This window comes from Pinus tabuliformis, chromosome 6, assembly GCF_031772625.1.
Source record: "Pinus tabuliformis cultivar Carrire ecotype Pingquan chromosome 6, CPIR1, whole genome shotgun sequence".
NCBI classification, from domain to species: domain Eukaryota; kingdom Viridiplantae; phylum Streptophyta; class Pinopsida; order Pinales; family Pinaceae; genus Pinus; species Pinus tabuliformis.
Window position 1 is genome coordinate 868,876,027 of NC_142292.1, and position 72,089 is coordinate 868,948,115.

General features: G+C 37.3%; 1 pseudogene; it reads left to right on the forward strand.

The window, feature by feature from the left end:
* Positions 1-51,170: 51,170 nt before the first annotated feature.
* On the forward strand, positions 51,171-52,779 carry LOC149261647 (calcium-transporting ATPase, endoplasmic reticulum-type pseudogene; annotated as a pseudogene).
* Positions 52,780-72,089: the final 19,310 nt, after the last annotated feature.

Here is a 72,089-nt window from a genome sequence, read left to right on the forward strand (position 1 = left end):
CTTGGTTGTATAAGGTATTTTCCCATTCCAACTCTAGTATATGGAGTTGGTGATCTTGAATTACCTTCATTCGATAGATGGGGGAGGCAAGGGATAAAGTGAAAGCATAAAAGAAGAAAAATCAACTTAGATTCCAAAGTTATATTCACCATCGAAACTGTGGTGATGGATACAAGAAAGATAAATGCAGCTTCCTTTACTTCTATTGGATTAGTAATTGATCAAGCCAATGTACATAGAGCCATGGATGTGGGAAAAGAAGATAAAGGAATATGAAATAAAATCACTTTTCTAGAAAATTGAATTATTTATCACAAATTTAATGATTAATAGACATCATATTTTATTAATTACGTTTTAGAAGAATTGAATATTGTTAAAAGATAGTTATATGAAAGTCCCAACATGTTATATCTCATGGCCCAAATATTGTTGATGTCATGACACATATTCAAGCATGGGATTTCGTTTATCAACAAGAGCAATTACAATTTTAAAAAATAAGGGATTGGTAGTCCTCCTTAGAAGAAATTTATGTTTTCACAACTAAGGAATTTGAAGAGATGGAGTTTGGATTGAGACACTAAAAAAAATAGCTTACAATGCTCTCAAATGAGTCACACGTGAGGTAATAAATGATTCTCTATTGTGCCAAGTTATAGAAAATGTGGCAAATAATTGTCAATTGCCATATTTTGGTCCCAAATACAATTTCCATCCATAGTGTAAATTATCTAATGACTTGGAACATTAAATCAAGTAAAACAATAAATATATCACCTCTTTCTATAGAATTAATATATTTATTGTCTTACTTGATTTAAAGTATATTGAATCTTCTACCAAAGATTGTGACTCAAAGCTCTATTGCCTAATATGGGGAAATATGAAAAAAATAATGAGGTTGAGTATTACACCTTATAAGGCCTCTTTCATGAAGCTTTCTCAAACCATGTAAGGAAAATTGGAAGAATGATATTTATATAGACAAGAAGGGTCAAATTCTCGATTAGGGGAAAATGGAAATTATACTTATGAACCCAATAGGAAAGAAGGGGAAATCAATAGTGAGCCAAATGTATCAAGATTATGGATTCCCCTACCCACCCTCATCCACTTCTTTTTTTATATGGATAAGATGAGTTTGATTATACTATGTCTTTTTTCTTGCACATCTTTGTAGAATTTTCTATGAAATGTTAATGAATGAGAAACCGCTACTAACAAAGTTGTTTACAGACAAGCTTCAATTCCAAAATGTGTGAATTGTAGAATTATTTCTACTAATTTATCATAGTTTTGGAATGGCATAAGAATTTTCTTTTACATTGTATAATCTTCTCATGCATGAGCAATTTGTTTACTTTTTTTTTCTCACAAATTGTTTATTTATAGCCTTCCACATGGTACTCTATTCAGTTGTTTATTTTCAAACTTTTTTGTAATACAATTGGTTATTTAAGTTTATGTTTTTATTTCTTAGTAAATTTTTACTAAAGGTATAAAGCAATAATATTTTTGATGTTATGTTTACCTTCTCAGTTTTTTTAGTTTAGCTTGGGCAACATACTACACTTTGCATATTATATTATCTGAATCTCATTTATTACATTAAAAATACCTAAACAATGGATCAATCCATAGTCAATGAGACATTTAAAAGTTGGTGGACTATAAACAAAATGGATTCCTTATTCAAAATAGTGTAAATTTTGATTGGGACTCATACAGAGAAAGTGTGTGTGTGTGTGTGTGTGTGTGTGTGTGTGCGCGCGCGCGCGCATGTGTGCGTGTATGTGTGCATGTGTGTGTGTGTGTGTGTGTGTGTGTGTGTGTGTGTGTGTGTGTGTGTGTGTGTGTGTGTGTGTGTGTGTGTGTGTGTGTGTGTGTATTGAACAACATATAAGATGATGATTATTACAATGAGGGCCCCCATTGTAAATAGGTTAGACGAGGAGCATTTTTGTTAATGGATGTGTCTTTTTTATAAGACTCATATATTCATTAACTCATTAACTAACATTTATTATTTTAAAACATTACCTTCTCCTCAAAAGAAATTATTTTTCCTCAAGGCATTGATAATGAAGAGTGTTGTTGATTAAAATATTGTCTCCCAAGAGGCTTCTTCTTTGGGAAAGTTTTTCTAGTCAATAAGATATCATTTGATTATTTGTAATCATAATTTATTTTATTTGGTGGTAATGATGCCTTTTGGTTCTAAAATTATATTCCCTTCACAATATAATATGGGAAGTTTTGTATGTGTCATTTGCTACTTAACCAATACTCTCTTAAGGAAATATACATGGAAAATAATGTGAATGTGGCTTTTCTCAAGGACTCTCAAGTTGTATGATACTTGCATGATGTTTTTATTAATTTGATATGGTGCATAGAACTTTGATGTTAGAGTGTTGTTTGTAATGTTGAAGCTTCACAAATACCCAATCTCCGACCTTAAATTCTCTTTTTGTTCTATGTTGTTTAGGTTTTTGTTTCATATGATTTCTTGCAATATTTAGATTTTCCTCGAGTATCTATAGGGCATTTTGGTTTTCCTATAACTAATATTTTACTGTTGGAATTTTTGGTTTCTTTATATCAAATCTATTCCATTTATGGGGATTATAATCGTAAAGAGCTTGAAATGGAGTCATATTTGGTTGAACTCTAATAAGTAGAGTTGTACCATCATTCAATAAGGTGTAACCATTGAAATTGCTTATTCCATTTATCTATTATGTAACAATGAAAGTAAGCTTCCAAACATTTATTGGAAATTTCTGATTAACGGTCTATTTGGGGATGATAAGTCGAAATCATGTTGAGGTATTTTCTAATTTGAATGAAAAAATCCCCCCAAAATTTCCCTTTAAATTTTGAATCTCTATCACTAAAAAAGATTCTGGAAATCCATGCAATATGTAGAATTTTTTGCAGAATACCTCAATGATTTGTTTCACAAAGTCTAATTTATTTATGCCCCTAAAGTGTGTGTACTTTTTGAATTTATTGATTACTATGAGGATTTTTTCTTTTCCATTTGACATGAGAAGTCCTTCAATAAATCTCATTGATATTTCTTCTCACTTTTGATTTAGAATATGTAGGGGGTGGATCAATCTAGGAGTCATTTTTATTTCTTTAAAATTTATCACACTCTGCTACACAATTTTGAATACTTATCACTTTCGAAAAAATGACTGGCATGTGTTATAGTAAGTTTTAAATAAACCCATCTGTCCTTTTGCTCGAGTGTCATGGGATTCCTTAAGAACCTTAGACTTAAATATGGAAGTTGGGGTTAGAATAATTATTCCTTTATATCAAATGATGTCATTTTTCCATTCGAATTTGGAATTATGAATAAGATTATTGATTATGGTACATAGTTATGGATTCTTTGCATATTTGCTTCGAATTTCATTGAACCATTCTAGAATTACAATTGAAACTGCAAGTGGTGGCGACTCTTCATCTTTAAATGAGAGAGCGTATGTTGCTATGTTGTCCTTTCCTTTTTTGTATAGTATCAACATTTCAAAATTGGCAATTTTTTGACCCGTTATTTTTTGTTTTCTAGCAAGTATTTTTGTTGAAGGTGTTGAAGACTATTATAATCAATTGTATCAAGAACTTGCTTCCCAAAAGATATTGTCTCCATTTGGCTAGAGTGTGCATAAGGGAGAACATTTCTTTGTTGTATGTATATTTTAGACATTCTTTTCTATTGATCTCCCTTCTTTCAAATGTTATAAGGTGCCCATACTGCATCAATACTACCCATATTTTGAAACCTGAAGCATCACACTCACTTACAAAAGGTTTTGAAAAAACTGGAGTTGCTAATACAGGGGTGGTGGACATAATCTCCTTTAATATTTCAAAACATTGTGCTACTTTATCATCCCATTGGAATGAGTTTATTTTTAAAATGTTTTCTAGGGAGGTATTTACGTGGGTGTAATTTCAAATAAACCTTCGATAGTATATTGTTAAACCCAAAAATCATCTTAACTTTAAAATGTTAATTGGTTAGGCTACTGTGTGATTGCATTAATTTTGTTGGGATCTACCTTCACACCTTCCTTTGATATCATATGTCCCAAATAATTTATTTCTTATTTTATGAAAGTGCATTTTCACATCTTTGCATAAATTTGGTTCTTTTCTAAAAGAGAGAGAACTTCCTCCAAGTGCTTCATATTTTCATCCCATTCTTTACTATATAAGAATGTCATAGAAAAACTAACACGAATTTCCTTATCTAGGGTATAAAAATTTCATTCATGGTTTCCTAGAATGTTGCTAAAGCGTTAGTTAATCCAAAGGGCATGAGTTTGAATTCATAGTGCCCTTCATGAGTTCAGAAAGAAATTTTGACCACATCTTATAATCTTACTATGATTTGGTAATATCCTGATCTCAAATCCAAGCTAGAAAAATACTTAGCTCCATGAAGCTCATCAAACATTTCATCTATGAAGGGAATAGGAAATTTATTTTATTGTTATATTATATATTCCTCTGTAATATTTGCATAGCCTAAACAACTTGTCCTTCTTTCAAAAAAGGACTACATGAGCTACATAAGGGCTTCTACCTTTTTTGATGATATCGCATCTCAGTAGAACTTTGATTATTCTCTCAATTTATATTTTTTTATGATGTGAATATTGATATGGTTCAGTTTATAGGATTTAATCATGTGTTAACTTTGATGATGCGCTCAATATCTCTTGTAGGAGGAATTTCCAAGGGCAAATATTGGAAAAAAGAAAATAGAATTAATTCTTGAATGTCTAAAGGTTTGACGTTAACTACTTCCAAGACCAATATTTCCACTTTATGGCACTGTATTATATCTGTTGATGCCCCTTTTCATATTAACTTCACCATTAAATGGGAAGATACCATTTGATTTTGAGACGATTGAAACCCACGTACCTTATACTTTTATCCTTGCCATCGAAACTTTATAAAAATTTTTTGATGACTAGAAGAGTAAGTGCCCAATGTTTGTATGCACTGAACAACTAGGATTACATCCACTCCTCTAAGAAGTATAGTGTAAAATTGGGATTTTAAATTGTAGTCTTGAATTTGTAATATAACCTTATGACAATTTCCTATGCCTTCAATTTGTTTCCCATTTGTTACCATAACTTTCATACTGGGCATTGGGTATACGAAAAGATTCAACATTTTTGTGAGATATGTGTCAAAAAAATTATGTGTGCTTCTCGTATCTATTAATATCATTATATTTCTCTTCTTGATGTGCCCTTTTAATTTTAAGGTTTAGGGTTGACCTATTCCTCTCATGGCTAATAATGATATTTGTGGTACGTTCCCAATATCTAAATCTGGGGAGAAATGTTGAGGATCTTCAACTTCTAGTTATACTAAGTCCACGTTATCTTAATCCTAATTTGCTTCACATTTATGTAAATTCTTGGCATTACTTCCTCTAAGGCATTTATGTCTAAGGTCCCATTTTTCGCCACAATGTTTGTAGTTTCCTTCTTTTATATATTGGGCTTCCAAATTAGGTTTTCTTGTTTTTCTTAACTACGGTGGAAGATATTTTGGATTTTGTGTTTTTTTAGTTTGGGAAATATTTCATCTTCAATAGACCTTTATGAATCTAGGTAGTGATGTTCTTTCAAAATAAATCTCTACAGCTTTTGCATTTCGTATTGCATCTTCCATAGTTGTAATATCATATAGCTTTAACTCATTTTAGTTGTCTGGTTTCAGTCGAGTGATGTAAGATCGCATTAAATGACCTATCAATAATTTAGGTACTCTTGCAACATGTGCTTCCCATTCATGTGTAAAAGCATCCATAACTCCTTTTGGTTACAGCCTAGTAAGTTCCATGAAACAAATCCTCTTCCTTGATACCTTGGAACCATTTAAAGAATTTGTCTTTAAATTTATTCCAATTTATTGAGTATCATGATTTTTTCTACCACATATATAAGTTATACATGTCACTTCCAGTTGCATTGATGCATATCAAAACTTTTCATTGCCATTATAAATATTGTACATCTCATAATATTATTTCGTTGTATTGAACCAAGCCATGCTTTATCTTTTGTTTTCATTAAATTTTGACAATTCCATTTTTGTTCAAAGTGGATATGCAAATATTGGTTGGCTATATGGTGGGTATTGGTTCTCAATCATCATGCCATGAATAAATATATTTAACTATGGATTTGGAATATTATATGGGCTATGAGGTATATTTATTTGGTGGTTTAGTCTGTTAGGCGAGTTCTGTGAATTTGAAATATCTGAAGCATTTTGTTCTAGGCTATTTGTGTTTTTCCATGGGACAAGGTTGATTAAGAGATTTCCAATCAATGAAATTTTCCATGTAATTCAATGTGATTTTTTCAACCAATTTCTTCAGCTCTGCTTGTTCATGTTGTATGACATTGTGATTTTCATTGATATTTGCTTCTCACTATGAATGCTTCTCAATTAATTCATTTTGGATTGCATCATGTCGCTCTTCCATCTTCATCAATTTCATGTTAGGATATTACGATACATAGGAAATAGTTAAGTATAACTTGGTCTAGTGTAGAGTTAGGTAAAGTGTGTTTCTTTATTATGTACTTTTGTAACTTACAATCCGACGGTCATGATATGTTCTAGCATGAAGTGATCTGACGATTCATTCTCTCCTCGGTATTACCACACTTGATTCGTGGCCTAACACCCGATTGGTCCATGATCTCTATTTAAAGAGCATGGAGGGTCATTTGTAATGTGACCATTCATGAGAGAAGCTTATGTAAATTTTCTTTCTTTTATTAATAAATTGTCTGAAGTGACTGTGTTGGCTCAGGTTGTGGATGGTTTCCCTCTTTGAGGGTTTTAACCAAGTCATGAATGCTGGTGTATTGATCTGTGATATATTTGTGAGCGGTGTCCTTTGGTGTTCTATCTAAGGAACTTACCCTGTAAATTCCTACATGGTATCAGAGCTATTTGAGGGCCGCATCCATTGGTGATTCAAATCTGAAGCTGGTACAACTGCATCTAACTGTCATTTCCTAGGTCTACTGTTTTTTACTTATTTCGGGTGAGAGGACTACTCTGTTGTGTTACGAGCATATGTTCTAGTGAGGAAGCCCTTTCGTTTCATGTGAAAAGATTTCTGGTTGCCCTAGTTACGTCATTTTTAAGATCTGGAGGTATACAATCTTTATTTGTAGTTTTAGTTATTCATCTCTCTGTCTATTTCAGTTTATTTATCTCTCTGTTTTTCTTACCGGATCTATATGTTTCATTTCTGTGTATGTTCTTTGCCCCGCAACTCTATGTGATCTAGGAAAATCAGAAACAGAAAGGAAGGATTTTTCTCATGTGTATGCTCTTTTCCGTTGTGCCTTAGTGTGATCTTGGAAAATCAGAAACATTGAGTAAAATATTTAGTTTTTTTTACATGTACATGTTGGGTTGTGTGGTTTTTTGCTTTTTAGTCAACATGGGGATTTATCAAGTAAGCACGCACTCCAAAGCTTTAGTGATTAAAAAAAACAAAAAAACAAAAAACCCCTTCCTCTTTCCAAGAATTACTAACCTTTTAAACTAGCTCACTTGGTCCAAAGTTACTTTATGAGAATAGAGGTCTTGGGTTCAAGTCTTTCTTTTTGTTGAGTTACTTTTTCAAAAATCACATGTAACTTATGTTTTAAAGCTACTTTATGTAAAAGTGTTCTCACCCATTATAAAAAGTGAGTCACTTATAATTTTAAAGTCTCTTTATCTTTTGTTTAAGTTACAATTTAGTGGATAACTCATAAAGTACCATTGTAAAAGTAACTTTCACTTATTTATAAAAGTGGGTCACATAAATATTTTTTAAAGTGAGTTAATTAGATTAAGTTTGAAAAGAGAGGGGGGTTTAAAATATAACATTATCATTCACTTCCGCACATTCACGTACTTCGTCAGCGTCTTCAACAAATTTTCTTCAAAAATCCTTAACTTCTTCATCCAGAATCCGTTTCAGAGCCGTTCTTTTTCAATCAGCCTAATTTTTCGAGATCTTTCCCTTGGAACGCTTAGTTTCAACATCTACAGCTTCAGTTTCTGTTAAAATGAAAATTTCATGCCAAGTTATTATTGACAGCACCAACTACTTCCAATGGTTATCTTACGTTATGGATTTACTTAGAAGTAAAGGTCTTTATAGAATAGCCTCAGGCCAAGAATCTAAACCTCAAGATGAAGATAAGGTAGCCAAATGGGAAAATAGGCAAGATCAATAACTTGGGTTGATAGGGATGTCTATTTCTCCAGACCTTAGATTCCATATCGCAGAACTTGATACCCCTGATGAAGCAATGAAATAGCTCAATAAAGATTTTGTAATTAAAAATGAAATTAGAGCCCATCAACTAGAAAATGAGTTACTTATGTTGGACCCCAATAATTTTTCTTTCGTTGAAGATTTTTTGTCCAAGTTCAAGACGCTTAGACTTCGCTTGGAAGGTGTTAAGGTTAAGAAATAAGATGGTAGCCTTATCTATTCCATTCTTACAAAGGTAGGACCAACCTACTCTATGTTTGTTTCCACCTTCCATTCTACTAGAGAAGCCTTTATTTTCAAGGACAAGCCTACAAGTCCCCCTCTTTTGATGCCTTTTGTGATTCTTTAATAAGAGAACAAGAAAAACTCTTACATCTTGGTCTTCTTAATCTTGGAAACCCTTCTCAGAAATCCTTAGCCGCCCAACAGCAACCAAGTTCAAAGAATCCTAAGAAGCGGCGTCCTAAAAAGAATGGCCCTAAACCAACCAATGGTCCTAAGCATTTTCAGTCTCAAAATAAAAAATCAATTCAACAAAATTATAAGGTAAATAAAAACAAAGGGAATAAGACTAATAGACATTGCAAATTTTGCAATCGAGATGGCCACTTAGAATCCAAATGCTTTAAGAAGATGGAAGCCTTGGAAGCAGCAATGAAGAAGCATAACATCCATTTGGAGCACTCTTCAACTTCAACTTCATCTTCAGGAATAGCACTTTCTGCATGTGGTTGTCAAGCATCTCAGTTTGGTTATGCACTAAATTTATCTTCTTCTTCTCAATCTCATGAGTGGCTCATTGATTCTGGAGCTTCTTATCACATGACCAAAAACAAAACCATGTTTTCTTCTTTAAATGATTGTAACACCAAAAATATATATGTTGGTGATGATAGATCTCTTAGTGTTGTAGGGACTGGAACTATTCATCTAGACAATGGTCAATTTAATTATGTATTATGTGTTCCAACCTTATCATGTAACCGTATATCTTTATATCAGATAACTTATTCAGGTGAAGGTAAAATCATTGAATTTTCACCTCATGATGTTGTAATTAAGGACCTAAGAGATCCTAGACAGATTTTACCTACTGGCATTGTTAATGATTCTACAAGGTTGTATAATTTTAACAGCTTTGGGTCATCAACTCTTCCCTCAGTATTTGTTGCTCATAATGGTGAAGTGAGCAAACTTTGCATGAGCGATTTGGTCACTTAAACTATCGCTCCCTTCAAAATATATGTAAAGAAAATGTGGTGACAGGTCTTCCTATGGTATCTTACAGAGATGGTGTTTGTTCTAGATGTGTACTCGGAAAACATCATCGGGATAGTTTTAAAAAATGTGCCTCTTGGCACGCCTCAGCCCCTTTACAGCTTGTGCATAGTGATTTATGTGGTCCACTTCCAGTTGTTTCATTCTCTGGCTACAAGTATTTCTTAACTTTCATTGATTATTTCTCCTAACGCACTTGGGTATACTTCTTAAAACTCAAGAGTAAAGTATTTAACAGGTTCTTGGCCTTTAAGGCCTTTGTTGAGAAATAATCTGGACATCAAATTCTTAAGCTAAGATCTGATAATGGCAGAGAATATGTTAACAACAAATTCATCAACTTTTGCACTGAGCATGGAATTCAAATGCAACATATTGTTCCATATACTACACAACAAAATGGTGTAGCTGAAAGGAAGAATCGCACCTTAAAGGAAATGCTTAATTATATGCTTCAATCTAAAGGACTTAGTCTTAATTTTTGGAAATAAGCAATTAACTGTGAAAATTACATGGTAAATTGCACTCCTACTATGGTTTTAAATAATATCACTCCAGAAGAAGCATGGATCTCAACTCAACCAAATGTAAGTCACTTTCGTGTTTTTGGAAGTGAAGCATGGGCCCATATTCCAGATGAGAAACATAAATCCTTAGAACCTAAGAGTGAAAAATGTATTTTTGTTGGATATTCTGATGATGTCAAAATATATATACTTCTTTCACCTAAATCAAAAAATGTTATCATTAGAAGTGATGTAAAGTTTGTTGAAAATATATCAGCCTACGAGCCTAGTTCGATGGATGTGCCACCTCTCTTTATGCCTTCTAGTTCTAAAAATATTTCTTCTTCAAATGATGGTAGCGAGGATGATGATCCTCCCCCACCTTCTCAGGATCCTCCTTCAGCTCCTTAGCTTTCAAAATGGGTAAATGCTACTTGGGATGCAGCAGGTTCTCATGCAGGTGATCCTACAGATCAGTGATGTACACGTTCTCAGTTCGATAGAGCCTCTTCTTTACTGCCTCAAGCTTCAGCGAATTATTATCTTGACACTTTTGCAGAAGCTTTAGACCATATAGATTGGGATGCAGCTATGAATGAAGAATATCATTCATTATTGGCAAATGATACATGGGATCTTGTTCATCTTCCAAAGGGAAGAAAACTTGTTAGATGTAAAGGGGTTTACAGAACCAAATTAGGACCAAATGGAAAAGTTGATAAACATAAAGCTCGTCTTGTTACTAAGGGATTTTCACAAGTTGAAGGCATTGACTATACTGAAACCTTCTCCCCTATTACCAAAATGAACCTTATCCACCTTGTTCTTTCCCTTGCTGCCTCTTTCAAATGGGAAGTCCATCAGATGAATGTTAAATCTGCCTTCTTGCACGGAGACTTGCATGAAGAAGTCTATGTGGAACAACCTCCTACCTTTATACAAATAGACTCCAGCCTTGTATGTCGGCTTAAGAAATCCCTTTATGGTCTCAAGCAAGCCCCTCGGGCTTGGTATGCCAAAATGGATAGCTTTCTTTTAGATACTGGATTTTCTAGGTGTCATTCTAACAATATTGTCTACACGAAGAAAGTGGGTAAGTCTCTTATCATTCTTGTTCTTTATGTTGATGATCTTATCCTTACTGGTAGTGATCCCTACCTTATAAACCATGTGAAGTCCAGCCTTAAAAAGTAGTTTGAAATGACAGACTTAGGACACTCGCATTATTTTCTTGGTCTTCAAGTCTTGCAATCCAAGGAAGGTATTTCCCTTTCCCAGTCCAAGTATGCCTGTGATCTTCTACGCCACTTTCACATGGAAGACTGTAAGCCAACCCCTTCTCCATTTTAGTTTGGAGCCAAACTTTCAGTCACTTGTACTTCCCCTGAATTTGATGCTACCTTATACAGTCAACTTGTAGGAAAACTTTTTTATCTAAGCCATACCCATCCTGACCTTTCCTTTGTTGTTGGCCTTATTGCTCGGTTTATGAAAAACTCACATGATACTCATTGGAAAGCAGCGAAAAGAATACTTCGTTATGTTCAAGGTACAGTTCAGTTTGGGATTCATTACAATGCAAAAGAATCTCCTCTATTGGTTGGTTTCACTAATTCCGATTGGGCTGCTGACCCTGATGATTGGAAGTCTACTGCAAGTTATGTCTTCACTCTTGGTTCTATACCTATTACATGGGCTTGCAAGAAACAAAGTGCCATTTCTCTTTCTTCAGCAGAAGCAAACTATCGTGGCACCGTAGAAGCTAGTAAGGAATCCCTGTGGCTTCGTCATATCTTGTAAGATTTTGTCTTTCAATAGCAGCATCCGACTACACTTCGATGTGATAATCAAAGTGCCATTCAACTATGAAAAGATCCAGTCCAACATCAACGCAGAAAACACATTGAACTACACATGCACTTCATCAGAAAGCTCATTCATGACCATGTTCTTGAAGTGAAATATTGTTTAATAGATGATTAAGTTGTAGACATATTTACAAAGGCTCTCACAGAGGTGAAGTTTAATAAACTTCAATTTATGGTTGGAGTTCAAGAAGTTGTCACTAAGGGGGGATATGCTCTAATTCCTCCTTCCTTCTCCTACTGTGTCATATTTGTACATCCTTCAATCCTATCCCAAGTTGTTCTTATGGGGGGATGTTAGGATATTCCGACACATAGGAAATAGTTAAGTATAACTTGGTCTAGTGTAGAGTTAGGTAAAGTGTGTTTCTTTATTATGTACTTTTGTAACTTACAATCTGATGGTCACAATATGTTTTAGACATGGATTGATTTGACGGTTCATTCTCTCCTCGGTATTATCGACACTTGATTTGTGGCTTAACACCCGATTGGTCCATGATCTCTATTTAAAGATCATGGAGTGTCATTTGTAAGGTGACCATTCATGAGAGGAGCTTATGTAAATTTTCTTTCTTTTATTAATAAATTGTCTGAAGTGGCCACGTTGGCTCAAGCCATGGACTTTTCCCTCTTTGAGGTTTTTAACTACGTCAAGAATACTGGTGTATTGAAACTATTGATTTGTGGTCTATTTGTGAGCAGTGTCCTTTGGCGTTCTATCTAAGGAAGTTACCCTATAAATTTCTACATTTCATACTAAATTCGCTCATAGCCATTGTCATTGTAACTGGTAGGATTTTAGGATCAATTTTGATCAATTTTCTTTGAAACTAATAATTTTTTTCTTTTAATTATAAATTTATCTATTTTATTTTTGTTGCATTATATGTGTTTGTGTGTGTGTGCATGCGTTTTTATTTATTATTATTAACTATATGTTATGCATAGTGGGGGGGTCCTAAGCGAGGCAGTGCCCCCCCCCCCCCCGTTCGAGGAGTTTGCAGGGGGCTTCTACCCCCTGCATGGTGTTCGGGAGCAGTACCCCCAGAAGAGAAAATTAGTGTGGTTTTTTTCATCCACTTCTAGTGATTTTTAGCACACGGTTTTTACTAAAAATAATTTTGTGGCGCATGGTGGTTTTTCCCATGGTGTTATAGTTTCAATTAAGAAAATATGGTTCTATTATAATCTAAGGTATATGTATTGGCAGTCCATGGATGCCGTGGGATATATATTGCATTGTAATATTGCACAAAAGGTTATAAATTGAAAAAAAAAGATGATAATAATAATAATAATGTTGGTTTTCTCAGGTTTTGGGTTTCTAGGATAAAAAAAATGTGTGTTAAAGTGTATGTTTTCCATTGCATATTTTCTTTTTTAATTAAGAATCTATTTCCAGTAATTAATTATACATAGTTAAAACCTACATTTGGTATTAGATTAGTTTTGGCTTCAAGGAGGTTCCTTTTTGGCTAAGGGGTTTGGCATGAGCCTGTGGTACACCCTGTTACAATGGGACATCTATGGAAGCCATTCTTATGGTGAAAGGAAATGGAAAGAAGTTAAAAGATAATGATAAAGGAATTCAATGGGAAAAAATTTTAGTTTTGGAATCTCAAAATGGAAGATTTGTTGGTGAACAGATATTAGGGGATCGTTGTGGATCCACATATTACACCAATAGGGATGTTAATAGAAGAATAGACCAAGTTGGATGGAAAGGAAAAGAACACAACATGATTGTGTCTCTCAGATTCAATATTATTGAATGTTTTAAAAGAAGCTATAACAAATTTTTTATGGGACAAGTTAGGGTATTTGTGTCAATCTAAGTCCCTAATGAATAAATTTTTCCTGCAAAAAAAGTTGTATAACCTGAGGGTGAAGGATAGAGACTTAGTGATAGAGCATATGAACGCCTTCATTATTGTGTTGAGTCAACTATTATATTTTGATCTTAATATTTTAGATAAGATAAGTGCATATGTTTGTTATGTTATCTACTAGACTCATGGGGTAGTTCAGTTGTCGCCATAATTGAGTAATGTGACTACTTTAAAGTTCGATGAAATAGACTCATCCTTGTTACTAAAGCTGATGAGATGAAAAACATGGAAAATCATAAAAAAATTATTCCTTGTATATAATAGGATGCTCCCATAATAGAAATATATACAAGTCCTCGAGTGGGAAACCTAAATATAGAGGAAGATCTAAATCTCCAGGAAAGTTTGTAAAAATATGTTGGAGATGTGAAAAAGAAGGGAATTATAAGAAAGATTACAAATCCAATATTGTTGAGAAATGGGAGGGATCTAAAGATGATCCTTTTGCAAAATCAAAAACATCCTTAGATGGAGGGTTGTGTTCTTGGCTTCTTCAAGTACACATGTAGTCATGAGGCATGGTTGGTTGACTCAGATGCACCATTTCATATGACTCCTCACAGAGAGTGGTTTTTTGAGTATGAGATATTCAATGGTGGTGATGTTTTTTTAGGAGATGACTCAAAAATAAAAATCATAAGATGAGAAAAAATCAAGTTGAGCTTCACAGGTGGAATAATGAGAACACTCCCTCACATTCTACACATCTCATGGTTAGCCAAAATTTTGATTTCCATATAAAATATAGGTGATGCAAGTGTAAATATAATGTTTGAAAAGGATACTTGGAGGATGTTTTGAGGATAAATGGTACTACTGAGGGGAGCTCAAATTGGAACTCTGTATAATATATTGGGAAACATTGTCAGTGATGGGTGCAACGGTTTTGTTATTCTTGAGAGTGAAGTTGAAGAAGGAAACTCCTAAAACTTCTGGAGAAAATACTATGTTGTGGCATCAAAGATTGGGACATACTGGAGAGAAGGGCCTTCCCGTACTACACAATAATGGTATGGTAGAAGGTTTCGGTAATTTCTCTCTGAATTTTTGTTTTTGTGAACAATGTTTATATCAAAAGAAGAATCTAGTAATATTCTCATCTATTTCTACAAGGTCAAAGGGAATATTACATTTGGTCCACAATTATGTGTTTGGACCTATTGTAGCTCAAAATGACCCACTAAAGAAAATCACCTCTCATAGTATTTTGGGCATCGGAAGGATCTTTCTTCATTTTTGTTTCTTTGATCATGTTCCTTCCCATCATGGTTGTGATGCCTTGAATTTTGTAATAAGCTTAACTCTCAATTGACTGTTTATTATTCTTTATTTCTATTGAAAGGTTCCAAAATCAACTTATTAATATGGCATCAAAAGAGATATTCTTGTTAGCAATTAGATTTTTTACAACTATGGAAACTATCGTTTATGTAAAAAGTTTCATTATGTGGTAATACTTGATATATATGGAGTAGTTAGAGACCAAATCTGGTAGATTTCCTACACAAGTTGATCGACCAAATCATCATCTTAGGAAGCATGTTATTATTTCACATAGAAAATCCACTTCTAAATTGCCAGTGGAACAGAGAGATGAAAATCTTTAGTTACAGCAACAACTTCAGTCTCTGCTTTGGTACATATGATTGGAGCCTTACCTCAATTGCTAGTTTTAAGCATTTTGATGTTCAGATTGAAAATGTAATTAAGGTAATAGGGAGGGAGATTCAAAGGATAAAATACAAACTCTTTGATTTCAATTCATCTATTCCTATTTTAATGGCCACTATGTTCATCAACATCATGATAATTGGTAGGTAATGATGAAAACCTTCGCCTTCAACCTCCCTGAATAATTGGTAATCTTCATCTTGATGAGATGCATGTGAAGAGGATGTCCTGATGTCCGATATGTGGAGGATGATGAGGCATATCATTCCTATATACATGTGTCATTTAATCCTAATTATTGGTGCTATGAATCTATATTCTTTCTATTATTTTATCTTTTTCTCAAGCTTTGGCATTTCCATATTATTTTGTTTCATATTTTCTAGGAGGTTTTGTTGGTCAAAAGAGTTTAATTTTCAGTTCTAACATTAACGTGATCTAGATGCATTTAGTTTGTTTGTGAGAGGAGAATTATTTTCAACACAAAAGCAAAGGTTAGCAAGAATATTTTTTCTAATAAATCCTAATCAAGCTGACTACTGGGATTGACAGGTCAGGTTTAAAGTAAATAAATTGACGATCATGTTTCCAAAACAAACCCCCCTGCTCTTTTGAATTTTATCAAGGCAGGGGGTTCTCTATTTGTTATATAGTGAAAACCACTTTCATTACATGTAGCATTTAGATAAATAACGTATCCCCCTAATGGTTTCTAAAACCATCAAGGATGCCCCACTATTCAACTTATGGTTTTCATCATACTAGTATTCCACCAAACAACAAGGCATTACAACAGGTGTCATCATTTATATCACAAAATATTTGAGTAGAAAATGGTCTCCATTCCATTGATCACTTACTGTCATCTCCTAAAGTGGACAAGTTTCATCGTATGGCCTTGATGGCAGAGGCAAATCCTTTCTTTTATATTACATTGCACCCAACAAAAAGATATGATGGTTTATGGATGTGAAATTTTCATGAAATAGTCTCATCCTTGTTATTTAATGAGATGATACAAAAAACATGGAATATCACAACAAATATTCCATGTATATAAGAGGATGCTCCCATAAAAGAAAACAAAATAAGTCCTCGATTGGGAAACCTAAATATAAAGGAAGATCTAAATCTTCGGGAATGTTTGTAAAAATAGGTTGGAGATGTGGAAAATAAGGTCATTATAAGAAAGATTGCAAATCCAAAATTGTTGAGAAAGGGAAACGATCTAAAGATGCTCCTTTTGCAAAGGAAAAAACCTCCTCATATGCAAGGGGTGTACTTGGATTCTTCATGTACACATGTAGATAATGAGGCATGGTTGGTTGACTCAAATGTATCCTTTCATATGACTCCTCATAGGGTGTGGTTTTGTGAGTATGAAAGATTTCGATGGTGGTGATGTTTTCTTAGGAGATGACTCAATAGCCAAAATCATAAGATGAGAAAAATTCAAGTTGAGTTTCATGGGTGGAATGATTAGAACACTACCTCGCATTCTACACATCATATGGTTATCCAAAAATTTGATTTTCCTATGCAAGATAGGTGATGCAAGTGTAAAAATAGTGCTTGAAAAGGATACATGGAGGATGGTTTGAGGAGCAATGGTATTGTTGGGGGGAGTTTGGATTGGAACTCTATATAAGCTATTGGGAAACACTATTATTGATGGGTGCAATGATTTTTTTTTTCTTGAGAGTGAATTTGAAGAAGGAAACTCCTGCAACTTCTGGAGAAAAGAATATGATATGGCATCAAACATTGGGACATATTTGAGAGAATGGCCTTCGTGTACTACACAATAATGGTATGGTAGAAGGTATGGTGTAGCAGCTACAACCACCCTCCAAAATTTTTCCTTAGCTTCATTTTGGAGCCTCCCTACCAACCTTTCATAACAACATGTCTTACCTTGTCAAGTACACAAGCTTCAGTGATTTTCTTGTAGAATGACAGCATGTCCATCAAAACTTGTTGCATCACCCTCACACGTTGTTTCACCGGACTTGCTCCAGTGGCAAGCTGAGCAGCTCCCTCAATAAATTGTGAAATTCTGGAGGGGAACCACCCTTCCCTCCAAAAATTTGCAATTATGTCTAGTAGCCTACTGGGCTCCAGAATTGTGCAAATCTACATGTCATCGTTCACTGGAAACATTGAGCAATTCCTCCCAACAGGACTGTTGAACCCAGAAATTGCACAATTCTGGGCAGCAGTCAGCTTCTCTGCCTAGGAATTGCATAATCCCTCTGGGCAGCCAACTCAGCTCCCTCCCAGAAATGCACATTTTTTCCTCCCAACTAAGAATATTGTTGCATGAATAGTTGAGTTGATCGGTTCCCTCTGAGACCGAACAAAAATGATTTGCATACGTGGGCTTCTTCCCCCAAGGCAGCATGCAAAGGAATCCCTTGATTCAAGGATCTACTTTTAGCACTTGGAGGTTTCATGCATGGATCATTTCAAAAACCTCCCACCAATTGTCGCTCTTCCTATATTTGTGGCATGCACATCACATCTTCTATTTTATCGAAACTCATGAATAGGACACTACAGAGCTCATTCCTCACATCGACCTTGCAGCTATGACATCCCACATTACATCTAAAAGTCATCAGCACATTCAACTCAGTTGTTTTGGGGTAAGCCCGCCTTCCAAGTCTTATGTTGCATTTTTGTCGCTTTTTGTGTTTCACTTTGTGTAATTGTTGTCTACTTGATTTCAGTGAGCACTTGTTGTCTGATGCATGTTACCTTATAGAAGCACTTTTCAGTTTTCATTCACATCTCACTGTTTTCGCATGCATGACATTGTTTTGCACGGACGGCCACCGTTGCGGTGACTCACTTCACACACATGCATGCTTTCCCATTTTCTGAATCATGCACTTGTTGTTTGCATGAATGATCATTCATTCTTTTTTGCACTCATCTCATCATGCATTCACACTTCTCATGTTTTCAGTCGCCTATCGGCCAAACTGGGTTGCCCTAGACCGGACTGTGCCTTGCCTAGCTAGAACTGCACATTTTAGGAAGTGAAGGCTCTACCTTCCCTCCAGAAATTGCACAAGTCTAGCTAAGCACTGACCTCCAGGCATGAATTGTGTAATTCTTGGAGGAAGTGTCCTGTTGGTCCCAGAAACTGCGCAATGCAGTTTGCTGGTTGCATGTCACTACTGAATGAAATTGTGCATTTCGCAGTTTTAGTCCTCAGCAGGCTAGGCTAGATTATGTATTGTGCAGTTCTAGTAGTCATTCAGCCTACTAATAGCCCAGACTGTGCCTTGCGTAGTTTTGGCGGTCTGTCTCCTGACCTACCGGCAGAAATTGTGCAACCTTCATGATCTGTCACATAGGTATATTGCAAGTCAATTCTCAAGTTCATTTTGGTTTTCAACTAACAGAATGCTTTCCATGAGTGTTTCCATGTCTCTAAGTATAGTAGGTGATCATCTACCTCTCAGCATCACAGGTACAATGGTTTCCAGGAGAGCAGAGTTGAAGACACCGTTTAGAGCACACTTGGGGATGTAGTCGATCAAGTGTCTATGAACTTGCCTACCCACAAAGACATCGAGTTGTTCGTCAACAAGGAAATCAATATATGACGGCAATAGCATAATAGCAAGCAGCACCATAAACAGCAGTTGAAGGCATCATACCGGATGCAACGAATGCAAGAGGAAGTTTTTTGATAACACAGAGGCAGAACAAAGTTGCAAGCTCAAGCAGATCCACTTGTGATGAAATCAACTTTGGAGACTCAGGCTATGAGGTGACAGCGTGACATGAAGATCAAGCGAAGGCAGAGAACGGAACAGAGAAGGAATTGCATGTGCTAAAGCAGCAACTCAAGGAAGAACAAGAGCTACATAGATGAGATAATGAGTTGCAGTAGGAATAGGTACAGTAGGGGGTGCAACATGCACTCACGGATGAAGCTACGCCCGTGCAAGTTACAGATCCATCCCAGCAGCTAGCACAGAGAAGACAAGGTGAGAAGTATTGTTGATTGCATGCAAGGGAATCAACAGCATGCATGTCATTGTGCATACAATCCCACCTTTTCGAAACACTCACCGAGGCGAAGTAAAGAAGAAATTCTGACTGGAGTTGAACATGTACCTCGACAAGTTGATGCGCACGGACACCAGCACATGCTTGGAGAGTAGTGTAGACACTATGCATCAACATGTTACCAGTTCGGTCACACCCAAGAAGATCATGCACATGATATGAGACGAGTTAGATGGAGGAGGCATATCAGTGCACCCAGATGTAATGAAGGCAAGGGTTCGCTTCAGAAAGATGTCACCTTTGAGCACACGAATGACTGAGCTTGGAATCAAATCACCACCTTCGACCATCACAAGCATGTCAAAGAGTTGGTCTCACCACAACGGTCTGAGTGTTAGTGATTTCTTACATGGCTTGCTCAATCCATTTTGTCTCACATGGGTACATGTGTATTATAATGTAATGTCTTTTCAAGTGGAATTTCATGTGTCGATAGTTGAACGTAACAGTCATAGAGTAGTTGAAGAGTCGTGAGGATAGATGAATGGTCTCAACGGGGAATGTCAAGGATCACCCCACCCTTTACTATAAATAGTACCTCATAACTCATTGTATGAGATTTTTGTCAGCCAAGCTTCGATAGGACTATCTTAGAGAAAGCTTGGACAGTATTGTAATGCACCTTGGCTTCTCCACTGCACAGAGCTAGTATATCTCTTTGGAGGAGCAGGCAGTTGTGGCTGTAACATTCCACTATTGGAACTAGTGGTTGGACATGGATGTATTGTATGATTGGAACTTACACTTCTTAATATAACAGAGCTAGCATGTTTTCATGCATATGTTGTTATTGTAGTTGGACTATTCTAGTTGTTGTAGCAATGTATGTTATTTAACTTACGCATTTGTGTATGAACTATTTTGTATGCAATTGTATGAATCTTGTTGCATATGTGTTGTTGGTTTGAACATCACTTTGGATTGCTTGCTATCTTGCTTTCCAGTCGGTGATGCATCTTTTCTCGTGTGTTCCCTTCCAAGCCGAGTACTATTACAGGTTTCCAAGGGGCACACTCACCTCACTCCCCATGTGTTAGAACCTCTCATGCACCTTCCTTGACTCGTCGTAGTTGTCACACCCTTTCTACCAACAGGGACATCTTACTTGCCTCTGTGTGAAACCGTGATCAAGGCATTACCATACAACCCACTATTGGGACTCCTACACCAAACAGTCTGAGGTCTAATTGGGACTTCTTACTGGGGAGATCCCCTGACATGTTGGCAGGTCCAACACCGTCAACAAGGTATTTGTAATTTCTCTCTGAATTTTGATTTTTGTGAACATTATTTATATGAAAAGAATAATCAAGCAAGATTCTCATCTATTTATACAAGGTCAAAGAGAATATTACAGTTGGTGCATAGTGATGTTGTTGGACTTGTTGTATCTCAAAATGACCCACTAAAAAATGTTCCACCTCTCCCAGTATTTTAGCCATTGGAAGGATCAAGAAGAGTGGGAAATTCTTCTTTTGATCTATTTTCGGGCATTTTCTTCATTTTGTTTCCTTAATCATGTTCCTTCCAGTCATGGTTGTGATGCCTTGAAGTTTGTAATATGCTTCGCTCTAGGTTTTTTAGTTATTATTCTTTATTTCTATTGTAAGGTTCCAAAATGAGCTTCTTCATATGGAGTCAAAAGAGAGATTTGTTGGAAATAATACTGAGAGGGGGGGTGAATCAGTATTATCAGATCAATCAAACCTTTTCAATGCTCAGAAACATATACGCTACTTCAGTTAAGTAAAACAGCGTGTACACGCTACTGTGACTAAATAAAACAGCGTATAAGCAGAAAACTCATAACTTAGTTAGCTTATTCTTCAGTTAAGTTCATCAGGACATTATTCAGCACATTAACAGTAAGCAGATGCAGTATAACAGAACGGATCAAAAGCCACACACATGAACACCAAGATATAAGGTGGAAACCCAATGTGGGTGAAAACCACCTGCTGCAAGTTATCTCTATCTTTCTTTAAGAAACTTCAGTTTACAATCTTTTGTACTGGTGCAGCCTTATACCAGTACGCAGGCTACAACCTGCAGAAGGCTACAACCTTCTCTCGTTCTCCAAACTTCCTTGGAAGGGAGCTCCAACCCCCTTTGTTCTTGTACTAGCCAAGATACTAGTACGTAGGTGCTGACCTACAATCTTCTTTTCTTCAGGTATCACCTTTCATACATTTTCAGACTTGAATATTCCTGAAGCACAACATTACAATCTGAAGACCACAATTCATTCAATTTCCACAACAGATCATTGAAGCATAAAACAACCAAACTCTGAATCACTGAACCACTGAACCCTGTCAATCACCAGTTACCAGAACACAGAGCAGACTACAGAACTCTGCAATAACTGTCAGACCTCACAGTAAACCCAAAAACAAGCTTCAAAAGATATACGCTACTTCAAGGAGCCAAACCCGCGTATACACGCTCTTTTACCGAAGCCAACCTGCGTACAGATCTAAAAATAAACTTTCTCAATTTGCAGCTGTACCAGACATTAGTTAGACCCAGAACATAGCATTGCGACAATATGCAGATCTAGAAATAAGCATAATCAACCATATCATGATAGTGCATTTCAAACCATTAGATCCCGATCTATCCTTAGATCTAGTCTTCCATCAACCAATGTGATCTCTCCTTGGCTTAGATCAAGCAACCCAGCACCTGCAAATCAGATCTCTTTCACTCTTAGATATTCAAGCCTTTGTCGAAAGATAATTTTGCCTAATGATCTTCTTCTCCTTATATAGTCTTAGGCCTAGCTCAATACCAAGAGCCAAAACCATAGTAACACAATACCATCAACTTCAAAACTAGGGATCGACACGCCCGTCGAGACACAATGGTCCGAAATCATAGGCACAACTTCCAAGGACTAACCACCATGGACCAAAGGAACCTTTCCACATACACACGCTTTTTATGAATCGAACTAGCGTGTACACGCGACTTGGGCTTAACGAAACGGCGTGTATGAGCTTCCTTGGCATGCTGTACTGAGATCTGTCTTCTGATTAAGATGCCATCACTTGTACCAACCTCTGAGCACCTGTACCATCCTCTGAGTGAGTTGCCATCAAGAACAACACTTGAATCATAATGCCAACAATCTCCCCCTTTGGACTTGATGGCAACCACCACACCAAGTCACTCTCCCCCTTTGACATCAAGAGCAAAGGGCTGTGCTGACTTGTGCTCCCCCTGAGGACATGCTGATACCTCTGCTTGGCTGTGCTGACTTGTGCTCCCCCTGACAGTAGGCCAGATCTGAAAAAGATGTTCTTCAACAAGAACCAAGATTTATACACCATAAGGGACCTTCCTATCACCAAAAGACTCAATACATACATCCATACTCCCTACCAAGAGGGGACATATCAGAAACAACCAATTATATGACAGCATTCATCCCAGGCATAGTGGGGAAACCAACATAGGCCGTTACATGACCTTGACACCATAAAAGAGAGATATATGACATAGAGACAACAGATCTAGACCAAGACTTAGGAAAGACACCAGCAGCATCTGATAAACATCTTGTTAGATCAGCAACCAGAATTTCTTTCTGAGCTCCTTCTCCTGAAACCAACAACCAAAACATCTGAATGCCAACAATGCTTTATGAGACTTTTGAGCTGCTCCCCCTGAACCTGTGCCTGTTGCACTCCCTGAAACTGTGCCTGAAGAATTCTGACATTCCTATTGCTGTTCAGAACTTCAGAGTTTTCCCTTGCTGTTCAGAACTTCATATACGCGTTTTATCCTGTATAAAACAGCGTATGTACGCGGATATTCTTTCTGCAACAAGCGTCCAGCATACACGCGACTTACCCAACATGAATCCGCGTGTATACGCTCATATCCCTTCCGTAACCTGCGTATACCAACTTTTCTGTAGAACAAACAATCTTCAACAACAGGATGAAGCATCAACTACTCCCAGCTTTTGTCTGAGATATTCAAAAGTTTCCCTGGGCAGTGGTTTTGTGAGAATATCAGCAACTTGCTCCTTAGAAGGAACATACTCCAACTTGACCTTCTGCTCAAGCACTTGTTCCCGAAGAAAATGGTACTTGATTGGTATGTGCTTGGTCTTTGAGTGCATGACAGGATTCTTTGAAATGCTGATTGCACTTGTATTATCACATAAGATAGAGACAGGTGGAGTGCAAGTGATTTGAAAGTCCTGCAAGGTCTGCATCATCCAAAGAAGTTGTGTGCAACAAGATGCTGCAGCCACATATTCTGCTTCAGCTGTAGATAAGGCAATCGAACTTTGTTTCTTGCTGAACCAAGATACTAATCTGGAACCCATGAAGAAAGCACCTCCACTTGTGCTTTTCCTATCATCCACACTTCCAGCCCAATCTGCATCTGTGTAAGCATGAAGAGTGAGATCAGTATTTCTAGGATACCATAAGCCATAGTTTTGGGTCCCTTGAAGATATTTGAAGATTCTTTTGACTGCCTGAAGATGAGTTTCCTTTGGGTTGGCTTGAAATCTTCCAACCATTCCTACTGCATGTGTAATATCTGGTCGAGTACCTGTCAAATAAAGCAAACTCCCAATCATGGATCTATAAGTGGGTTGGTGAACTGCTGCTGATTCATCATTTGCACTGAGGCTGCATCCTGTAACCATGGGTGTACATACTGGCTTTGACTCTTCCATGCCATACTTCTTCAAGATCTGCTTGAGGTATTTGGTTTGAGACAAGAAGATACCTCCTTCATTTTGTTGGATTTGCAATCCAAGAAAATATGTCAATTCTCCAAGAAGTGACATTTCGAATTCTTTCTGCATAACCAAGGCAAAGTTTTGACTCATGGTCTCTTCATTGCTGCCAAAAATAATATCATCTACATAAACAACAAGAATTAGCAATTTGTTATTTTCAACTTTTATATAGAGATTGCTATCTGCTGATCCTTTTGAAAAGCCTTGTTGGTGAAGATATTTGTCCAACCGATAGTACCAAGCCCTTGGAGCTTGTTTGAGCCCATAGAGTGCCTTTTTCAATCTGCATACAAGGTTTGGATCATTTCCAAGAATGAACCCATCTGGCTGCTCAATATATACTTCTTCTTCTAAGTCTCCATTCAGGAAGGCTGATTTCACGTCCATTTGAAATACCTTGAAGTTTTGAAAGCTTGAGAGAGCAAGGAACATTCGGATGGCCTCTAGTCTTGCCACAGGAGCAAAGGTCTCTTCAAAATCTATTCCTTCTTGCTGTGCATACCCTTTACAAACAAGTCTGGCCTTGTTTCTAATTACTTCTCCATTTTCATTTAACTTATTCTTGAAGACCCATTTTGTTCCTATTACATTCTTATCTTTTGGTCTAGGAACTAATTCCCAAGTGTTGTTCCTTTCGATTTGCTCAAGTTCTTCATCCATTGCTTTGACCCAACATTCATCTTTGCATGCTTCTTTCACATTTTGTGGTTCAATGGAGGAGAGTAGAGCCAAGTAGCTTGAAGCTTCTGCAAGTGTCCTTCTTGTTTGTACTCCTGCTTCTTTCTGCCCCACAATCTGAGTTTCTGGATGATTCTTTTGGACATATCTGGATGGAGTCTTCTCTTCTATTCTTGTCTGCTCCTCTGGTTCTTCTTGAGATTCTTCTTCTTCTTGAGGTTCTTCTTCTTCATCATTTCGCCTTTGAGAGTAACCTTCATCTTCTTCAATGTCTTCATGATGAACTTGCCTAGGAATATATCCCTTCTCATCAACCACTATATCAATACTGTCAACAATTCTGCCAAGTCTTTTATTGTAGCACTTGTATGCTTTGCTATGTGGAGAATAACCAAGAAGAATGCCCTCATCTGCTCTAGGTTCAAGTTTGCCAAGTTGCTCATCAGTATTCTTAATATAACATTTGCTCCCAAAGATTTTGAAATGCTTCACGGAAGGAGTTTTACCACTCCAAAGCTCATGAGGTGTTTGAGTGCTGTTTACTCGGACATTTGTTTTGTTAAGAATGATAACAGCAGCATGTGCAGCTTCACCCCAGAAGGTTGCAGGAGTACCTGATTCATCGAGCATAGCACGAGCCATTTGTTGGATAGTTCTGTTCATTCTTTCCACAACCCCATTTTGCTGAGGAGTTCTAGCTGTAGAGAATTCTCTTCTTATCCCATGTTCATCGCAGAAATCGAAAAATTCATTTGATGTGAACTCCCCACCTCTGTCAGATCTGAGGCACTTAATTTTGTGTCCTGATTCATTTTCAGCCAATGCTTTGAAGGATTTGAATTTTTCGAATGCTTCATCTTTGTGCTTCATAAGCCCTAACCAAACAAACCTTGAGAAATCATCAATGAATAATATCAGATATTCTTCTCCTCGAGGTGTCCTTTTCCTAAATGGACCACATACATCTGTATGGACTAGCTCAAGAGGCAAGCTAGCTGATCCTTCCTTTTCTGGAAAGTTAGTTCTGGTTTGCTTTCCAAACTGACAAGATTTGCATATAGTGTTGTCTGGAATTTTGATATCTGGAAGATCGCGAACTGCCTGATATTTGCATGCTTTTCTTATTTGTGAGAAGCTTAGATGTCCCAACCTTCGATGCCATAACCAGTGCTCTTCATCCTTGCTAAGATAGCATTGTTGTTGTCCTTCTTCAAATATGTACAGATTATTTGGAGTTCTTTTGCCTTTGAGAACTGTTTTACCTGTATCAAGATCACGAACAAGACATCCATTCGATCTGAAAATAACCTCGGTTTTTTGATCACACATCTGACTGACACTTAGAAGATTATGCTTCAATCCATCAACATACAAAACATTTCCAGCCTTGACCTTTTCTTTCAAAGGAGCAATACCTTTTCCTTTTATAGTTGCAGGAGTATCATTTCCAAAAGAAACTTTCTTTCCCTTTTCTAAAGTAGAATAAGATTCAAGTTTTTCTTTATCACCTGTCATATGTTTCGAACATCCACTGTCAATGTACCATAGATTTTCCTGTCCTTCTGCATAAAACGCTATCCCACATCTTTCTGTCTGAGGTTCTTTTATTCTCCATTTTTTGGTGCTCGTGGCTTGTTCCTTTTTCTCCTGAAACCTGCTCCTGCATTCAGATTCTTTATGACCAAAATTATTGCAAATAGAACATTCAACTTCATTTTCAAGAACCGAAAAGTTGTTATAGGTCCTCTTTGTAATCCCTGTCATACTTCTTTGTTTTTGAGCTTCCCTAGTCATGATTGTTTTATATGCAACACATTGAGCTGCTTTGTGACCAAAGTTATGGCAAGAAAAGCATTGTCCATTGAAGAAGCTTCTGCGGTTATTGAATCTACCAGCCAACTGATTGTAATTTCTATTTTCATCTATTCTTGTGCCAAACTGAGAAGATTTTACCTGTGGTTGGTTGTAGCTTTTGTTCACCCTTAAGAAGGATTGTCCCTGATAGTTTCTGTTTGTAATTCGTCCCTGCTTTACCTGATTATCTTCATTGTTCTTCTGCTCATTTCTTCTTGCTGCATCAAGATAACTTTTGAGGTGGATGCTTGAGAGGTTTCTCCATTATAGCCCAAACCTGTCTTGTTTAGAGGAGACCGCTGCACATTGATAATCTCATCCAAAGTTTCAGATCCTTTGACAAACTTAAGATTAATAGCTTTTGTTTTCTCAATTTCTTTTCTGAGACCAACAATTTCACCTTCTAGTTTTTCAAGATGTTTTTCCTTTTCATCAATTTGAAATTGCAAAGTATCAATGATCACACTCTTTTCTTCTATGCATCTCTTGAGTCTAGTAATTTCATTATAGAGATTATCCACATCTACAGCATCCTCATAATCATCATCTTCAAATGCCATTAATAGCTTATATTTATTACCTTGTTCATCTTCATCACTGTTTGATAAGCCATCACTATCTTCATGGGTGTAGTAGCTTTTCTTATTTGCACTTTGTTTCTTATTCCATCTAGCAGGTTCTTTTCCTTTATCTTTATTAGGACATTTTGCAGCATAATGACCTACTCTTCCACAAGCAAAGCATTTGAAAGGTAGCTTACCTCTGAACCTTCCAGCACCCCTTTGAAGATTTCTGACAAAATTTGATTCTTCTTCCTCTTCTTCTGGAACATGGCTTGCCTCATAGTAATCTTCTTTTCCTGATGCCTTAAAAGCAGCTTCCCTTCTGTCTGATGGACCTCCCTTTCTCATTTCATAAGCAGTTAGAATTCCATGTAGCTGAGACATAGTGAGAACTTTGAGATTTTCCTTTTCTTCTATTGCAGATACTTTAGATTCAAACTTGGGGGATAATGATCTTAGAATCTTTGAAACTACTATAGTCTCTTTTATTTCTTCACCCAAATTTTTCATACAATTAACAATCTCGTCTACCCGAAGAAAATAATTTGCCACACTTTCATCATTATACATCTTGAGAGTCTCATATTGAATCCTGAGAGTTTGAAGTTTAGCTTCCTTTACCTGTTCATCTCCTTCATAGCTAGTGATCATTTTGTCCCATATCTCTTTTGCTGATTTGAAGTGCATGACCTTCATGAATTCTGTTTGGGATATACTTCCTAATAGAGTACTGACTGCTTTTGCATTTGTTTCATATGTCTTTTTCTCAGCTGGATCTGTAGGAGTAGCTGAAGGAAAAGCATAGCCTGTTTCTACAATGTTCCAAACTTCTGTACCAAGAGATTGAAGATATGCAGTAACTCTTACCTTCCAATAATTGAAATTTGTTCCATCAAAAACTGGTGGCCTGATTGATGCTTCTTTCTCGTAGTTGCTCATGATGAATGATCTACCTTCAAGCGATCAAGCTTCCTGAAGGACCTGCTCTGATACCAATTGTTGGAAATAATACTGAGAGGGGGGGTGAATCAGTATTATCAGATCAATCAAACCTTTTCAATGCTCAGAAACATATACGCTACTTCAGTTAAGTAAAACAGCGTGTACACGCTACTGTGACTAAATAAAACAGCGTATAAGCAGAAAACTCATAACTTAGTTAGCTTATTCTTCAGTTAAGTTCATCAGGACATTATTCAGCACATTAACAGTAAGCAGATGCAGTATAACAGAACGGATCAAAAGCCACACACATGAACACCAAGATATAAGGTGGAAACCCAATGTGGGTGAAAACCACCTGCTGCAAGTTATCTCTATCTTTCTTTAAGAAACTTCAGTTTACAATCTTTTGTACTGGTGCAGCCTTATACCAGTACGCAGGCTACAACCTGCAGAAGGCTACAACCTTCTCTCGTTCTCCAAACTTCCTTGGAAGGGAGCTCCAACCCCCTTTGTTCTTGTACTAGCCAAGATACTAGTACGTAGGTGCTGACCTACAATCTTCTTTTCTTCAGGTATCACCTTTCATACATTTTCAGACTTGAATATTCCTGAAGCACAACATTACAATCTGAAGACCACAATTCATTCAATTTCCACAACAGATCATTGAAGCATAAAACAACCAAACTCTGAATCACTGAACCACTGAACCCTGTCAATCACCAGTTACCAGAACACAGAGCAGACTACAGAACTCTGCAATAACTGTCAGACCTCACAGTAAACCCAAAAACAAGCTTCAAAAGATATACGCTACTTCAAGGAGCCAAACCCGCGTATACACGCTCTTTTACCGAAGCCAACCTGCGTACAGATCTAAAAATAAACTTTCTCAATTTGCAGCTGTACCAGACATTAGTTAGACCCAGAACATAGCATTGCGACAATATGCAGATCTAGAAATAAGCATAATCAACCATATCATGATAGTGCATTTCAAACCATTAGATCCCGATCTATCCTTAGATCTAGTCTTCCATCAACCAATGTGATCTCTCCTTGGCTTAGATCAAGCAACCCAGCACCTGCAAATCAGATCTCTTTCACTCTTAGATATTCAAGCCCTTGTCGAAAGATAATTTTGCCTACTGATCTTCTTCTCCTTATATAGTCTTAGGCCTAGCTCAATACCAAGAGCCAAAACCATAGTAACACAATACCATCAACTTCAAAACTAGGGATCGACACGCCCGTCGAGACACAATGGTCCGAAATCATAGGCACAACTTCCAAGGACTAACCACCATGGACCAAAGGAACCTTTCCACATACACGCGCTTTTTATGAATCGAACTAGCGTGTACACGCGACTTGGGCTTAACGAAACGGCGTGTATGAGCTTCCTTGGCATGCTGTACTGAGATCTGTCTTCTGATTAAGATGCCATCACTTGTACCAACCTCTGAGCACCTGTACCATCCTCTGAGTGAGTTGCCATTAAGAACAACACTTGAATCATAATGCCAACAAGATTGTCGTTGGAAATTAGATTTTTTACAAGTATGGAAGTTGTCATTTATGTAAAAAGTTCCATTTTGTGGTAATATTCGATATCTCTAGAGTAGTTGGAGCCCAAATCTGGTATGATATCCTACATAATATGATCAACCAAATCATCATCCTAGGAAGCATGTTCTTATTTCACAGAGAAAAGTTGCTTCCAAATTTCTAGTGGAACAGAGAGTTGAAAGGATTTTGTTACAGCAACAACTTCAGTCTGAGATTTGGTACATATAATTGGAGACTTACCTCAATTACTATTTTGAGGCAATGTGACGTTGATATTGAACAGCAGAATGAAGGTAATAGGGAGGGATAGCCAAGGATAAACTACAACCTCTTTGATTTCAATTCATCCATTCTTACTTTAATGGCCACTGTGTTACACAACATCATGTGAATTGGTAGGTAATGATGAAAACCTTCACCTTCGACCTTTCTGAATTAATTGGTAATCTTCATCTTGATTTGTTGCATGTGAAAAGGATATCCTCATGTTTATAAATGGAGGCTAATAAGGCATATCATTCCTATATACATATATCATTCAATCATAATTAATGGTTCTATGAAGCTATCTAATTTCTGTAATTTTATCTAGTGCTTAGGATTTGGCATTGTCATATTATTTTGTTCAATATTTTCTAGGGGGTTTTGTTGGTCAAAAGAATTGAATTTTCAATTATGACATTAACCGTGATCTAGATGCATTTAGTTTGTTTGTGGGAGGAGAATTTTTTTCAAACACAAAATCAAAGGTCAGCAAGAATATTTTGTCTACTAAATCCTAAGCAGGTTGATTACTCAGATTGACAAGCCAGGTTCAAAGTAAATAATTTGACGGTCATGGTTCAGACATGGACCCCCCTGCTCTTTCGAAGTTTATCAAGGTGGGGGGGTTCGATATTCATTGTATAGTGAAAACCACTTTTCATACATGTCATGTTCAGGTAAATAACAAACCCCCTTTATTGGTTTCTAAAACCACCAAGGATCCCCCACTACTCAGCTTATGGTTTTCATCATACTATTTTACCACCAAACAACAAGGCATTACAACAAGTGTCATCATTTATATAACAAAATATCTTAGTATTGGACTGTTTCCGTTCCATTCACTTACTGTCATCTACTGAAGCGGACATGTTTCATTGTATCATGGCCTTTATGGCAGAGGAAAATGCTTTCTTGTGTATTACTTTGCACCCAATGACAAGCTATGGAAATTTATGGATCTGAAAGATTGGAGGATACTCAATTGTCCTGCTAAAGTAAATATTGCACATGTTGTTGTGAAAAGGATTGAGTAGCTACATAAAGATTGTAGTCTGCACAAACTTGTATCATATCACATTGTGTATTCAATCATGAAATATTTTGAACCATACAAAGGATTTGGATATTTGGATGAGGAATGTTTGGAAATTTTTAATGGGTTGAAGTTTGAAGAAATGTTTCCTGTATAGTAACGGGGTTTGCTTTGGTTTGAGCGAACCACCAATTTTTTTTGTGAATTTAAAATCCACCTTTGGGTCGCTTTGCCAACAGAATAGAAGTGGTAGCCAAATTGAGTAGCATATAGGAATTCCCCCATCAGTGGTTGAGTTTCTTCATCCCCAAGTCTAGAATCTTATAATTTGATGTTAAAGTGTTTAAAAATATTCTGAAATATGTTGTGCAAAGACCCATCCTAGTATATTTGATCAATTGAAACAAATGATACTCTCGCATGTCTATAATTAAACCATAGGAGGACACCTTTTTTATTTAGTGACTTTACTTTGCTTTAGTCCACATTATCCAAGTGGGCCACCGTTTATGGTTTGGATTGGATCATTATATTGTTTTTCATCCATCTTGATGAATTCGGAATGGAAAAAGTGGAGGAATCATTTCATGGCATCGTTTTTACCATCAGGACCCAGTTTGGCGAAACGAGCTCTGAAACCTTTCGAGAGAATTTTGAGGCATCAAATGACATTTTTTGGGGGTAAAAATTTGTTTCCTTAGCGCAGCACATTTTCATGTTTTTCTACACATAGATATTTCCAACAGTGCAAGAAGCACGTCAATCCAAGTCTATATACAAAATTTATGCCACTTAGAAGTTGACCTTCTTGTTTTCACACCTATAATTCGGGAGGATCCCACGTCATTCCCCATTATTCATTGGAAAGGGGCTATCCACATGTTTGTGATGTAAAAGACTCTAAAATAGTATATATTACAACTCTAGTTAAGAGTTGATGTAGTCAAATTTAACCACTAGTAGGCTATCGGGTTGTGTTATAACTAGGTCACTAGGAGGAAGAGGCATTCCATTCTTTTGAGAGAATTTTGTTCCATAGTTGAGAAAATATAGCCAAGAGGAATAGGAGGTAGAGCACATAGGGAGGATTTGTGCACTGTAGCACCTCATGGGCCACATCCCTTACTTCTTTGTACCTACAACCAAGTTCCAGACAGAGAAAGAGATCAAAGCAGCCTCACCTTCTAGCTAGGTTTTCTCCCAAAAGGGTTTCCTAGAGCATATTTTGTGTATTATGTGTGTGTGAGATTATTTTATCGTTTTCTACTTTTCTACATAATTTCCATTCGCATGCATGCACTAATTACAGTAAAATCTACAGATCTAAAAATTAAATAAAACTATAGTAGTGTAGAATTTTAGATTTTTAATATAATCAGATTTGTTGTGACGAACTGTCAAGTGGAATATCCACGGAATTTTATGGATCATTTGGTATCCGAGTAGGTTTCTTTGGATATTTTGTGGAGTTTGCAGGGGATCTAGGTTGCGGATCAAAAATCATAAAGCCCTAATCATGGTTGATGAATCTGTAAATGACCCTTGTGATCCTGCAGGGGTGAGGTTTTCACGACTGGAACAAAAAGTCGCAGATATAAACCATAATGTAAACCTCCTAATGGTGGTCCTGAGCAATAAGCTTGGGATATTTGGAGAAAGTGGGGGTTCAAATGTAAAGGAAAAATCATAATAAGGATCAGAAGATCGAGGATCAACGAAGAGCCAATCGAAGAAAGAACCCAAAAAATATCAACCCAGTTCGAGTGTCATGAATCAATCGTTATTTAAAATGGAATAAAAATTAGATATCAAGTCATACCACGACAAGATCGATGCTCTAAAGCTGAACCATTGGTCGCAGAAACTAGAAGTTTATTTCACCGTCCATTAGATCAAGGAAGGGCAAAATATCTCATTTGCACAGCTAAAATTATAAGGCCATGCACTGACTTGGTGGGAGAGCCACACAGAAACCCAGAGGTTGGAGGGAGAACCTCCAATGATTAAGTCGTGACATTTCAAAACCCTCATTAAGTCATAGTTTTATCCCATGGATACATGGAGGACTAGTGAATCTGGTGGCATTACTTCAGGTAAAATCCAGGACAAAGCGTGCAGGAGTACACCACGAAATTTAGAAAGATGGATATAATGTTGGGTATCTCTCCAAAGAACTCAAATATACTCCTGAACTATTTGGGGGCTCTGCACTGCCATCTACATGAGAAAATGATTATATTCAAGCCCAGATCAATGGATGCAGATTGTGTATAGGCATGGTACCTAAAGAACATAGGACCCTGAAGAGAGTGCAATCAAGTGGATCAAAGTAGAAGGACAGCTAGACACTTCTAAGGAGGGAAAGAAGAAGGAAAAATGAGGAAAACATTAAAAAAAATGGCAGCCACAGTGCACTAGTTTAAAGATCCTAGCAACCACTACAACCACTGCAACAATGATGGCCATATAGAGGAGAAATTTTGGAAGTTGCAACCAAAGCTAAACCCGAAGAACACTAAAAAACATAACAAGAAGAAGAATCTCATGGTCATGGATTCGAGAAACAAAGTAGAAATAAATTCAGACGTAGATGAGAATATCATATGTACATTAGTGTAAAAGGATTTGAATTTGTGTATCCTTCAGCAACATGAAGAGAAAGAAATTACCAAAATCTTTCATATAAAGATACAGGTCAAGAAGACAAATATTGATGCTTTGTTTGACTCAGGATTGCAAGTGAATCTCATTGTAGTAGAGCTAGTCAAGAAGTTTGGGTTGGAAGTTCATGGTCATCCAAACCCATATCCACTGTGATGTGTAAATAAGGATGTGGAGTTGAAGGTGACTAAACAGTGAAAAATTAGATTTTCTATTAGTGCTAATTTTATTGATGAAGTAGATCTAGATGTGGTTCCCCTTGATGTATGTGGAGTCATGTTTGGGATTCCATACATGTACATGTGTGATGAAATATTCATGAGGAGATCCAACCGGTATCGACTCATCAAGGATGTAAAATATTTCATCGTCAACGCACACAAAGGAAAGTTGAAAATTTCAATGGTAAGTGCAAATTAAGCCAAGAAATTTATCAGTTCTAGAAAGAAGTATGTTTTATTGTTTCTAAGAGAAATTTAGTCTAAAGAGGATTCAATAAGAGGCAACGCATCCCTGGAGGGGTGTATTAAGAAAAAAAACAAAAATTGGAGGATTTGTTACATGCATATAGGGATGTGTTCCGAGAGCCTAAAGGGTTACCACCTAAGAGAGAAGTGGAGCATAAGATATAGTTATTGTCAAACTCCCCATTTCTGAATATTGCGCTATATAGGAAGTATGTTATAGAAGCAAGTGAGGTGAAGAAATAGTTGCAGAAGCTATTGGAACAGGGTGTCATTCAACCGAGTACATCACCATGTGGGTCACCCATCATCATTGTGCCGAAGAAGGATGGGACTTGGCGAATGTGTATAGGTTACAGGGCATTGAAAAAATTCACACTCAAGAACAGATACCCCCTGCCAGGATAGATGATTTGTTGGATCAGTTGTAGCAAGAAATAAACTTCACCAAGTTGGACTTGAAGTCTGGATATCACTAGGTTTGATACCTGGAAAATCGCCTTCAAAACTAGACAAGGTTTGTGTGAGGGTTAGTCATGCCATTTGGCCTATGTAATGCACCAACTATGTTTATGAGTGATATACTGCGCCATTTTATAGATTCATTTGTTATTGTCTATTTGGATGATATACTAGTATATAGAGCTAAATGGGAGCATCATATTTCACATTTGACGTAGGTGCTGGAGAAACTAAAGAAGCACCAGCTACTAGAAAATCTCAAGAAGTGTTATTTTGCGCAACAGTCTTTGGTGTATCTATGGTATGTGATAGGTGGAGGAGAACTAAAGATAGATCCTTCCAAGATGGAGGCCATCATGAAATAGTCGATGCCTACTAATTTTTCTGAGGTCAAGAGTTTCATTGAGGTAGAACAGTACCTAAGGAAATTCATGGCCTCATTTTCAGTGGTAGCAGCACCACTCCATGCCATAACAGCAAGTGGAAAAAGTTTCCAGTGGGGAAAAGGTCAGCAGAAGGTTTTTGAGGAGCTAAAGAAGAACATCATCTAAGCACCAGTTCTGGAATTATGAAACTTGCAATGACCCTTTGAAGTGGAGATAGACGTGAGTGGGTATGCTATGGGGATTGTATTGATGTAGAGAGGAAGGCTTGTATGCTACCATTCTGAAGTATTTCATGGGGATGTCCTTAACTACCCTACCTATGACAAGGAGCTCTATTCCATGGTGCAATCTATGAAGAATTAGAAGCACTATCTGATGGGAAAGGATACAGTAATCCACACAGAACACCAGTTGTTATAGTACTTGCAAGCTCAGAGTAAGATATAGTAAACTAGGCATTACAATTGGATTGGGTTTTTACAACAATTTCATTTGGTGATTAAATATAAGAAGGGAAACACAAACAAGTTGGCCAACATGATTTAAATTCCACCCACGTCAAATATTATAGGTTTGGGGACTCTTATGCACATGGAGCCATTCACCCGTGATTCATACAGAGAGGAATATTCAGAGGATGAGGACTTCAAGGAAGTGCATCAGAAGTTGTAGACTTAGAGTCATATGCACGATGGTGATAGCACCGTTCACTACCATCTCTAGGGTGGGTTACTCTACATGTTGGATAAGTTATGTGTTCCTAAAGGTGAGTGATTGCATCTGATTAGAGAGTATCACACCTTCAAGGTTGCAGGGCACTTTGGTATAGGGAATACCATTGTTAACTTGCAGACTCTATGTGAATTGGCCCAAGATGCAAGTGCAGGTAACTAGGTTCATAAGGGGATGCATGCTTTGTTGTACCATCAAGCCTAGTAACAAGAAATAGGGTCTATATCATCCCCTACCTGTACCTATTCGTCCTTGGGAAATCATTTCCATGGACTTTGTGGGAGGTTTATCGACAACCTGGAAGGGGCATGACTACTTGTTCTTGGTAGTTGATAGGTTTAGCAATATGTGTGTTCTGATGCCCTGTAAAAATACCATCAGTGGGAAACAAGAAAAAAACTTGCTCGTTGGATAGGGTTGGGTGCACTTTGGGATACCAAGGAGCATCATTTCAGATGGGGATACAAGATTTCTGAGTCCATTATGGACTAAATTTTGGGAGAAGATGGACACAAAGTTGAAGAGATCTACAACATTCCATCCACAGACAAATGAGCAGACAGAAGTAGTCAATAGGACTTTGATGAAAATTCTAAGGGGATACAACCAGAAGCATCTGAAGACGTGGGATGAGAATCTGGTATATATACAACATTCTTACAACAGAGCAGTACACACTTCTGGAAGAAAATACCCATTTGAATATTTTTCTCCTTCGACATTAGACATTACATCTGGGTAGCAAGGAGGAGTGAGGGACTATCTTACAGGAGATGCTTTGGGGGCTGAAAATTTTATAAAGAAGATCAGGTAGATCCATCTACAAGTACAAGAAACATTGCAGAAGTCGTAGGAGAAGTATAAGGCCAGGCAAAATCAACACAAAATAGAGAAATCATTCAAGGTGGGAGACAGAGCATGGTTATAGTTGAATAAGGAGAGGTTGTAAGGGCCTGGTAAGAAAAGAAAGGCTTTGAGGTATGATCCCTTTGAGATACTAAAAAAGGTGGGTGATAACACCTATCGACTCAATTTAGCACCATATATATGCATTTACTTAGTTGTGAATGTAGATAATTTGAAACTCTATTAGCCTTCCATGCTAGATCGGGAAGAGGAACATGTCCTACCTTTTGTGGACGATTTGGCACCAGATGCTTAAGCAGAGTTGAAAGAAGATACATTTTTGCTAAAGAGATCTAGAACTACAAGACAGGGGCAGCATGACCTTTGGTAGATTAGGTTGAAGGGACAACTTCCAAGCATAGCTAAATGGTACACCATAGAGAAGGTGGAGGAAAACTTTCCTCACCTCATTCAATAGAATATTTTGGGGACTAAAAGCCTCCAAAAATGGGGAGGTGTGACCAGTATTGGATAATTATATTGTTTTGATCCATCCTGATGCATTCAGAGAGGAAAAAGTGGAGGAATCAGCTCATGGGATTGTTTTTACCGACAGGACCCGGTTTGCTGAAACGGGGTCTGAAACCTTTTGGAAGCATTTTGAGGCATCAAACGACGCTTTTTGGGGGGGAAAAATTGTCTCTTTAGTGCCGAACCTTGTCATGTTGTTCTACACAAATAGATCTTTCCAACAGTCCAAGAAGCGCCTCAATCAAAGTCTGTATGCAAAAGTTGACCTTCCTGTTTTCACACCTATAATTTGGGAAGATGTCAGATAAACCCCGATTATTCATGGAAAAGGGGCTAGCCACATGTTTTTGATGTAAAAAAATTTAGAAGAGACTATATTATAGCTCTAGTTAAGAGTTGATGTAGTCAAACTTAACCACTAGTAAGCTAGCAGGTTGTGTTATAACTGGGCCACTAGGAGGAAGAGGCATTCCATTCTTTCGAGATAATTTTGTTCCATAACTGAGAAAATATAGCCAAGAGGGACAGAAAGTAGAGCACATAGGGATTATTTGTGCATTGTAGCATCCCATGGACCACAGACCTTACTTATTTGTACCTGCAGCCAAATTTCCAAATAGAGAAAGAGAGTGAAGTGACCTCACCTTCCATCTAGGTTTTCTCTCTAAAGGGTTTCCGAGAGCATATTTTGTGTCTTATGTGTCTATATGTGTGATTATTCTATCGTTCTCTACTTTTTTCCATAATTTCCATTTGCATGCATGCACTAATTATAGTAAAATCTACAGTTCTAGAAATTAAATAAAACTGTATAGTGTAGAATTTCATATTTTTAATATAATCATATTTGTTTTGACAAATTTTCCATTGCAATGTCCACGCCAATTTACATATCATTTTCAGAGCATTATAGCATATAATAAGGATATTCTCTATTAATATCCACAAGCATAGTGAAATATGTTTTCTTGTTATAGATTGACATTCTCATTTGTTGTTTGCAAAACCAAACATATCTTCCAATTTTTGCATTTGATTCTGTTCATCCTTTCATTCAATTTTTCATTGACTGGGTAGTTGCAGAGGATTATTTCCATATTTGAAGATATGTATTAAGTATTGAGGGTCAAATCCAGTATTCAAAGTGCATCTAGAAGTCAAAAAGTCAAGTTGAAGAACAGGGCTTCTAAGGCACAAGTAACAGTGTTGTGCAAAAAGATGGAAATGGGTGTTGACACCTTGGACTAAGAAATGTTATGGGAGAACCTAACAACTAGAGGCAATTTTAGTCCTAACATAATTGAAGCACGGACATTAGAGGAAATTTCAGCCTAAAAGTGCCCATGAAATTTTCATGTACATAATATGTAAACTAATCAAAATCCTTTAAATTTAAAAAGAGATACATGTAAATATTTTGGAGGGAAATTTTTATTAAAAAATATTTTTTTAGTTGTATTTATCACTTATCTCCTTATAGGTTTACTCAAATTTCAAGTATAGACACTCATTGGATGTGGAATTAAATTCCACATCCAACAAGTACTCGTTATGCATACTTTTGAGAAGACCGACATTGATAAAAAAATGAAGTTGCATTAAAAGGGTGTGTTTGACACATTTTTGTAATTTATCAATGTGGGTCTTCTCAGAAGTATGCATAATGTATACTCATTGGATATGGAATTTAATTTTGCATCCAATGAGTGTCTACACTTGAAATTTGAGTAAACCTATAACAAGATAAGCCAAAAATAAAATAAATCAAAAAGTAGTTTTCTTCTTTTCCCTCCAAAATTCATAACTATTCTTTTATCATTTTAACTATCATTTTATTATTTTTCCTTAGGAAGCCACATTTAGGCTAAAATTTCCTCTAATGCTCTATGTATGTGGTAGTAAATGTTTTGTATGTTTTTGTCAAAGTGTTCAAGAGAAAGGGCATTCCTCTTATCTCTCTCATATGAGTAATCATCTTTTTGTTAAGAAATGCACATATTGTTCTCTCGAATTAAATTAAGAAAATGAAGTGGAGGAATGTTAGATATTTGTAGGTCAAGATAGGAATCATGATTTCAAAAATAAAAAATCATACATGTATGGAGATATGTTGTTCTTTGACAAATCATCTAATTGTAGAAAATCGTATTGCTTGAAGGTTGGACATGAAGGTTTTCACAAGTGCAATTCACCACAACATAGGTGCAAGATGAAATGTTCATTTCCATGATGCAAAGGTTCTTGTACAATAAAAATTGAGCTTGGGGATCATGAAAAACATGCTTGTCATCATGGAAGGGTATCCTAGAAGTTGTGGTTACCAATATCATTGCCATGAAATGGAAAAGTGTTGAACATCTTTGTGGTAATGAGCATGCTTGTCATAAGAGATGTGAAGAAGATGGAACATACCACATCATGTTTTTTTTGTTATTGACAGGTCTTTTTCAATGTCCAATCCCAATATACAACCAACCATGGCCAAATTTATATATTGACACAATTGTAGGTTGGGTTATATGTATGAGGCTATTGTTCGATTCATTACTACTAGGCGTATAACTACAAGTGATGATTGTTTGTCTTGTTGTTTGATAACAAAATTTTCTCTAGAAATGTAAGAGATGAAGGAAGATATGGTGGAAATACTTATTCAATATATTGCAATAGGTGGCTATTCATTAGCCTAAATGAGAGAGTCACACAACAAATTCCCATTTTGCAAAAGTGATAGAACACTGTAAAAGAGATTCATGGCAAAGGATCGGCGGGCATAAGATTATTTCCATACCTTTGGACATGAATATAGAAGTTAAAGGTTCAACTGGAGAACAAGTGGCAAACATGAGTGCTAGAGCACTTTGCAGTCAGTATTTGAAGGAGGTGAATAACAAATGTCAACAACTAGCAAATATTATTTCTCCAAAATAGAATAAAAATATAATTGGTTAAATAAGTGGAAGAGATTTCCATATTTAAATGGTAGTTGACATATTTTAATGAATTTGTTCTAGATTTTCTGTAGCAAATTAGAAATTGTTTTTTTTATTTTTACTTTATTGATGGGATTAGTTTCCTAAAAGTTGGAAATAGCTTGTAGATTGATTATTTTCATGTAAATATTATCGTTTGTGATAGAATCGGGGTTGGCTTTTGGACAGACTTGTAATTTGTATTTTAATACTTAATTTTCAGAAGTTTTAATCAAGAGATTCCTATCTCAGCTTGTGATATATTGTCTTCTTTGTGAGTGCTATCTTTTGTTAATTTCCATAATATTTTCTTATGAGCATATTAGATGGTGTGGAACATAGGAGGGGAAAAGTTGAGAATCAACTTCCCTTATTTCCCCCGGTGATGTTATGTTCAACACGAAGATTAATACAAAAATATTTCCAGTATTATCCCTCTACACTTATAGATTGTCACCCTGATTTCATATAATCAAGGTATGTTCTTAATTAATCCTTTAAAGGATATGCTTTGTGCTTTCTTTCTATATCAGATAGTTGATATATCCAAATTGGGTGTGTGATTGTTTGATATATTTTTGTATGTTAATTTGTAGGGATATATTATTCTTTGTTGTAGATAATTACATTGTAAAACTTTTTCAACATTTTCATGTAACATTCACCCCATAACATCATATCATCATTATCAATTATGTAGATAGAAAAATAACATCAACAATGCAGTGGAATAGTAAGGAACATCAAAAGAAAATCATACAAAATAGAGACACCGGGATTTAGGTCAGATACCAGGGGGAAATCCCACAAGGGGGAAAACCCAACCAGATTATTCTTCTATTAGATATTCATAAAATGTTCAACTAATATACAAAGTATAATATCATTAAACTTTAAGTCTTCCATCATTAATCACGCTAGGCCACGTAGGGTCAATCTAGTAGCATATAAGAATATTAGAGAGGCACGCATAGGCCTCTATATTACACTGTCACAAGAGCACAGTACACAACACCATCACTATTATACTTTGTTTCCGTTGTCCTAAGGGTTCTACCATCATTAAATAATTTGTCTTATAGGCACCATTACACATCATTGTCATATAGACATAGTCACAATAGTCACATTACTGTCATAAAACATTGTTACAACTATTATAAGGCATTTTCATACTAGGTCACTTCCATATCAAATTTTGTTGTCATAGCATATCAAATGTCACTATCATGCCATACCAAGTGTCACTGTCATGCCATATCAAATGTCATTTGCATACTAGGTAACTGCTATTCATCAAGGTAACTAACATATCCATTAAGGTTATTAGAAAAATTACAATTATTACTGTTGTCAATATATACTATTATTATTTTCATCTAGGTTACTATTGTCACTGTCATATATTGTCTTATCAAGATCATTGTTCATAAATCAAGATCTTTGTCATACATATTATAGTCATGCCTCTCCAAGTTTATGTTTCCAAATCACCATTATATATTTCAAGTGATAGACCTCAAAGATACAGTTACAAACCATCAAGTAGCAGACAACAAAAATATAGTTAACACTGTAATGAATGCAAATCACAAAGAATATAAAATGATCCAAAGATAGAATGGAAAGTGAGCCACCATAATTTATGTGCACCACATAAAATAGAAAGTGAGCCACACATAGTAATGTGAGCCATGGATACGAACCATGGAAAGATGAATACGAACCACCAATTGTGTGAGCCACTAAAATAAAGTCAAGTCACATAGATACCTATGCAGACCATAGTATAGTGAATGTGAACTACTCTGATGTTGAATGTGAGCCACTATATAATGTAGTCGAGACTCAAATAAAATATGTGAGCTAGATGTGATCTATTCTAAAATAGATACAATCCACAAGCCACAAGTATACAAAAAAATGTGAGCCACAGGCATATAGATACGATCCACAAAGAGAAGTGAGACACAGGTGATATATGCGAGCCACTATAATTACAAATGTGATGTCATTGTAATATAATATGTGATGCCATTTTTAGATATAATTTGATGCCACTATAATATATAATGCAAGCCATAGGAACTAAGCCACTGAAATATTCAATCCCGAAAAAGGATGTGAATCATAGGAATATAAGATGTGAACCACATAATATAGCTATGAGCCTTTGAAATGTTGAGCCACTGAGATATACAAACCATAAAGATGTTTGAACCTTAGAAAATTGTGAATTGCTTGAGCCACAATGATTGGATAAATATAGTTGATTTGGGACATTGGTTTTCTCATGGGATCTGATATAAGTTTCTATGAGCATGACCTTGTCTCTTGGAAGGAAAAACACAAAATTTAAATTTCCTTTTAAATATATTAACGAATGTCATGAAGTTTCTTTTCTTTCCCAAATAATTTTGTGTCAGAAGAAATAATAGAGAGGAGTGTCGTGTTGATTACATCACGGAGGATTGCCATGAACTCATTAATAAAAATATTTTCCTTTGGGGAAAGATATGCATCATTTTGGGTCTTTGGAAAATTCATCCCATAGTTGTCCAAATTTCAACATTTTAGTCCTCCTTCATCGTCTACAACTACGAGTATATGTTAGGGTTGAGAGTAAGCCCTTTGGTTGAACTTTTAGGTGGGTTTTCTGTATACTTAAAGCAATGAGTTTAACCCATTAGCAACCACCTCCCAACAAACCCCCAATTTCCCTAAATATGGCCACTAGGATTTAAAGGCTATTGTTCAGTGACAATGGACAGAAAGTAGGCCTCATAACATTTGAGGGAGCCTCCTCTAGTTCAAGGTCCATATTGGGCCTAAAGTAGGTCACTTTATTTTCTAGCCACAGTTTCCCATCCGGAAACTATCTTCAAGGACTAATACAATATTTATCTTCATTGTTGGGGAATCGGGTAACAAAATGATTTTTCCTTGGGACAACGACAAAACCTCTTTCTTGATGTTGAACAAGAAACAAGGAGGCTAAAAAATTTCACCTGGTGATTTCATGGGCTAAATATTCCACTAGTTCGAGATGTCAAGTGCCTTGTTGCTATGTTAGCTCAAGGCTCATCATTGATTTCATTCAGCGTGATATTTTTCTTAATCTTGAAGATGATCAAAAAACTTCAAATATATAAAGAGGATGGTGTCTTCAAAGTTCTTCAATGTTTCATCTTTCAGTAGCATACTTATTTGCAGTTGTAAGTATAAGTTTATCATAGAACTTAGATTTCATCCTGTAAAATTATTTCATGTTTTCAACTGCATGCAAATTATTTTAGATAATCCACTTGTTACCTAGTTTCACTGAAAGTATGACTACATTTGATAGGGAAGAGTTTCAATTGAATAGAGTAGGAGAGTATGATTGAATAAGCTCATATTATGAGCATTTGGTTTGCAATGATTAGAGAATAATGACTCAATATCCCAATGGATAAAGAACTCGTTGCAGGTTATAGGTAAAGACAGACATCATTGATGGGGATTGGTATGACTTCATTAGCCAAACAATAAAGGCATTTGGTCTATATTTCTCTAAATACCATGGGGGGAAGCAGTCCCTAGTTGGAACCTATTTTGTAGCTCAAAATCACCCACTGAAAAATTTCACCTCTCATCGTATTTTTGGCATCAGAAGAATCCATCGTAGTGGTATATTCTTCTTTTCATATGTCGAGCATTTTCTTCATTTTTGTTTCCTTGATCATGTTCCTTCCTCTCATGGTTGTGACGCTTTTGAAGTTTTTTTTACTGTGTTGGAAATTCGTCAACCAAGGGGGTCTCCCTGATGTGAAGTCCCAATTAAACCTCACACTGTTTGGAGTAGGAGCCCCATATGTATCATCAACCCGGCCACCATATGTCTAAGGTTTTCCTCAACTGCAATGAACAACATAAGATAGTATGTGCATAAGCTTTGAAGCTAGCAAGTAAGTTGACATTGTGAAACACCAATTGCAATGTGTAAAAGGAGACTTTCACGAGAGGGAAGTAAAGAGTGAGTGTCTAGAAGGAAACTAATTGTACTCCCTAAGAGGCACACAAGATAAAGGAAATATTTTTTAGTTATCTAGTGAAATACTTCACATAGACACAATGATCATTAAAGAAAATGAAACACACATTCAACAAGATAAGTACCAAATACAATGAAGTAGTTCAATTTCTTTAGTACGTATGAACATAACACATACCATAAACATCTAAAGAATAGTCTTATAATGTTCATGATAATAGCATGAAAATATGTTGGCTCATTGAACTTCTGATTATTAGGTGAAAGATCCAAGTACATAGATATAATGGTGAGACACTAGCTCCAATATTGGAACATTAAGTTACTTTTTGCTTCTCCAAGGAATGATTTTCTCTCATATGCTAAGCTATAGAAGCTAAGGCTAGCTCTCTAAATTCTATGACTCCAAATTCCCCATATCTTGAGTTACGAGGGTGTATTTATAACAAGACGCGTGGCCCTTCATATCCCCATGACTCTTTTGCTTCCCTCATGGCTCTTGGACTTCCAAGTGATTCTTGAACTTCTACAAGACTCTTGGACTTTTACTAATGACTCTTTAGTATACATGTGACTTTTCATACTCCACATGTGACGCTTGGTGATGAGCCCCAAAAATGGATAGTTATTTGGGCTCATTCAACCTCCTAATTCAACTTAATCCACCATTCTCATTAGTTTATTGCATGTTTTTATTATATTTATGCTAATAGAGTGAATTGGGTTAGTCATTATGCCAACAAGTCTAATGGGTGCTTTGTGTAGCCTTTTTGGTCAACTTGGAGACAAAATTGAAGGTTTTAATGAGCACTTGGCAGCCAAATTCGTGGGAGAACAAGGGAGAGGATTTGTAGGAAGGTGTCCCCTTCATTTATGGGCCCTTACCTCGAATTCTCCACCATCAGCTCGGAGTTCAAAGGCCACCAAATCAATTAGCACAAGGGCAGCCAAGCAAGTCAAGTAGGACTGTTGTTAACTACAAGTCTTGGGCAGCCGAGTCCCTAAAGTTTAGGAGGGCTATTGGGGTCCTCAATTTGTATAAATAAGAAGGCTTAGGGCCTCATTTTGGTTAGCTGGTAGTTAGTCATTTCATAGTCTTGTTGTAGTCATTTTGTAGTTTGATTTTTAGGCAATAGATTAGTTTTGTTGTCAGCTCATTTTCAAGTTCTCATTGTGGACAGTTTTGATGTAACTCTTCATTTCTTGATCAATAAAGATGAATCCAGCTTTGCACCAGCTCTAAATCTCTCTTATGAGGCTGTAGCTCTTGGGGTTGGGCCCATCTCAAGCGCCCAGTACCTCCTTTTTTTACCTTTATGTGTCTTTGTTGCATTCTTAGAGTAAAATCTGCTATTTAGATTTAAAACTTGTTGTGTTATTTAGGTTGCTTTTGATGATTAAAGTAGATTTTCATGTTCAGATTGATTTGGATAGATTAATAACATAAAGGATCCTTGGAAAAAGGGGCTCAAGCACCTCTAATCTTACCTCTCCCTCAGTGGGATCGTGAGTTGGGACAAAGGTGACCTTGCTGCCCACAAAAACGTTGTTTTGCTTCACCATGCAAGTATTAGTGTTGGATTCTTAGTTGTCAAACTTGATATCAATTTTGACTGCATGCTTAGGGTTATGATTGCTTAGTTGCATAGTTAGTTCATCTGATTTTGTGCAAATAAACTTCTGTTCCATTTCTTTTGCTACTATCTAGGTCAGATTAGGTCAAGGTAATTAGGTTCTTGATTTTCCAAGTCTTCATTTGTTAAATTCGAAAAATAACTTGCAGAGCACCTGTTATCCTTCTCTATCTACCCATAATCCATCAAATAATCTGCTCCAACCCTTAGTCCATGATTCGTACCCTTCATTTTCCATACTTTCCCCACCTTGCCCTAATTCCTACATTCTTGTGCATCATCGCTTCCTCCATCCTTGAACAAATCCAACCGCTCCTTAGCCTCATCCACCAAGTCCTAGACCTCTTCACACCCCTATTTCACCTCCATACTCATTCCTCCCTCTTTTTCCCTCCATCCATGCTCCAAAATCCCATTTCAAAACATCCTGTAGAAGAATTACAGAACATCCTGTAGAAATCCTGAACATCCTGTAGAACCCCTGCAGACTTCCTGTAGAAGCTCATAAACACGGTTTCTTGGCAGCCAAACTTTGTGAGACTCTCTGGAATGGTGTTAGGGACCCCTTAGACCCTCTATGAACCTTCCCAACCTTTCCCAAGCATTTCTCCTCCTTGATCCACCTCTGCACAGTCAAAAATAGTTAGAAGCACATGCATGATAATTCCAACAACTTAAACAAAAATACAAAAAGATGTTTTCTTCAGATAGAGGTAGTCTAGACACATGTATTTTACCTTCATAGAAGTAATGGCATCTCTTTTAGTAGTTTGCATACTCTCCTTTGCGTCAGTAGGACTAGCTGGTAGAATTAGGGTTTGCTAGGGTTTGCGTTTCTTTTTGGCTCTTAGTTTCTTTTTGCAATTAGATTAGCTTCCTTCGAGTTAGCTTTCATCCATAAATTAAAAAGCTTCTTCTAAGAGCTCATAGAAGTTGGCTTAAGCTCCTAGCGGACTTGTGCCAGCTGACCAAGTGATAGTTGCGGCAAGAGCTAGTACTTGTGCATACAGCACCGTCGCTTCCAAGTTTGTTACGAACTACCGGGTTGATAAAATTAAAGAAGGGAGTTCCAGGAGTTGTAGCATTATTGCTACAATACTGGGGCTCACCATCTTTTTGGCGCCGTTGCTGGGGAAGCGTCAGAGTATTGGTGATTGCTGCTATTCTTCTATTTTCTACTACAACCTTTTGCTAAGTAGTTTATTTCATTTCCATTCTGCAATTTCATTTCCGCAAAAGTAGCGTAGACATTTCCTGCTTTCATAGATTAGCATTTCAATTCCGCAATTTCATTTCTGCAAGCGTAGATTAGCATTTCAATTCCGCAAGCGTAGCCTAGCATTTCATTCCTGCAATTTCATTTGAGCAAAATAGATTAGTCATTTCCTGCTTTCATTTCAATTCCGCATTTTCATTTCAGCAAGATAGTTAGTTGCAGTTCAATCTATTTTAGTTTTGCAGGTACAAGAAGAAAAATACAAAAGTCAACCAAAATGATTTCTTTTCATGCCTTGTAGGAGTAGAGATAAGTTAGAAAAATGATTGCACAACGCCCCCACTGCTTCACACAGTCAACCTTCTCTCTTCTTCGATGGTTGTGATTAAAGAACCCTTAGGTGGACAGCAAGACATATTTGAAGAACCTCAAGGGAAGAAGAAGAAGAAACCATTCCTCTGGAGCAAATGGCTACAAGCAGAAATGTTGGGAGCAGTACCTTGTCCAAAAATGAATTTGAAAATCAGATGGAAGATTTCAAGAGTGATATGAGGCAATTTCTTGCCATGCAATTGGATACCCTGCGGATCCAAAGGAAGCAAGAGGAAGCCAAGAGGGCTTTGGACATTTTTTGTCCTAGGTGCACTAGAAAGCATCCTAGGAACGAATGTCCATTGTACTCCATAGAAGTGTGTTTTGTCTGTGAAGAATACCATCCTACAGATCAGTGCCCTTCCTTACCCAGAATCAAAGCTGCATATCACAGAGCCAAAGGAGCCACTGAATCACTCTATTATATGAACCAAAGGAGGCCGCATGGACCTAGATCTTACCAGCAGGAACTGCAAGGGACACACGAGACCTATTATGACCCCTACCAAGCCACTTTCATGCCTTCTTGGGGTCCCCCTGCTCATCCTTCCTGGTTCACACCTCCTCCTTGTTCCTTCACAGATCCATATTATGCCCAACCAGCCGCTCATTCATTTCACTCTTATGCTCAACCACAACCTCAGTGGAATGCACCTCATCAGGGGTGGAGGCCCCAATACAACACTCCTCCCGCTTCTTTTCCTCCACCACCTGCTCATCCACAACCATCGCCTCCTGCTCCACCAAGGCAACCCCAAATGCCTACCCAACCACAACCCCATCCGCATCCATCTCAAATACACACCTCCACTCAACTACCCGTACCACCATTTCCAAAACCATACCATGGAGTAGCTCAACAAAATTGCAATGCTGAGACACAACATGTCCAAATGACTCCTCTTGAGCTCAATGATCTTCACCATAGCTCAGGAAGAGTGTTGCAAAGCAGAGATTATCTTGAAAGCATTGAAGGACCACATCCGACAAAAGAAGATTCAAAAGAGGAGATCAAAGAACCATGGGCTGCACTTGATGAAGAGAAGAGATCAGAATCAGAGATCGAGAGAGCTCCCTCATGGTTACCATCAAATCCTCCATGTACTCAAGAGAAAGATCAGCAAAAAGAGGAAGATGAGAAAGTCATGTTAGAAGGTGACATGAAACATGATCCAGATCAGCAAAAGAACCAAGGATATCAGAGCTATATTGAGATATGGTTTCAGAAGGTCACTAAGTTGCAGCAGTACTCTCTTCTTCAGCTATGTTTGATCCCTTCAAAGTCAAATCATTTGGTCTCTGAGATCCGGATAGCTGTCAAAGCATGCATTTCAAGCCTCCACATCAGTTTATCTCTAATATCGATGTGCACATGGCTCCATTGGAAGTATTCTTATACTTGAGAACGATTTTTGTTTTTCAAGTAGGGTAGGGTAGAAAAATGAAAAAAAAAAAAAAAATGAAAAAAGAGGAAAATAGAAATCTAAGGTGAAAACCTCCTCGGAGGCGCCTTAGATTGGCTCATTGATTGAAAACCTCCATGAGGCGGTCAATGGGTTGGGAAAAAAAAGAGAAAAGAGAATAAGATCTCTGGGTGAAAACCTCCCTTGGAGGCGCCCAGGGCAGGCAATTAGGGTGAAAACCTCCATGAGGCGCCCTAGTTGTTTTTCAAAAAAAAAAAAAAGAGAAAAAGAAAAAGAAAAATAAATCTAATTTCCATTGAATAATTTCAGGTTGCAGCAATGACATTGCAGGTCAGGAGGATCACTCAAAACAAAGACAAAGGAGTTTGTGTGCCTTCTAGAGGAAGTTCTATATTTCTACAGGAAACATCCTGTAGAACCTTCAAGCGAGCCAGATTCGATTTTGGAAGGGGATCTAAATCTTGGAATCCATTGGTTATGCCTGCAAGCATCCATGTTCCCATTCCTCACCCTTTTCCATCATCTTTTCCACCTCATTGTGCTTCTCATTGTGCTTCTACAGGAAGTTCCTGTAGAAATTGTAGGAAGCTAGAAATGGATTTCAAAAAGGTGGTTTGGCGAACATGGTAGCTTCCTCAAGGGTTCAGAAGTCCTCATGCAATCTAAAAAACTCCTCCTCCATCATCTCCATGCCTGCATCATAACCCAAGTTCATTTTTCATGCCATGCAACAAAACTGCAAAATGCCTTGAAGCAAAAATACCTAGAACAGAATTTGTTTCTTCCATAACTTGAAAACCATGCATCCATTTGAAAAACCATTTTATGGGGAATTGTACCGGGGTGATGGCAACATGCCTGAGCAGTTTCAGCCAATCCCGGTGCACGGTTTCCAAGAAATCAGCCTCCATCACCATCAGCCATTTTTGCATTTTCTCCATATCCATGCATCCGTTTTAAAACCTGTTTCATGGGGAGATGAACATAGGTGGTAGTAGCCTACCCAAGCAGTTTCAGCCAATTCCGATGCACGGTTTCCGAGAAATTGATCTCTGAAATCTTCAGCCATTTTCCATTTTTCTCGAAATATGTGCATCCATTGATCACGATTTTGCTATGGGAGGTGCATCATGATGATAGGAACATGCTCAGCAATTTTCAGATCGATCCGGTTTACCGTTTGGGAGCAATGGCGAAAACAAGTTCTGGTCCTGTGAAAATTCAGCAGCAGCAGCTTGAAGGTGCAGATCTGAACGTGGAAATGAACTCCTGCAGCATGCATCCGGCCAGAGGACACCTGCACAAGGAAAAAACAACCATGAATCATCAACCAAGCCATCATGCAACCAAAGAAACAAATGCATGCAGCAACAAAAAGGACACAGCAGCACGCCGACTTACAGGTATGTGTCTAAATCGGTTCCTCTATTTGCATCAATATGATTTAAAAGTGCATAAATGAATGAAATGGTGAGATTAAACCAGGAATCTAGCAAATTTAACCCAACAGTGCCTTCTCTAGCGCTCAGCCAGAAATCACGCAGTATACATGGATAGTCGACTCACGTGGAAATTAAAAAAAACAGGGAGTGTTGGCCGTTTGAACTCCAGTGCAACTGATCTAGAAGAGAACATGCAGTTCATGATAGCACTGCAGTTTGCATGTGGCCACGTACCCCTAGCCACTTCACTCTCTCACCACAAATCATGTCGTAACTGAAAAATGCTCGGCTGACTCTCACCACCCGCTGATTCATTTGCACCTGTAACGTCCTTAGCCGAAGTACGTGTCCTCTGCTCCCACAATCTGTTAACTAGTCGTCCTCCATCGGGTTTTCTACCTGTTTTCAAAATTATCCCGCGTATCAAGCTCGCTTAGAGGTGCAGGGGCACTCTACAGGCGTTTCTACAGGAAGTCGTCTACAGGAAACGCAGAAAACAGCTCTGCAGAAGGAAAACCCGAGATTTTTGTCAAAATTCAAGCTTGAAATGAGAAAAGTAGTTAAAGCTCGTGTCCAAGGCTACCAGGGTTCTTGAAAGTATTGATTTTGGGGTTTTTCAAACGCATTATAGATCGGTTAATGGTGGAGCAATCTGTTTGAATTCAGAATCTGATCATCTATTTCATAGTCCATGGAGGACAAGATATTCCCTGCTTGGTCTAAAACTGTTGAAGAATGCTTAGAAGAATATGATGTGAGCTTAGAGAATGGTTTAAATTCTCATGAATTGGAAAAACGCCGTCAAATATATGGATGGAATGAGCTCCAGAAGAAAAATGGTACACCTTTGTGGAAGCTGGCAGTGGAGCAATTTGATGATACAGTTGTTCAAATACTTCTGCCGGCAGCTGGCATTTCATTTCTTCTTGCCTACTTTCGTGATAATGTGTCTTCTGAGGAGGGCATAACAGCCTATGTAGAGCCCCTGGTCATTCTCCTGATTCTCATCCTCAATGCCATTGTTGGAGTATGGCAGGAGAATAATTCTGAGAAGGCTTTGGAAGCTCCCAAAGAAATGCAATCTGATCATGCAAAGGTCTTGAGAGATGGACATTATGTTGTAGATCTTCCCTCCAGAGAACTTGTTCCAGGAGATATAGTGGAACTGAAGGTGGGAGACAAGGTTCCTGCAGACATGAGAATTGTGTCCCTCAAGACAACAACCTTTAGGATGGAGCAGAGCTCCCTGACCAGAGAGAGCATGCCTGTGGTCAAAAGAACATATCCAGCCACCTTGTGTGACTGTGAGTTGCAGTCAAAAGCATGCATGGTGTTTGCAGGAACTACAGTTACCAATGGCTGCTGCACATGCATTGTTGTGAGCACTGGCATGTTTACAGAAATAGGTAAAATTCAGGCACAAATTCAGGAAGCTTCAATGGAATGTCATGATACACCTTTGAAAAGAAAGTTAGATGAATTTGGTGAAAGACTGACAACAGTGATTGGTGCCATTTGTATTCTTGTCTGGATCATGAACTACAAATATTTTCTTTCATGGAAAGTCATAGATGGGTGGCCAAAAAAATATCAAGTTTTCCTTTGAGAAATGTACGTACTACTTTAAGATTGTTGTTGCTCTGGCAGTTGCTGCTATACCAGAGGGATTGCCTGCTGTGATTACTACATGTTTGGCTCTTGGCACTTGTAAGAGGGCACAAAAGAATGTTATTGTGCATAAGTTACCGAGCGTGGAGACTTTGGGTGGCACCACAGTGATTTTCTCTGATAAGACAGGTACTCTTACAACCAATCAGATGTCTGTGAGTGAGTTTATAGCCATAGGGCACAGTGTTGGTTCACTTAGAGAGTTTACTGTTGAAGGAACAACATATAATCCTGAGGATGGAAAAATATTGGATTGGCCTGCACATAATATGGGGGAAAATTGAGAAACTCTGGCAGAAGTTGCTGCAGTTTGTAATGATGCAGGGATATCTTGTCAAGGTCACCAGTTCCGTGCTACTGGTATTCCCACTAAGGCAGCCTTGAAGGTATTGGTTGAAAAAATGGGAGTTCCAGACCCAATGGCAGGTGATACAAGTGCCATTCTCAACAGTGGCACAGTGAAATTGGGCAATTGTGATTGGTGGATACAAAGATCAAAGAGGCGGGCTTTATTGGAGTTTGATTGTGATCGAAAATCCATGGGTGTTATTGTCATGGAACCAATGGGACAAAATCGTCTGCTAGTGAAGGGTGCCATGGAAAATTTGCTTGAAAGGAGTGCTTTTCAATAACTTGCAGATGGATCAGTTGTTGAATTAGATGATGCATCAAGGGAATTACTCTTGAGGAAGTTTCATCAACTGAGTTCAAAGGCTTTGCGTTGTTTGGGACTTTCTACAGGAAGTTCTGTATTTTTACCAGAAACATCCTGTAGAAGCCTTTGGGCAGGCCAGAATCAAGTATGGAGAGGGATTTGAAGCTTGAAGTCTGTTGAGGAGGCATGAAACCACTCTTCTCTTCCATCCTCCATGGGTTTTATCTCCTTTCACCACCATTTCAACCATCATATTAAATATACTTACACAATCATACCAAGGCTGAGAATTCTCTAGGAAAAGGAGCAGACAGTGGGAAGAAGCAGAGAGAAAAGCATGGTTTTCATGACAGAGAAGAGGACATCACTTCAGGAGCTTGGCATGACAAGGAGGCCACCAGGGCCATCAAAGATGAGGAGATAGATTGGTTGCTCAGAGGATGAGCAACACTTTCAGTAGGGGGGTGATGATGAGCCCCAAAAATGGATAGTTATTTGGGCTCATTCAACCTCCTAATTCAACTTAATCCACCATTCTCATTAGTTTATTGCATGTTTTTATTATATTTATGCTAATAGAGTGAATTGGGTTAGTCATTATGCCAACAAGTCTAATGGGTGCTTTGTGTAGCCTTTTTGGTCAACTTGGAGACAAAATTGAAGGTTTTAATGAGCACTTGGCAGCCAAATTCGTGGGAGAACAAGGGAGAGGATTTGTAGGAAGGTGTCCCCTTCATTTATGGGCCCTTACCTCGAATTCTCCACCATCAGCTCGGAGTTCAAAGGCCACCAAATCAATTAGCACAAGGGCAGCCAAGCAAGTCAAGTAGGACTGTTGTTAACTACAAGTCTTGGGCAGCCGAGTCCCTAAAGTTTAGGAGGGTTGTTGGGGTCCTCAATTTGTATAAATAAGAAGGCTTAGGGCCTCATTTTGGTTAGCTGGTAGTTATTCATTTCATAGTCTTGTTGTAGTCATTTTGTAGTTCGATTTTTAGGCAATAGATTAGTTTTGCTGTCAGCTCATTTTCAAGTTCTCCTTGTGGACAGTTTTGATGTAACTCTTCATTTCTTGATCAATAAAGATGAATCCAGCTTTGCACCAGCTCTAAATATCTCTTAGGAGGCTGTAGCTCTTGGGGTTGGGCCCATCTCAAGCGCCCAGTACCTCCTTTTTTTACCTTTATGTGTCTTTGCTGCATTCTTAGAGTAAAATCTGCTATTTAGATTTAAAACTTGTTGTGTTATTTAGGTTGCTTTTGATGATTAAAGTAGATTTTCATGTTCAGATTGATTTGGATAGATTAATAACATAAAGGATCCTTGGAAAAAGGGGCTCAAGCACCTCTGATCTTACCTCTCCCTCAGTGGGATCGTGAGTTGGGACAAAGGTGACCTTGCTGCCCACAAAAACGTTGTTTTGCTTCACCATGCAAGTATTAGTGTTGGATTCTTAGTTGTCAAACTTGATATCAGTTTTGACTGCATGCTTAGGGTTATGATTGCTTAGTTGCATAGTTAGTTCATCTGATTCTGTGCAAATAAACTTCTATTCCATTTCTTTTGCTACTATCTAGGTCAGATTAGGTCAAGGTAATTAGGTTCTTGATTTTCCAAGTCTTCATTTGTTAAATTCGAAAAATAAATTGCAGAGCACCTGTTATCCTTCTCTATCTACCCATAATCCATCAGATAATCTGCTCCAACCCTTAGTCCATGATTCGTACCCTTCATTTGCCATACTTTCCCCACCTTGCCCTAATTCCTACATTCTTGTGCATCATCGCTTCCTCCATCCTTGAACAAATCCAACCGCTCCTTAGCCTCATCCACCAAGTCCTAGACCTCTTCACACCCCTATTTCACCTCCATACTCATTCCTCCCTCTTTTTCCCTCCATCCATGCTCCAAAATCCCATTTCGAAACATCCTGTAGAAGAATTACAGAACATCCTGTAGAAATCCTGAACATCCTGTAGAACCCCTGCAGACTTCCTGTAGAAGCTCATAAACACGGTTTCTTGGTAGCCAAACTTTGTGAGACTCTCTAGAAGGGTGTTAGGGACCCCTTAGACCCTCTATGAACCTTCCCAACCTTTCCCAAGCATTTCTCCTCCTTGATCCACTTCTGCACAGTCAAAAATAGTTAGAAGCACATGCATGATAATTCCAACAACTTAAACAAAAATACAAAAAGATGTTTTCTTCAGATAGAGGTAGTCTAGACACATGTATTTTACCTTCATAGAAGTAATGGCATCTCTTTTAGTAGTTTGCATACTCTCCTTTGCGTCAGTAGGACTAGATGGTAGAATTAGGGTTTGCTAGGGTTTGCGTTTCTTTTTGGCTCTTAGTTTCTTTTTGCAATTAGATTAGCTTCCTTCGAGTTAGCTTTCATCCATAAATTAAAAAGCTTCTTCTAAGAGCTCATAGAAGTTGGCTTAAGCTCCTAGCGGACTTGTGCCAGCTGACCAAGTGATAGCTGCGGCAAGAGCTAGTACTTGTGCATACAGCACCGTCGCTTCCAAGTTTGTTACGAACTACTGGGTTGATAAAATTAAAGAAGGGAGTTCGAGGAGTTGTAGCATTATTGCTACAATACTGGCGCTCACCACTTGGACTTCCAAACCTTGTAGGTTTTAACCCCGTACAGAAATTACCTACATACAAATTAAAAAAAAAAAAACAGAAAATAAACAATGGTGAGAGAAAAAACATAAAACAAATATTTCCCCTAGATCCAAAAACCGGGACTACCAAATTGATTTTTCAGTATATTCCTTTCAATGTTACAATATATATATATATATATATATATATATATATATATATAGATACATGTTGAAGCATCCATTAACCCCATATTAGAACATAATCATAGTTCCCTTGATTAGATCTACAAAATACCATGGGAAGAAAACCATCAAGCCCAAAATCATGTGCGAAAACCATGCACAAAACCATAGGTAGGTCTACCCACCTAATATACCCAACAAACATTTACATTTCTAATTTTCTTGAAAATTACATAATTACATCCACAAATTATGTGGAAACATGATAACACATATGACTCTTAAGATGACACTTTGGCAAGACATAACTTGCCACTAATGATATGGACCTTATGATGGTGTTTCAATGCCAAGCTTCTCTTCTTATTGCTATCTCTGTATCTTCATGATATATTTTTCATGTTCTTCTTCTTTCTCCTCCAAAAGGATTGAAGACATGGAATATTTTATGTGATATGGATCTTCCAACTTTTGTCACGTCATGGTGTCCCTTCATCTTCTTGTTCATGGATCATCATGTTTTGTAGTCTTCTTGAGACCAATCTTTTATGTGATATGGATCTTCCAAATTTTGTCACGTCATGGTGTCCCTTCATCTTCTTGTTTGGGGATCATCCTATTTGTAGTCTTCTTGAGTATCACCTTGCATGGTCTCCTTGTCATATTTCTTGAACGCCATCTTTTCATGTCAATAAACAGCACCTGCAAGTGAAATTCACTCATGACAATATGACATTAGTCCAGAAATAGCATATTCTATCTTTCTTGTTGCAATTCACTAATTAGCTGGAGACTTAGTGTTGGAAAAATAAGAAGGCTCAGGGATTGCGTAGTGCACAATTCCAAGAGGCAGGAGTGAGAGACTAATGACTATGATTGCGTAATGCGCAATGGCTGGAGGCTTAAGAAGTAATACTCTGCAGTTGAGGGTCACAGTGAGGCAGGATTACCCATGTGAATGCACAATCTGCAGTTTAGGAGAGAGATTGGGCCATTGGATTTCACAGTTTCCCAGTTTAGGGAGGCAAAGAAACTAGTTGCTGACTGAAACTACACAGTGTGCAGCAAGAGGTTGGCTGGGGGGAAATATTGTATAGTTTTGGGGATCAAGAGGTTGTTCTTGAGCAATTTGATTGTGCAATACATATTCCTTGGAGGAAGTGACTATGCATTGTGTAGTTCTAGGAGGCTGGGATGATAATTGAGGCTTGCAACTCCGTAATTCGCAGTTCAAGGAGGAAAAGTGAAGAAAGGTTGGTTGGGCAAGGAACTTTCCATAATTTGACTAAGTGTGAGATCAATGAGACTAGGGTACGACTTGAACATGATCAAACACTCTGGATGATTGAAAACAAAAAAATGCACATTTAATACCCAAAATCAGGATGAACCCATTGATATGACAGTGAAACGACACTTATATCCAAGTGCAACACTTATGATGCATTTTACGACACATGCAATGACACCAACAACAAAAAAGTGCATAATACTTTTGGAATGAGTCTAATACATGTCTCTATGATATATATGACCCATTAGTACCAAATTATCCTCATAAAAATGTGTTATAACTTGTTGGGTTGTGTTATATTCTTTCCATGACTAGCCCACGTAGTTAACCGGGGGGTTAGAGGGAGGGCGGAGCACCCCCTTCGTTGTGTCAATTGTGTAGCGGGGGGCAGTCGCAGGGGGTTTTAGGTGTACCCGTAACCCCACTTTATGGAGTCCAGGGCAGCGCCCCAGAAAATTTTGGCTTTGGACCCTATGTTAGGTTGGGTGGACCCACCTATGGTTTTGTGCATGATTTTCGCACATGTTTTTGGACGCGATGGTTTTCGGTCCATGGTTTTGGACACGATGGTTTTTCGGTCCATGGTTTTGGATGCGATGGTTTTTCAGTCCATGGCATTGGATGCTTTAGCATGTATAAATATGTTTTATGTGTTATGATCTCATATTGTTTATTTTCTGTGTTTTAGAATTCGTATGCAGGTAATATCTGTACGAGGTTAAAACCTACATTTGGTATCGAAGTTGTTTTGGCTTCAAGAGGATGCCTTTGTTGTTGAGGGGTTTCGCTCGAGCATGTGGTAGACCCTGTTTAGTGGGAGATCTGTGAGATTGATTCTGCTGGTGAAAGAAGATGGAGAGCAGTGGAAAGATAGAGATCGAGAAATTTAATGGTCAGAGTTTTGAATTGTGGAAACTCAAGATGGAGGATCTGTTGGTGGATAAAGATCAGTGGATCGCGGTAGATCTGGGTACTAAACCAAGGGAAGTGTATGATGAAGAATGGAAGAAGTTGGATCGGAAGGTAAAGAGCACAATACGATTGTGTGTCTCAGATTCAGTATTGTTGAATGTATCAGGGGAAGCTACGGCGAAGGCTTTCTGGGAAAAGTTAGGGACTTTGTACCAATCTAAGTCTCTGGTGAATAAACTGTTCCTGTGGAAAAAAATGTATAACCTAAGGATGAAAGATGGAGACTCGGTGACAAAGCATCTGAATGAATTTAATACTATGGTAAGTCAGTTAGCATCTGTTGATATTAAAATTTCAGATGAAGATAAGTGCATCAGTTTATTGTGTTCTCTACCAGATTCGTGGGATAGTCTAGTTATTGCAATAGGTAGCAATGCAACTGCCTTGCAGTTTGATGAAATAGTCTCATCCTTGCTGGCGGAGGAGATGAGACAGAAAAATATAGAAAGACAGAATGGTGATGCCTTGTATGTATGAGAACGGTCCCAGAACAGAAACAAAAATAAGTCATCGAGTAGGAGATCTAAATCTCCAGGAAAACTTGTAAAGGTGGTGTGCTGGAAATGCGGAAAGGAAGGGCACTACAAAAGGTACTGTAAATCTAAATCTCTTGATAAAGGAAAGGGATATAATGATGCTCCTTCTATAGAGGCGAAAACCACCTCAGATGAAGGTGGGGATGTGTACTTGGCTTCTTCAAGTACACATGTAAATCATGAGGCACGGTTGATTGACTCAAGTGCATCCTTTCACTTCACTCACCATAGAGAGTGGTTCTACGAGTATGAGAAATACGATGGTGGTGATGTCTTCTTAGGGGATGATAGGAAGGCTAGAATCATCAGTCACAGAAAAGTAAAGTTGAAGTTGCAAGGTGGAAGGGTTAGAACACTTTCGGGTGTTCTGCATATTCCTGCATTGGCTAGAAATCTGATTTCTGTAAGCAAGCTGGATGATGCAGGTGTAAAAAAAGTGTTCGAGAAGGATACCTGCAAGATGGTTCGAGGAGCACTGGTATTGATGCAGGGAGTTCGTATTGGAACTCTGTACAAGCTGCAAGGTGGCATTGTTATTGATGGGTGCAATAGTTCTATGGTTCTTGAAAGTGGAGCAGAAAATCTAGTGGTCTCTAGAGAAAATACCATGTTGTGGCATCAAAGGCTTGGACATATTGCAGAGAAGGGCCTTCGAATACTTCATGGTAAAGGTATGGTAGAAGGTATGAGTAATAGCTCTCTAGATTTTTATTTCTGTAAAAATTATGTATATGGGAAGCAGAATCAGGTGAGTTTCCCCTCTCGTAGTAAGAGGGCGAAACAGATATTAGAGCTTGTGCACAGTGATGTGTTTGGACCTGTGAAGGCTCCACACTGGGTAAGTCTGTGTACTATGTATCATTTATAGATGACTTCTCAGGGAATACATGAATATATTTCCTTAAGAAGAAATCTGAAGTCTTTGAAAGGTTTAAAGAGTTTAAGGCTCTAGTGGAAAACCAGACAGAAAAGAAGATAAAGGTGTTGAGGACAGATAATGGTGGAGAGTTTTGCAACAAAGGAATTTGAAGAATTTTGTAAGAAGTGTGGTATATCACGGCAAAATACTACTCCATATACACCTTAGCAAAATGGAGTTGCAAAAAGAATGAACAAGACGTTGATGGAAAGGGCAAGAAGCATGCTCAGTGGTGTCGGGTTAGGACAGTGATTCTGGGCAGAGGCGGTGGATACTGCATGTTACCTGGTCAACGGGTCACCTTCATCAGCGTTGGAGGATAAGACTCCACGAGAGGTATGGACTGGTAAGAAACCCTCTCTTTCACATCTAAGGATATTTGGATGTGATGCATATGTACATGTTCGAAAGGAGAAAAGAACCAAGTTGGATAGTAAATCTGAAAAGTGCATCTTTATTGGGTATAAGGATGGTTTAAAGGGTTATAAACTTTGGAACCCAGTAACAAGGAAGGTTGTGTACAGCTGAGATGTGGTGTTCAGAGAGGTGAAAGATGTTATTAAACATGAAGTCCAACCAAAGGAACCTGAGAAGATAGATTTTGAGATAAAGGAGGAAGAATCAGACTCTACAGCAGAGGAGGAATCAGAAGATGAAGAGCCACAAGCTCCGGCTATGGGAAGATCAGTTCAAGAAAGAAGGCAACCAGAAAGTATAGTCCATCTGCTCTCTGTTCAAATTTTTCTTTGTCTGTTACTGATGATGATCCCAGAACTGTGAAGGAAGCAGTGAATTCAGAGGATGGAAAACTCTGGAAAGAGGCCATGGTTGATGAAATGGCATCTTTGCACAAAAATGAGGCTTGGGATCTGGTGGAGTTGCCAGCTGGAAGGAAACCCATTGGCAGCAAATGGGTGTTCAAAAAGAATACAAATGCAAAAGGAAAAGTGGAGAAATACAAAGCTTGGTTGGTAGGAAAAGGATATTCCCAGGTGTTGGGAATTGATTTTGGTGATATTTTTTCTCCTATTGCCAAGGTAACTTGTATTAGATTACTTTTATCTGTTGTTGTTGCTTTTGATTTTGAGGTAAAACATATGGATGTGAAGACAGCATTTCTTCACAGGGATCTGGAAGAGGAAATCTACATGAAGCAACCTAAAGGCTTTGCGGTGAAGGGTAAGAAAGAACTAGTATGAAAGTTAAAGAAGTCTATGTATGGGTTAAAACAGTCACCAAGGATGTGGTATCATAAATTTGATACATTTATACAGGGACTTGGCTTCACCAGAAGCAAAGCAGATCATTGTGTGTATTTTAAATTAATTGGTGACCGTGTTATTTATCTGGGCTTGTATGTGTATGATATGTTGTTGGTTGGAAATGACAAAGAAATTATCCAAGATTTGAAGACCCAATTGTCCTCAAAGTTCGACATGAAAGATCTTGGTGCTACAAACTATATTTTGGGCATGGAAATTAAAAGAGATTGGGCAAAGAGGAAGCTCTGGTTAAACTAGAGGAAGTATGTCGAGACAATACTGTAGAGGTTTAATATGTAGGATAGTAAATCAGTGAAGGTTACTATTCCTGTAGGTGTGAGGTTATCTGCTGAACAGTGTCCCAAGACACAAAAAGAGGAAGAAGACATGTCCCATGTTCCATATGCAAGTGCAGTCGGTAGCCTGATGTATGCAATGGTTTGTACTAGACTAGACATTGCACATGCAGTGGGAGTATTGAGCGGGTTTATGTCAAAACCAGGAAAGGAGAATTGGACAGCAGTGAAGCGGGTTTTTAGGTATTTGCGTGGAACTAGTGATTATGGTTTGTGCTACCAAGGAAGACCAGGATTGGATAGAGTGTTGGATATTCATGGCTTTGTTGATGCCGGCTGGGCTGGAGATCTGGATCAAAGAAGATCTACAAGTGGGTATGTTTTTAACCTATTTGGAGGTGCAGTCAGTTGGATGAGTAAGAAACAATCTGTAGTGGCACTATCAACTACAAAGGCAAAATAAATGGCAGCCACTCATGCAAGCAAGGACGCAGTTTGGTTGCAGATATTGTGTTCAAGTATGGGGTTAGTACAGGAAGCTATAAGGATAGATTGTGACAGCCAAAGTGAAATTTTCTTGGCAAAGAACCCTGCATATCATTCAAAGACAAAGCACATTGATGTTCAGTATCACTTTGTGAGGGATATGATAGAAGACAAAAAGTTGTTGTTGGTAAAGGTGGACACTTTGAAGAATACTGCAGATGCATTGACAAAATTTGTGAGCTCTGAGAAGTTCTCTTGGTGTAGAAAAACAATGGGTGTTTCAGGGCTGGAAAAATGACTAAGCTCTCTTGTGGCCCCCTGTGGAAAGAAAACAACAAGTGGGAGAAGGTTGGGTTGTGTTATATTCTTTCCACGACTAGCCCACGTAGTTAACCGGCGGGTTAGAGGGGAGGCAGAGCACCCCCTTCGCTGCGTCAATTGTGTAGTGGGGGGTGGTCACAGGGGGTTTGAGGTGTACCTGTAACCCCACTCTATGGGGTTCGGGGCAGCGCCCCGGAAAATTTTGGTTTTGGACCCTATGTTAGGTTAGGCAAACCCACCTATGGTTTTGTGCATGATTTTCGCTCATGTTTTTGGACACGATGGTTTTCGGTCCATGGTTTTGGACGCGATGGTTTTTTCGTCCATGGTTTTGGATGCGATGGTTTTTCGGTCCATGGTATTGGATGCTTCGGCATGTATAAATATGTATTGTAACATTGAAAGGAATATAATAAAAAAATTAAGCTGGTAGTCCCGGTTTTGGGATCCAGGGGAAAATCTCTATGTATATGTGTTTTATGTGTTATGCTCTCGCATTGTTTATTTTCTGTGTTTTAGAATTCGTATGCAGGTAATATCTGTACGGGGTTAAAACTTACATAACTCCCTTTTACAATGTGTGAAACGTCCCTTACCAAAAGGAGACAGTAAGAAAAAGTGAAAACAACACTTGAAAAAGCTAAAAAAAAAGTGAAAGAAGCACATGTTATAGCCAAGAGAACACAAAAGCGCTACTTGTAGAAATGAAATCAAGAAAAGACGACAAATGCAAAAGCGAAATTGACACTAATAAAAACAAAGCAAACAAAATCGATGGTTGAGAAAAATCATTGGAATAGAAGTACAAATGTGTTAGATGATCCAAAAATAAAATATTATCATAGGTTATAAAGTTGGAATAAAATAATTATTAATTTAAGATATTAAATTAATAATTATTATTCTAAAATATTTAATTATTTAATGGAGACATTTAGAATTAGTACATTTTAGGAGATTTGTTAGCTAGTTGTTTTGAATAGCATTTATTGTAAATGGACACTTGTTATTTAATAAGTGATCCATAATTAGAGGTAGTTAGGACATTGAGCTTATAAATAGCTCATTGCAAGATTGTTTGGTTGTTCGGGTGTAAACTCTTGCAAAATCAATATGTAATTATTTTTTTTCCGATTAATAAAATTATGTGTCTGAGGACACTTCTACCATTATTGTGGTATCAGAGCTTCAGTAATGTTGCAATGGATGTGAGGAGGAGATTCCAGCTGTACAAGTTTTTGGAAAACTCCATTGAATTGATCAACAAATGATTGGTATGGAATTTGTCCAGTTTTTTTTGGAACAGAAATTTTATTATTGATTTTAGATTTGTAAATCCTAAAATCATTTATTATTATTAAAAACAAATATGTAAAATCTGTGTGGCTATTGTGATGAACTGAAAAGGCTCTGCGCTGCTCATGAATTGTTGTAATTCCTCGTAGTCATAAACCCTATGTGAATGCTCTTTCCTCTAAAGCGTTTACATTCCCAACATTTCTGGGAGGTCAATCAGCGTGAATTTTGGGCTCGAGATCAAAATTGGGACCATATTTTCAAGCGTATTTCTTCAAGACTACCAATAATGAATTTTTTCAAGCGTAATTTTTCAAAGATGGTCAATAATGAATTTGGTTCCATTGCAACTGTATAACCTAATGTAATCTGTTCTCCAGCGAAGTTGTTCAACTATCAACTTTTTGCGTTGATTCCCTGGGAGCTTGTGAAAAATGAGTCGTCTTCAGTCCCAAAGTGGCTTTGAAATTGAACAAATCCTCTTCGATTCGGACCAGATTTGTAACAAATTTAAAGCTATTTATATCGTTCTTGGTTTTGCATTTTGTAAATCAGCGCAGGTTTTTATTATCTCAGGTGGGACGAAAATGAAAGCCTTAAAGATTCCATCTCTAGCTGGCGATGTAATGCATGGCACTGAATTGAAGTAGATCGAAGTACTCATCATGATGGGGTTTGACTTGCATTGGATTTTCCATGGTATTGAACAAGGTTTGAGTGTTGTATGGAGCACAACAACTCGTGTTGGGCATCAAATAAATGTGTGGATGCAACAAGTGTTGAAACTTGTTGAAGTTTGAATTAAATTTATTAGGCGGTGAGATCTTAACAATTTCACATGTTGTTATTTTAATATCTGAGATAGCTCTGCATATTGGTTATATGTAGAATCATCGCAATATGTGAAGCACTCAGCGTGAAGTCTGAGTGAAGCACCCAGCGTGAAGCCAGAGTGAAGCACTCAGCGTGAAGCCAACGTACTCAGTAGAAGAAGCCAGCGTGAAGCAGCAACATTGTTCCTTGAAGAGTGGAAGCTTGGTAGCACCGCTTAAGCAGAAAAACAGATTTTTTTTGTGAGAGACAACACACATTTCTAGGAGAAGGTGTGAAAGGATCAGTTGTAAGTTCTGTGAAGTGGTAAAATTTGTAATTCTTGGAGTAATAAGGAGATTTTGTATTTGGTAATTTTTCATTTTTTATTTTGGAGAGATCTGGTGAGTTTTAGAATTTTGGGGAATTTATTGTTTTTTGGAGGAAAAAGGTCATTTGTAGATTTTTGGAGTAATAAGGAGATTTTATTTGTAATTTTTTATTTGGAGGGATAAGTGTGACATTGTAACTCAAAATTAATTTTACTTTGAGGGGGGTAACTTTTTTTACCAAGTTTTGGAAGAGCATCGTTGTAACAGTCAAATTTTGAAAGTTAGCTTGTAAATATTTGAGAAATTGACTAGAGCCAAGTGCAAAGTTCAGTCATGTTTCTCCTACTTCCACGACTATATGAGGGTCAAGGCCAAGCCCCTATAGATCATTTTTTATTGCGTTGTATGTTGCATGTTGTGTTGCCCATCTTGATATTTTTTTCTTATGAGTCTGATTCTTGGTGCGAAGCTTCAACACTACAATGTCAAAGTTAATTAATTTGTTTTCTGATTCCGACAAACTTGAAGGTACAAAATCCTATAGAACATGGCAATGCCTCATCGATAGCACTCTCATTTATAATGAATTATGGAAGGGTATATGTGATGCTGATATTAAGCCGAATAAACCCACGGATGCAGTTGCACTAGCAAAATGGGAAGTTAAGAATGCCAAAGCATTAGCTCTCATTAAATATTCTGTCAATGATGAAATGTATGTCCATATAGAAAATGCTACAGATGCATGGTCTGCTTTGAAAACTTTTAAAGACCTCTTTGATACTCAACCTGAATCAAAGAAATTTGATCTACAATTAAAATTATTGCAACAAAAATTGACTAAAGGAGGTGATGTTCTTGAATATATCTCAAGACTTAAGAATATTAGGCAGGAAATCATTAATGCTGGTTTTCCAGCAATAGATGATAGTTTTATGGTCACAATTTTAATTGTTGGACTTCCTTCTTCCTACACACATTTTTTGGAGACTCTACAATTAACTGGAAAGTTAGAGAAACTAAATTTTGATGAGCTTTGTGAAACTTTGACCCAACATGATAAAACCTTTGGGAAGAAGAAGAAAGTTGGTGAAGACGTTTTTTTCACAGAGGCCAGCACTAGTAAATCATCGACTAACAGTTCTAGAAGCAGAGGCAGAGGGAATTTCAATCATAATCAAGTAGCACATAATGTACAAAGTTGAGGTCAAAGCCAAAGTAGAGGAAACAACTTTAATAGAGGCAACAGTTCAGGAAGGAGTAATTTTCAAGGTAGAGGAAACAACCAAGGAAGAGGCTATTTTCAAGGACAAGGAAATAATAATCAAGGTAGAGGACAATCTCAAAATAGAAGTCAAAGCAGAGGCAGAGGACAATCTTCAGGAAGAGGAAGAGACTTAAGTCAAATTGTGTGTCGAAGATGTAATAAAGTTGGACATTATGCTGAAGATTGTCGAACTTCTCTTAATAAAATTCCCAAGTTTCATCAACACTCAGCACAATTTGCAAATGATCAAGATGATGATAACTCAGAATATGTTTTTACTTCCTCGCCGGCATTCCAACTTTCATCCCATCTTAGAAGTGATTATGAAGATGCCTGGATCTTGGATTCAGGGGCAACTCAGCACATGACTTGTCAACGTGATTTTTTTTGGAATTTTCAAGATTTCCAACTTAATTCCATTTTTCTTGCAGATGATACAAAACATACTCCTTATGGAAAAGGAGCAGTTAATGTTTTTCTCCCTGGCATTGGAGAAAAAATGATTTCCAATGTATGGTATGTACCAACTTTTAAGAAAAATTTGCTCTCTTTAGTCACAATTCGACAAGCAGGACATCAGGTAATTATGGAAGATGGCTTAGTTAAGATTAATTCAGTCAAACAGAGCTTGAAAATAGTGATGACAGGTTATGAAGATGGAAAACTGTTAAGGATGAAAGGGACAGTTATTCCAAGGCATTCTGATTTTGCAGGGATAGTCACTACAGGAATTTCACCTATCAAATTATGGAATGTAAGATATGGACATTTAAATTTTGATAGTCTTTCTCGATTGCAGAAACAAGGAATGGTTAAAGGACTTGCCACATTCAAAAATGAAAATGCAACATGTGAAGCTTGCATTTATGGCAAACAAAGTCGAGAAAGATTTCCAACAAGTTCATGGCGTGCAAACAAGCGGCTACAACTAGTTCACAGTGATGTTTGTGGACCACTACAAACTTCATTTGGTGGTTGCAAATATTTCTTACTATTCATTTACGATTTCAATAGAATGACTTGGGTTTACTTCTTGAATAACAAGTCAGAAGCATTTGAGAAGTTTAAACATTTTCGCCAACTTGTTGAAAATGAAGTCAAAGAAAAGATAGGTACTCTCAGGACAGATAATGGGGGCGAATTCACTTCAAATGAATTCAAAACTTATTGCAGTGAAAATGGCATAAGACGACATCTTACAAATGTTTACACTCCACAGCAAAATGGAGTAGTCAAAATAATGAATCGCACCTTGTTAGGAATGGCGAGATCCATGTTAACTTTCTAGAGGTTAAGTCCAACATATTGGGCAGAAGCAATACATACAATTGTCTACTTAAGAAACAGATCTCCAACTGCTTCTTTAGACGGAATCACACCTTATGAAGCTTGGTTTGGTTTCAAACCTTGAGTTAAACATCTTCGAGTTTTTGGATCAGTATGTTATGCCTTAGTTCCGAAAGAAAAATGAACTAAGCTTGACTCAAGAAGTCTGAAATGCACAATGATTGGCTATTCTGATGAGAAGAAAGGGTATCATCTTTTGACCAATGGAGAATTTATTGTGAGCAGGGATGTCATTTTTTATGAAATAGAGAGTAAGAGTGCAGAAGAAATTGAAAGAATTCTTCAAAAGTTAGAAACTAGAGGGAGTTGAAGAAAAGGAAATACACAAAGTCAACCAAATTCACCAAATTGGTATGAACTTGATTTTCCTTCATCTGAAGATGATTCATCGAGTCCATCTACTTCAACAACACCATCTAGATCTTCTAACAGTTCATCCGCATCTCCAAGCAGTAGCAGTTCTTCTGACAGTGATTCTCCACCTCCAGAATCTCCAACTGATTGACGAACATCAGTTTATATTAATCCTTCTACAATGATGGAGACGTTTCAGAATCTCAAACAATTGAGCATCAACTACCAAAATGGGCAGTTCAACTTTTGAAAGATGTAAGCCTCATGAGCAGAATAAAACAGGCACTAGAAATTCACATAGAAGTGAAGGAAATTTTGCCTTGATAGCAAGTGATTTTATTGAACCTTCCACATACAGAGAAGTAGTAAAACATAAAGAATGGAAACAAGCTATGGTTGAAGAATATCAAGCAGTAATTAATAACAATGCTTGGAAACTTGTTGATTGTCCATAAAGCGTTAAACCCATAGGATGCTAATGGGTTTACAGAATTAAGTATAATCAAAAGGGAGAACTTGAAAAGTATAAAGCACAACTTGTCACAAAAGGTTTTGTGCAGCAGGAAGGCATTGATTATGAGGAAACTTTTGCTCCTACAGCTAAATGGAACACCATCTGATTAACACTTGCATTGGCCACTCAGAAAGGATGGAAACTTCATCAAATGGATGTGAAAAGTTCTTTTCTCAACGGGGATTTACAGGAAGAAGTGTATATGACACAACCACCAGGTTTTGAAATTGAAGGGCAAGAGCATAAATTCTGCCAATTGATCAAGGCTTTATATGGATTAAAACAAGCTCCCCGAGCTTGGTATGCAAATATGGATGAATACCTTAAGAAAGTTGGTTTTCAACAAAGTGAATTTGATGATACTTTGTATGTGCAACAACAGGGAAAATATCTGGTAATTCTTTTTATGTATGTAGATGATTTGATCATTACTGGCAACCATGATGATCATATTGCACAAGTGAAAAAGGAGTTACATGCAGGTTTTAAGATGACAGATTTGGGATTACTTCACTACTATCTTGGAGTTGAATTCTTCCAACATCCACATCATATTTTCATTTCTCAGAGTAAATATGCAGCAAAGGTTCTTCAACAATTTGGCATGCAGGATTGCAAGCCCGTTCTTACCCCCATGGAGCAAAACTTGAAACTTTAAAAATTTGAAGGGGGGGGAAAGGTGGACAGTACTAGTTACAAACAATTGATTGGCAGCTTGATTTATTTGACAAATACTCGCCCTGATCTATCTTATGAAATCTGTATTCTTTCACGTTTTATGCAGGAACCACGAGACAGCCATTGGAATGCAGCCGAAAGAGTTCTTCGATATATCCAAGGAACAAAATATTTTGGTCTTCTTTACACAAAGACTAAAAACTTTGTACTTGGTGGATATTCAGATGCCGACTTTGCTGGAAGTATTGATGATCGAGCATCAACATCAGGTTATTTAATGAACATGGGGTCAACAGTAGTATCTTGGAGTTGTAAGAAACAAGCTACAGTGGCCACTTCCTCAGCAGAAGCAGAGTACATTTCAGCATGGGAAGCAACATGTGAAACTGTTTGGTTGCACAGAATTTTGCAAGACCTGGGCATTTCTCGGGCAAAAGCTACTTCGTTATTCATTGACAGCCAGTCGGCCACCAAACTTGCCAAGAACCTAGTTTTTCATTCAAAGACAAAGCATGTGGACACCAAGTATCATCATATCAGATTTCTCATTGCCAAAGATGTCCTCAAGCCAATTTATTGTCCTTCCAAAGATCAAATCTCCGACATTTTCACAAAACCGCTTGGTAGAATAAAATTTACTAAGTTCACGAATGAACTTGGTATCTGTTGTAATGTATCTTTGGATCATGGGGGGGATGTTAGATGATCCAAAAATAAAATATTATCATAAGTTATAAAGCTGGAATAAAATAATTATTAATTTAAGATATTAAATTAATAATTATTATTCTAGAATATTTAATTATTTAATGGATACATTTAGAATTAGTATATGGTTGTAACAAGATATGACTCTCCAAAAGTGTTGTATCTTAGGCTCTATTTTAGGATATTTGTTAGCTAGTTGTTTTGAATAGCATTTATCGTAAATGGACACTTGTTATTTAATAAGTGATCCATAATTAGAGGTAGTTAGGACATTGAGCTTATAAATATCTCATTACAAGAGTCTTTGGTTGTTCGGGTGTAAACTCTTGCAAAATCAATATGTAATTATTTTTTTCCAATTAATAAAATTACGTGTCTGAGGACACTTCTGCCATTAAAATGAAACCAAAGTGAGAGGGAGATTGTCAATGGAGAGTGCATACATATTGTCGTCATATGTTACACAACTATTGTACTGATGGACTGACATTCATTATCAATAGTGATTTCGCAAGCCTTACCTTCAGGGGCTACGCAATGTTAATGTATGCTTGCATCGAAAGAAGTGCACTTGTGAATTCTTCAAGGACTAAGCATGTGTGAGGAAGTGACTTTGAAATTTAGAATCTGTGAAGAATACTTGAGTGCTTGAAAAACATCAATCGATCATGAAGTGATTATGAAATGACAGATCGCAAGATCGACAGTAGGCTCCAAAATTCAAGTGTAGGAAAAAAATTTGAGGGTGTTTGCCACAGTAACAACACTTGGCAACACGCTGGTAGAAATATAGCTTCTCTATTTAGGTTTTATCCTTAAGTGAAATGTCCCAGTCTTTCAGGAAGTATTTATTTGTCGTGAATAATAATCCTATTGTGCTACTTATCCCCATAAATATATAGTATCTTCTATTCCTTGCTCAGCTTGAAACACATCAACAAAATACTCGTCATACCTCAACTTTTTGATAGGGGAGAAGGGTAATAAGTATATGAAGATTTTTAAGCACATTCCCTGATGTTGCTATGTTGCAAGCAAGCCTGTTCAGTACCCCGGCTGAGTCACCTTGAGGAAACACAAGCATTGCTTCGCTACCAGCACGCATGTTCAGTACCCTAGAAAAGTTGTTTGCTTCACGTCTTTGCACAGGAAGCCTTTCTCTTATTCACCCTTTACTTTATTTTCTTAAAGATATACTTGAAGCATTTATTGGAAATTTGTAGTATGCGTGGAAGAGGGATCCCTACTTATTGAGATCATGAGAAGTTTCTCCTTGTTTAATGGATTTGAAAGATAACTAAAGTCAATATGCTTTTTTTGAATTTTTCTCCTTTCCTTTCTCTACTTGGTTGAGTCAACATGTTGAAACACCATTCAAAACAACGTTGAGTCGGATTGAAGACCCTAATAAAGATATGAGCTTTGTAATTTTACCAATGGCTTTATGTCCAAAGAAAATCATATTTTTCATCTAGACATCATTGACTTTAAAAGATATATAAACCAAGACAAAGAAGAGGATAGTAGATTAGCCAAGAGTTGTTCATCGTCATAATTATCATTTTCAAGATTTTCCACATTACCTTTTGAGCCAAACCTTGGAGTATCTTTCATGCAAAGTCTTCCTAAATAAAACACAAAAGAAAAGACATGACAAAACCAAAAAACAAGATGAATGACAAAGCAGATGGAGAATTGAACTAAAAATAGTATGTGCGACTAAAATAAGAAAATAAAACAAATGCAGAGACTAGATGGAGAGAAACTTCATGATGAGTGTGCAAGGGAAACTAGAATGTATCTATACCTACTCCTAACCTAACTAGATAGAAGGTAAGGGTTAAGTGTAATAAAATTTCCGATGTAGCCACCGTAACTGCTCATGTACTACATACACAAAGATACAAGTAATTAAAATGGATACAAAATAATGTGCAAAAGAAAAGATAAGAGATTCAATAGCTTGCACAAAATATTGAAGGTATTTCCTAAAGGCAGGAAGATGTGCCAAAAAAACTAACCTTAACCAACCGACAACTTTACCCTTTCGATGAGAACAACATTCGTACAAACCTCGAAGGCTTCTTATGAATGTATATTCATTAGTGTTGTCCTTCTTGGAAAGCATCAAGAAAGATTGAATCTTATTATTAACAAAAGGGCTTGCTAAGTAAAATGCTTCCATCCAATCGTAAATTGGATCATGAAATCCAAATCAATCCTTTTTAAAACCTTGAGATTCTTGGGAGAATGAACTTTCCATTAGAACATCTGAATCAAGGGAAGAATCTTGCAAGGGAAATGTAGTCTGAACTAGTTTAGAAGCTTTCTCAATATAGGTGATGAGCTAACATAACCACCAGCAAAGAATGAAATTCCTCAATTATTTGACAAGTATTTGAACAATGAAATGATAAATCATAAATACCACTAGATTCAACTAGATCAAACAATGTAAAACAACCATAATCATACATACTAGTGGGAAAATGATTATTGAAATGATAGTTGTTATATCCAGTGTTATGATCAGATCAATAGCTTAACATATAAGACTCTTAATTTTTGATCGATTTCCTTTGTGTCCAATTTTGTACTAGACAAGTAATATGAAAGCTTGGGGAATTAAAAGAAATTTCTAGCTTGATAAATCTGGGAAACCAATTAAAATAACATGCTGAAAAAAGGTTAGAAGGATATGCGAAATCAAATCTAGAATCCATATCAGCATGGGTGTTTTGATCTACTAAATGATTCAAGACTTCAATGTTGCTCAAAAGGATTAATTGGGCTAGAAAAAAAATGAATAGTTTAATAATATTTACAATGAAGATTAGGAATTGATTGTTCACCAAATCACTGAACAAATATGAATACTTCTACCAATGTTGATCTTTATCTTGATAATTAGGATGATAGGCTTCATAGCTCTGTGCATCCATGAAAGATATACATTTGACACCCAGATTCAATAAAAGAGATTTGCATGAGGATGAATCAACTAAAGCAGAATATTTTATTTGATCAGAAACCAAATCTTGAAAGTTAGAAAAACTATATCTAAAATATTGAAAATACTTCAAGAAAGATATTGCATCAAGTG